The 51,966-nt window shown below is 48.8% G+C and overlaps 2 protein-coding genes across 8 annotated transcripts; both read right to left on the reverse strand.

Annotated features, from left to right (window-relative positions):
* Window positions 1-13,813: 13,813 nt before the first annotated feature.
* On the reverse strand, window positions 13,814-22,378 carry LOC309396106 (uncharacterized protein C2orf42 homolog). Of its 3 annotated transcripts, none has more exons than XM_081960889.1 (9): window positions 22,305-22,378; window positions 17,986-18,820; window positions 17,636-17,752; window positions 17,411-17,512; window positions 16,771-16,875; window positions 16,076-16,183; window positions 14,890-14,990; window positions 14,432-14,594; window positions 13,814-14,356 (listed from the first exon to the last, which is right to left on the reverse strand). In XM_081960889.1, exons 2-9 carry the CDS (start codon window positions 18,806-18,808, stop codon window positions 14,163-14,165), a joined length of 1,713 nt encoding a protein of 570 aa, XP_081817015.1. In that variant the 5' UTR covers window positions 18,809-18,820; window positions 22,305-22,378; the 3' UTR covers window positions 13,814-14,162. The 3 variants fall into 3 exon arrangements, with proteins under 3 accessions (XP_081817015.1, XP_081817016.1, XP_081817017.1); XM_081960890.1 differs by lacking the exon at window positions 22,305-22,378 and adding an exon at window positions 21,131-21,672; XM_081960891.1 differs by lacking the exon at window positions 22,305-22,378 and having other exon boundaries at window positions 17,636-17,746; window positions 17,986-19,636.
* Window positions 22,379-22,702: 324 nt separating this feature from the next.
* Window positions 22,703-48,024, reverse strand: TIA1 (TIA1 cytotoxic granule associated RNA binding protein). Of its 5 annotated transcripts, none has more exons than XM_081961190.1 (13): window positions 47,815-48,023; window positions 44,775-44,871; window positions 43,778-43,879; window positions 42,972-43,026; window positions 42,766-42,798; window positions 41,523-41,610; window positions 36,079-36,154; window positions 29,758-29,866; window positions 29,026-29,121; window positions 28,852-28,936; window positions 27,242-27,365; window positions 25,752-25,894; window positions 22,703-25,191 (listed from the first exon to the last, which is right to left on the reverse strand). In XM_081961190.1, the coding sequence occupies exons 1-13, from the start codon at window positions 47,838-47,840 to the stop codon at window positions 25,044-25,046; spliced, it is 1,182 nt and encodes a 393-aa protein (XP_081817316.1). In that variant the 5' UTR covers window positions 47,841-48,023; the 3' UTR covers window positions 22,703-25,043. The 5 variants fall into 5 exon arrangements, with proteins under 5 accessions (XP_081817316.1, XP_081817317.1, XP_081817318.1 ...); XM_081961191.1 differs by having other exon boundaries at window positions 43,778-43,876; window positions 47,815-48,022; XM_081961192.1 differs by lacking the exon at window positions 42,766-42,798 and having other exon boundaries at window positions 47,815-48,024.
* Window positions 48,025-51,966: the final 3,942 nt, after the last annotated feature.

Consider the following 51,966-nt stretch of genomic DNA (forward strand, 5'->3'; position numbering starts at 1 on the left):
TCCGGAGACTGCAGCTAGTTCAGAACGCAGCCGCGCGGGTTATTATGGGAAGTACTCGTTACTCCCACGTAACACCTCTCCTGCGCGAGCTGCACTGGCTACCTGTGTCCTTTTGGGTGCGTTTCAAGGTATTGATTACCATCTTTAAAGCGCTCCATGGCATAGGACCTAGGTATCTGCAGGATCGCATCCTACCTCACACGTCCCTGCGACCTATCCGCTCACACAGAGAGGGGCTCCTCCTGGTGCCATCTGCTAGGCAATGCCAGCGGGCGACACCTAGGAGTAGATCCTTCTCTGTGATGGGCCCAACCCTCTGGAATGACCTCCCCCCAGACATTCGAACTACCACCGACCTCCGTTCCTTCCGGCAAAAGTTAAAGACTCACCTATTTCAATCAGCTGGCCTGGCACTTTCTTAGTTTTACCTCCCGGGGATTTATTCATTTTAATTGGGTTTGGGGTTTTAATAAGCTTTTAATGTACTATATTTATTATTCTATATACAGTCTCGCAACCTCCTCCACCTACGTATTTAATTATTTAACTGTTTTATGTATGTATTTTATAACGCATTTTAGTGACTGTACACCGCCCCGAGTCCCTTTCGGGAGAAGGGGCGGTCTATAAATACGAATAATAAATAAATAAATAAATAAATAAACAGATGCTTAAAAAGAAGTCTTCTCTGCAAATTTACAAGGGAGAAACAACATCATCTAGTGGTGAAATTTGCTTAAGTGAAGTTATGCCCTTTCGGACTTCTCTTCCCTGGCCAGTCTGCAAAGGGGGCCCTGGAAATGGAAGGCTGAAAGACTGAGCAGTTTGGATCTTGGAAAGCAAAGCTGTAAAAACACCATTTGGGCTCTTCTGTCGTTCTGTTGCCTGTTGAAGCCAGCTCACTTCCCTCTTGGAAAGAGTTGGGCTTTGCCAACGTGAAGATCTGGGGATTCTCTGGTTTCAGAGAGGGCCTTTCGCCTTTTGCTCTCCTGCGACTCGAAGGGCTACTGAACCAATCAAACCCTTTTCACCAGAAGGAAATGCTCCTTTCACCCCCAACCATCTGTCCTGCCCAAGGTGCTGGGAGTGCTTGAGACCCTGGTCTGCTGCTCTGATTCAACCAGGATGGGTTTTATGAATTTCTAGGAGGAGGGAAGAGGCAAGGCCAACCGCTGAGGCGGTAGAACATGAACGGGCAGGGAGAGAAACCCCCATGAAGACCGGGCGGTCAGCAGCTTCAGTATCGGGACTTTTCCCATCAGGATTCCTTTAGTATTATTGGCACGTTTGAGAGGATGCTGGGGACAGGCGAGAGAGCAAAGAGGCCTCCTTGGCATTGGAGGGATGGAAGCTGAGGGTCTTCGGATGATGCACATTGCAAAGGGGGATTCTTCACCTCCTGCTGAATGAGCTGCAGCCCCATTTGCTGGAGGCGATTTATGGCAGGTTACTTTATTTATTTATTTGTTTGTTAGTTAGTTGTTTGTAAATTAGTAGTAGGTTACACTGGAGCTCTCCAGAAGGTCAGTTGCACACTGGAGAACGACACTCGGGGCTCCACCTGAGCCACCATCACGCGAGAAAGGAGAAGCCGAGGGGGAGAAGAGCTGGGGGAAAGGAAGAATTGTGGCATCTCTAATAAACACAGAGTGCTGTTACCTGCATTGTGACATCATTGCACAAATGACATCACTTCCCCCTTCCCTGCCCCTCCCCCAGCTGTAGAATGTTGACTTCCTATTGGGGAAGGGGAGAGAAAGAAGAAGGGATGTGTGTGGATATTGGCTTAGAGCAAGCAGTGTTTCTCTGTCTTGGCCATGTTAGAATCCCCCCCACCAGTATGATTTAAGATGTGTGAATTTTTAATCCCAGAATTCCTCAGCCAGGATCTTGTAGTTGCTAAGGTTGAAAAAGCGCAGTCTAGAATTGGTGGGCTGACTAGAACCTGAGCAGAACTCCTCCAGGCTGCAATGGATTGGCTAACTCAGATTGGACTGGTTTTAAACCTTCTTGCTGATCTTACCTGTTTTGCACAAGTTAAAGGAATATCTGTAAACGAAGGATGAAATCGCTCCCTGTGGTCCAATCCAAAGAGATTAAGGCAGGTTTACCTGTGAAATGCCCTTGAAGGAACGTCCCAATTACTTAATGCATTGTTTCAGTTAATTTTCTCCTCTCGCTTCAGGCTGCACCTATTTTTCTCCCATGTATGTGTATACTTTTTCCTGTGATGGATTAACAAATGACATAAATTGCATTAATTTCTTTTGCACAATTGAAACCAGCAAGGCCCAAAGAAGGTCCTTCAAAGAGGTTGCAGTTACAGGAAAGCAGATTCCAGATATCAAAACGGTAAAGGACAGAGGAAGTTCTCCTGGGGCCGTCTTGTGACCTCACAGCCATTGCAAAAAATGTTTTGCTTTTGTTTAACTCATTTCCTTCCTTTTGACCATAAAGGGTGTTGCATCATACTCTGTGCAAGGAAAAACTGAGTAATATTTTTAACTGATGCAAAACATTGGGCTGTTTCTCACACTTTCCCAAGGAATTCAGCAACCAAGCCTTGGTGGAGGATTTTAGAAACCTATTGGGACATATATTTACCATTGTGGAGTTATTATGGAATATAGGAACTGACACTGAATTCCGGGATCAAACAGAAAAGGTTTATTGCGCAAGATTCAGTCGCTACACAAGGAAGCACAGACTGAATCTTGCCAAATAAACCTTTTCTGTTTGATCCCGGAATTCTGTGTTAATTCATATATTCCATAATAAATGGCACCCCAGACAGATGGGACTGACAGGAAGAGGCCTTCCAGACGGACTGCCCTGGTGGGCAACCCCTGTCCCGGCGTTTGAATCTCCAAGCCGGCTCCGTAGCCCTTGTCTACGGGGAGACTTCGTCGAGGGGATAGAGGACATGCCCGCCAGCGAAGCACTCCAGTCAAGGATCCACAAGGGACAAACAGAATTGGTCCTTTAGTCCGCGGACAATTGAAGACGCCTGCAGGCAAGTATAAGTAAAGGAAGTGTACCTACTCCCGTTTGGAGTGGAAGAGGGGACTGATCACCCCCTAGGAGACAAGGTGGCGTCCTAAAGTCTCCGGAGACAAGGTGGCATCCTTAAGTCTCCATTGTTAGGATTGTGTGGGTGGTTAAGCCATTGCAGTTCCCATTGATGACTATGAGTTTCCGGCTTCGTGGGTCAGTGGCAGTGTATTAGAACATGGGTGGTAGTAACAAAGGAGGTGTTTCACGGACACCCCTTCAATGTATGTTCGATAACTTCAAAGCTGGTTATTCTAGGGACTATGGAGACCCAGTGGCTACCCCGTTTGAACTAAAAAAAATTCTGTGAATCAGAATGGCTCACCTTCGGCGTAGAGTGGCCAAAAACAGGGTCGGCGAACCCAGAACTCGTGTCAAGAGTTCATCAAATAGTGATGGGTGATGGACCCTGGGACCAATTTCCCTATATTGATCAGTGGCAAATTAACATAAAAGAGAGACCCCCTTGGTTAAGCAATTGTCAGACAGTTAGAGTCTGTTTGATGAAGTCAAAAAAATAAAATAAAATAAAAAGGGGGAGGGGAGAAAGAAAATCGTAGTGCCAAAGATTCTAAGTCAGGCTGATAGGGAGGAATTCCAACGACCCCCTCCGTATTCTACCCAAGTAAAACCAGTAACTCCCCTTGCAACAAAAACTGAACCGGTCCTGTACAGCCAGAAACAGAGAATCAGACATAACCTAAGGAACCTAAGTCAAAGAAGAAAATAAAGAGAAGTGCCTCATGGTCTTCAGCGGGTTCTGAAGATTCTGTGTCAAACCATACTAGAAGTAAAACAAAGGCCAGGGGTGACACCATTGCCCCTCTTAGAGAAATAATTGTATCCGTGTTAAATCAAATGATTGGACCCCCCATCAGAAAAATCAATAACAATACAAGGAGTATCAGGAAATTTGAGTTTAAAGCCTATCTTGAAACCCCTTAAATGTCAGATTGGAAGGGGAACGGTCACTCACCAATTTGTATACATACCAGAGTGTCCGGTGCCTCTCCTGGGCCGAGATCTTTTAAGTAAACTAAAAGCTACGATCTCGTTTGATCCCGGAATTCAGTGTCAGTTCCTATATTCCATAATAGAGTAGTTCATCAACCTACAGCCTCCACTTCTGCATACATTTTTATGTATAGTTCTGGGTCTAAGCAAACCCATTACCTGAGCAGAAAGGCAGCAGAAAGGCTACACAATTGCAGAGGGCATTATCTTTTTATCTCTGGGATTAATTGGATGACCAACAACCTTTACGGTCTGCCCTGTCAGTTTGGCCCATTTCATATTTGGGGGTGGGCAGCACGACCAGCTTGTCCACTTGGAGCTGGCAACCAATGATTAAAACGCCCCTTTCGGCTTTTCACTGTTCCTCAGATACCCCGGTGTGAGTTGCTGGGTATGAAATGGGGCCCAGGGAGGCAGTGGGGTCTGCTGATTGTATACTTGGCTCCTCGCTATACATCAGCGGCCCTGCCCGAACTCCTCGAGCTGGTCTCGGAGACGGCGGTTGAGATACCCAAACTTCTGGTTATGGGGGATTTCAACTTGCCGTCGACGGGAGCAGCGTCCGAGGTGGCTCGGGAGTTCATGGCTTCCATGACAGCCATGGGCCTGACCCAACTAATTCAGGGCCCCACACACGAAGGCGGCCACACACTGGACCTTGTCTTTGTATCTGAGCAGTGGACGAGTGATCTGGGAATAGGGGATTTAGAGATTACGCCCCTGTCATGGTCAGATCACTCATGTCTCCGGCTGGACTTCCCTGGTGCTACCCTCCACCGCGAGGAGGCGGAGCCAGTTTGTTCAAGCTGGTACCGCCCCAAGCACTTGATGGAACCGGATAGGTTCCAGACGGAGCTTGGGCCTTTACCTGTAGCCCTGACCCGCGCTCGGTCGGAGGACCTAGTCGACGCCTGGAATAGGGCGACAGCGGGGGCCTTGGACCGGGTTGCGCCTCTGCGACCTCTCCTACGGCAGCGACCCACCCGGGCTCCCTGGTACACCGAGGAGCTTAGGGTGATGAAGCGCCATAGGAGACGTCTAGAGAGCAGGTGGAGGTCCTCACGCTCCGAATCTGACCGAACACAGGTAAGAGCCTATTTACGGACCTACCTTGTGGCATTGAGAACGGCCAAACGTAGACATTGTGCCGCTCTCATTGCGTCTGCGGATAACCGCCCTGCCGCCCTGTTTAGGGTGACCCGCTCTCTCCTGTCGCAGGAGACGCGGGGGGCACCCTTGCAGGGAAGAGCAGAGGAGTTGGGGGAATATCTGCAGGACAAAGTCGCTCAGATCCGGAGCGGATGGGCCCCCCCCAGTGGACCGGACGAGCCGTCATCAGTGAGTCTTGTGAGCCCACTCTGGGAGGAGTTTGACTCTGTTGCCCCCGAGGATTTAGACGGGTTGCGTGGACGGCTGCGACCCACCACATGTTCAATGGACCCGTGCCCCTCCTGGTTGGTACTGGCATCCTGGGAGGTGACGCGAGGCTGGCTTCTGGGCCTGGTGAACGCCTCATTGAGCGAGGGTTCCTTACCGACTGCCTTGAAAGAGGCGGTGGTGAGGCCCCTGCTCAAGAGGCCTTCACTTGACCCAACGGAGCTAGCTAATTACCGTCCAGTCTCCAACCTCCCCTTTTTAGCGAAGGTTGTTGAGAATGTGGTGGCGCAGCAATTTCCACGTCGCCTCGACGAATCCGTATATCTAGACCCACGCCAGTCCGGCTTCCGACCCGGGCACAGCACCGAGACAGCCTTGGTCGCGTTGGTGGATGATCTCTGGAGGGCCAGAGATAGAGGTTGCTCCTCTATCCTGATCCTATTAGACCTCTCAGCGGCTTTTGATACCATCGACCATGGTATCCTACTGCGCCAGCTGGAGGGGATGGGAGTCGGAGGCACCGTTTTACGGTGGTTCGGCTCCTACCTCTCCGGCCAGATGCAATGTGTGTTGACTGGGGGGCAGAGGTCGACACCGAGGCCACTCTCTTGTGGGGTGCCGCAGGGGTCGGTCCTCTTGCCCCTTTTGTTCAACGCATATGTGAAGCCGCTGGGTGAGATCATCCGTGGTTTTGGGGTTGAGTACCATCTGTACGCTGATGATACTCAGTTGTACATCTCAACCCCAAGCCACCCCAACGAGGCTGTCGAAGTGATGTCCCGGTGTTTGGAAGCCGTCGGGGTCTGGATGGGGGACAACAGACTCAAACTCAACCCCTCCAAGACCGAGTGGCTGTGGCTACCGGCACCTCGGTTCAGCCAGCTGATTCCATCACTGGCCATAGGGGGCGAACAATTGCCCCCTGTGGAACGGGCGCGCAATTTGGGCGTCCTCCTAGATGCCCGGCTGTCAATGGATGATCATGTGGCAGCTGTGGCAAGGGGGGCGTTCCACCAGGTTCGCCTGGTGCGCCAATTACGCCCCCTTCTGGACCGTGATGCCCTACGCACAGTCACTCATGCACTGGTGACGTCTCGCCTGGACTACTGTAACACTCTCTACATGGGGCTTCCCTTGGGACGCGCCCGAAGACTGCAGCTAGTCCAGAACGCAGCCGCGCGGGTAGTCATGGGGAGTACTAGGTACTCCCACGTAACACCTCTCCTGCGCGAGCTGCACTGGCTGCCTGTAGTCTTTCGGGTGCGTTTCAAGGTTCTGATCACCATCTTTAAAGCGCTCCATGGCATAGGGCCTAGTTACCTGCGGGATCGCATCCTCCCACATACATCCCTGCGGCCAATTCGCTCTCACAGGGAGGGCCTTCTCCTGGTGCCGTCCATGAGGCAATGCCAACGGGCGACACCGAGGAGTAGGGCCTTCTCTGTGATGGGCCCAACCCTCTGGAATGACCTCCCCCCCCGACATTAGAACCACTACTGACCTCCGCTCCTTCCGACAGAAACTGAAGACACACCTGTTCCGACTGGCTGGTCTGGCATAATTTATAACGTCTACCTCCTGGCATACACATTCTTACTGGTTTTTAGAGGGATAGTGTTTTAAATTTAACCTGATATGACATTGGGATTTTAAATTTTTGATCGATTTATTTATTTAGCTGTACAGTTTGGCATGTTTTGTCCTCCTCTCATACACGTATTTATGTAGTTATTACTATGTTTTGGTTTGTTGTGTTTTGATACGGACTGTACACCGCCCCGAGTCCCTTTCGGGAGGGGGGGCGATATATAAATGCTAATAAATAAATAATAAATAATTTATGCTGAAACTTCCACAGCTTTTAAGGTGGCCTCACACAAAGGAGGACGTGGGTGGCCCCTCCCACCAGCCGTGGCGGAAAGAAGCTCCCTCCGCATTTGCCACCTCTGGAGGGCCACGACTGTCCTGATAGGATCCCTCTTCTACCTCCGTCTTAGAGCGAAGCAGTGCGGCCTCACTTTGTTCCTCAGGGCGCAGAGGCTCCCTTGGGTCAGAGAATCCCGGAGCGGGAGGGACCCCCGTGGCCATCCGTGGCCATTACCTGCGCAGACTGCAAGCCCCCTTAAAGCGCCCTTAAGAGCCCTCACTCGTCTGGGCCACGTCTTCCCTGGAACCCGCCTCCTGGTCATTAAAGGCATTATCCCTCCATTTTGCGAGGGTGGCGGAAAGGTCTCTGCTCAGCTGGTTGGAATCTGCTCTTAGGTTCTGCCTGAGGTTGCCTTTCTCCGAGGCCAGATGGGGCCTCGGTTTCCCCTCATCCGCTGTGGTTCCAGAGGCCCCCGGTCACCTGCCCTGCGCTTCTCTGCACCAGAACCGGATAGCTGAGGTGGATCTCCCCAGGACAGGACAGGACGGAAGTATTATTTCCCATGATTTGGAAATCACTCTTTTCTGTGGCTCCTATCCCGTTGGCAGTTTCCTTCCCCCTCCTCTTGCCCTTCCTCAACCCCAACCTGAGCAAGCAGATCCCCTCGTGTCTCCACCCTTGAAAGGGGACAGAATAATCGGGTTGGAAGGGACCTTGGAGGCCTTCTAGTCCACCCCCCTCTGCCCTAGCAGGAGATCCTATATGCCATTTTGGACATTCTTTGGGCTTGACGGGATGATTGGCAGAGCAAGTCAATCATTTCTAGGAAGGGCATCCCGGGCAGAGCTTCTCTCTCAACAGATGTTGGGGAATTTATTTATTTATTATTCATTAAATTGATTTGTTTATTAAATTTACCACAGGGCAACTCTGGGAGGCTTACAATATAAAAGCATAAAACTATGTAAAGCTTAATAAAGGCTTCCCTGTCAGTCATATAGGGCTTGGGGCTCTTCTCTGTTTCTTGGCCGAGGAAGCCAGGTGGTTGAAGACAATTTCCGTGGCCAGCATGCCATACCTGCCCACTGAAATGATACCTGTTGATCTACTTGCATTTGTAGGCTTTTGAACTGCTAGGTGGGCAGCAGCTAGGCAAGTAAGGGTGCTCACCCCATTGTGCAGAGTTCGCGACTCAAACTCCAGCTGGCAATCTCCGTGTCTTTAATCACCATCGTGCCCCATAATAATATAAATGCCAATACTATAAAAATCAACCTAGCTAAAAAGATGGGGGAAGGGGATGACCTCCAAAGTGATGAAGCCCCAGGCCAACCGCCAGAGCCAGTTCTTTCAGCTCTTGCAGAAGCTCTGGAGGTATGGAGCCAACCTCGCTCTGGGGGGCAAAGAAGGGCAGAGGAACCCCCTGGCCAAGGGGGCTCACATTGCTGGTGCGGGGGGAGAGCAAACCCACTGGGGTGAGAGAATCCCTCACGTGACTTGGACCCAGCCCACGAGGGGCTTCAAAGGGGATTGCCAACCCCTTGAAGCACACCAACAGCCAGGGCAGCTGGTGGGGCAGCAGTGGTGCAGGGACCACTCTTGGGACCCCGAGAACTGCCTGTCCTGCCGCTCCGCACCAGCTGCAGCTTCCAGATGGCCTTCAAGGGTAGCCCCATGTAGAGCACCAGTCCAGCCCTGAGATGACCAGGGCCCTGACTGAAGAAAGGCCACAACTGGCGCACAACCTGAAGTTGCGCAAAGGTTTTCTTGGCCATGAATAAAATCTTCCGTCAAGATGACTTCCCACCTCTTAGGAAGAGCTGCTATTTTCTTTTGGAAAGCAACTCTCCCTTGGTCGGAAGGAAGAGCCATCCCTCCCTCAGACCCACAGCTGCTTCCTGGTGTCAGATTTTACTTACTTTCCCTTCAGCTTTCAGTCTGATGGGCTGGAATATCCCAGCTGAAGGACTTTGGAGAGAGTTTTGCCCCAGGGGATTTTTAAAAAAGTACTTCATGAAGCTTAATGGGGGAGGAACGACTGGCAGCCTTCAGGAGAAACCGGCTATGAAAAGATAAAATGTGGGAGATGTCATTTGATGAGAGTTTTCTCTACCGTGGGGGCAAAAACGCCTCCTAATCTGGGAGGGAATCCAGATTTCGGATATTCACAGGGCTCTTTTTGCATTTGTCAGGTTAGCTCAGCAGTGCAAACATGATCTGGTGGCATCGTGAGTTGTGTCCCTTGTGCCAGGCAGGCCTCCCCTTCTCAGGCCCGAGAAAAGCCTTCTGGAGCCCTTCCCCGTTTTCCAGACTGTCAGGGAATGGGAGAGAGCCAAGTTGGCCTGATGTTTTCCTTCCTTCAGATCCCCTCTCTGCCCACCCTGGCCTTCCTTCAAAGGATCTGAAGGGCAGCCGCTGCCACTCAGCTTGAAAAAGTTTGTTTGTTTTGTTTGCTTTATTGGATTTATATGCCGCCCTCCTCCCAAAGGACTCAGGGTGGCGTACAGCATTAAAAAACACATATTACAAAACTTAAAAGAAAATTAGAAACAATCCAAGAAACAAACCAAATTAATATAACACTAACATTTTAAAAATTAGATAAAATTAACAGGCCAGGCCGGCTTGCTGGAAAAGTCAACTTTTTAGGGCCCGTCGGAAGGACCGGAGGTCGGGGATTATGCGAAGCTCCGGGGGCAGCTCATTCCAGAGGGAAGGCGCTCCCACAGAGAAGGCTCTCCCCCTGGGGGTCGCCAGCCGACACTGTCTGGCCGACAGCACCCTGAAGAAGCCAACTCTGTGGGATCGCACTGGACAGTGGGAGGCTACTGGTGGCAGTAGGTGGTCTCGCAGGTACCCTGGGCCTAAGCCATGGAGCGGTTTAAAGGTCATAATTAGTACCTTGAATCGCACCCGGAAAACAACCGGCAACCAGTGCAGGCCGTCTAAAAGGGATGTAACATGGGAGCACCTAGGTAACCCCATGACAACCCGTGCGGCCGCATTCTGGACCAGCTGAAGCCTCCGGGTGCTCTTCAAGGGCAGCCCCATGTAGGGAATGTTGCAGTAGTCCAGGCGAGAAAGGAGAGGGCATGAGTGACTGTGCATAGAGCATCCCAATCCAGGAAGGGGTGCAACTCACGTACCAGGCGAACCTGATAAAAGGCCTCCCTGGTCACGGCCATCAGGTGTTCCTCTAAACTAAGCCGTGTGTCCAGGAGGACTCCCAGATTGTGGGCCCTCTCTGAGGGGGCTATAATTTCTCCCCCTATCATCAAAGATGGAACAAGATGCACATATTGGGATGACGGAAACCACAACCACTCAGTCTTGGAGGGATTGAGCCTGAGCCTGTTCCTCCCCATCCAGATCCGCACAGCCTCCAGGCATCGGGACATCACGTCGAGGGCATCGTTTGGGTGGTTTGGGGTAGAGATGAAAAGTTGGGTATCATCAGCATATTGATGATACCGTACCCCAAAACCATGGATCTCGCCCAGCGGTTTCATATATATGTTGAGCAGGAGGGGTGAGAGAACCGACCCCTGGGGCACCCCACAAGTGACGCGCCTCGGAGTCGATCCCTGCCCTCCAGTCAACACGAACTGCGACCGATCCGACAGGTAGGAGGAGAACCACTGTAAAACGGTGCCCCCCACTCCCAACCCCCTGAGTCGTCGCAGTAGGATACCATGGTCGATAGTATCGAAAGCCACCGAGAGGTCTAATAGGACCAGGAGAGAGGAGCAGCCCCTGTCCTGGGCCTGTCAGAGCTCATCGACTAATGCGGTCTCCGTGCTGTACCCGGGCCTAAAACCCAACTGAAACAGATCCAGGTAGACAGCTTTATCCAGGTACTGGGGAAGCTGACGTGCTTCCCCACTCTCGACAACATTTGCTACAAAGCGAAAGTTGGAGACCGGACAATAGTTGGCTAAAGAAGCTGGGTCTAGGGAAGGCTTATTAAGGAGGGGCCTCACCACCGCCTCCTTCAAGGGGCGGGAAAGAACCCCTCTCTCAATGAAGCCTTGGTAATCGCCTAGAGCCAGCCTCGTGTCACCTCCCGGGAAGCCAAAACTAACCAAGAGGGACATGGGTCCAGCACACAAGTGGCAGCACTGAGTCTCCCCATAATCCTGTCCATGCCCTCGGGGGTCACAGGGTCAAACTCATCCCAGATTGTCTCCACAAAATTCATCCCAGTTCGACTCACCCGAATCTACCCAGTCAGAGTCCAAGCCTGTCCGGAACTGAGCGATTTTACCCTGCAGATACTGAACAAATTCTTCAGCCCTACCCTGCAAGGGGTCTTCCCCAGTTCCTTGGTTAAGTAAGGAACGGGTCACCCTAAACAGGGCAGCTGGGCGGTTATCTGCAGACGCGATAAGAGCGGAAAAATATTGCCCTTTTGCCGCTTCTATCGCCACTAAGTAGGATTTAATATGAATTCTTACTAGTGTTCGATCAGATTCAGACCGGCTGGCCCTCCAGCCACTCTCTAGGCGTCTTTTCTGGCATTTCATCTCCCGGAGCTCCCCGGTAACCCAGGGAGCCATCCGGGATCGACACCGGGTCAGAGGCCGCAAAGGCACAACGCGATCCAAGGCCCCAGCGGCAGCCCTATCCCAGGCTTCCACTAGGGCTTCGGTCGAGTTGTGAGCAAGGGATTCAGGAAAAGTCCCAAGCTCCATCAGGTGCCTGGGGCAGAACCATCTGGTCGGTTCCGCCTCCCTGTGGCGAGGGGTAGCGGTATGGAAGTCAAGCCTGATGAGGAAATGATCAGACCATGACAAGGGTTGAATAGAAATATCCCCTAAATCTAGATCATTCATCCACTGCCCAGAGACAAAAATCAGGTCGAGCGTGTGTCCCCCATTATGGGTGGGGTCTTGAATTAACTGAGTTAGGTCCATAGCTGTCATGGAAGCCATGACTCGGATGTCTCGCCAATGGAAGGCAGATTGAAATCCCCCAGGCTTATGAAATCAACCGTCAATCCAGCTAACACATCCAGCAGTGGCTTAGAGCGCCGCCTGCTGGGCAGTTGAGCAGAGCAGGGAAAACGGGAGGCCGCTGCAGAGCTCCACTTTCAGGGAAACGAGATCCCTGCGTCGCTTTGTGCCTTAGATTGAAAACGTTCCACGAAGACATTTCAAAACGTTTGCTCACCAATGAATCACCTCTTCATCTTATCTTATATTTATTTCAATTTCTTCTTTGTCCCATCCTGGATGTGCACGAATATACTTGCGTGTAATTGTTTCCCTCCTCTTTGTTAACATAAGCAGCAAAAAAGGCACCTGTGGATCTTGGTGAGAAGATCCTGGAAGCTGCTTTGGATCCCCCTGCAGTCCTCTCTGCAGAGATCAGTGACTGCAAGGAAGTGGGCTCCTCCCTCCCAGTTGGGGAGCCCTGAAAGGCAGAAGCAGCCTTCCCCGTTTGTTCCAGGCAACCCGAAGCCATTTCACTCCCTTAGAGCAAATGGGCCTTCCCCCAGCAGGCTAGGAGGGTAGTGGAAGCAGCTGCAATGAAACATCTGGACTGCAGCGAAGTTGGCAGAAAGTCAGAAGCTGCTCATCCATGTGACGGAGGAGTCTACCCTAGCTAGACACTTCTCACTGCAGCCTCTCTAGGCAGACGCCAGGAAGGTTCCCGCCAACCGAGGCTCCTTGTCTTGAGCTCTGGACATCTCCGGCCTCCTGCAGCCCTTCTCGCCTCTCATGGCCCTGTTGGAGCCCAGTTCAGAGGAGGAGGAGGAGTTGGAAGCGGGATTCTCCGATGGGCGTGGCACGTCTCCCTTGGCGTGTCTGGAGGGCCCAGGGGCTGAGCACAATGCTGTCCCAGGACCCTCAGGCATTGGGGGAGGGGGTCGACCTGCCTGCCCTCACAGACCCAGAATCGTCTGCTGATTCTGGGTCTGTGAGAGGAGAGAATCCCCTCACAGGGGACAGAAGACGGCTGAAGAGCTCTGGGTTGGTTGGAGCTGCCAGTCTGCTGGGGAGGATTGGCTGCTGATAAGCAGTGGATCCCTTCTGAGGAGGAACAGCTGCCTCCCCCAGTCCATCCAAGGGCACGGAGAGCGGAACGCAGGCAAGGCGACTGGGGAGGCGGCCGCCCCCTCCTGCTCACCAGGACCCCCTGGAGGGGGCTGACTTCAGGAGAAGCTGTGGGGTGTTAGTCTTTGCCAGGAACAATGGTTCGTTTTGGCTCATGCTCAGCCTCCTGCCCTGCCTTGGCCTCGTGGCTTAGCCGAGTGGACGGGGCCTTGCGCTGGGAACATGCTCCTGCCCATTGGACCTGCTCTGTCATGGAGGGACTGAAGGTGGGGGGGGGGAGCCTTACCAGTCGTTGGAGAAGGTAAACATACTCGTGGCATCACCTGTTCAACTTCTAGCAGCTGCCAAGGGAATGGATTCACTTTCTTTTATACGCAGGACTAATCTCACGACATTGCCATGGCCTTAATTTAATTTATTTTAACAATATACTGTAAAATATGCCAGATTGTAGCATCCAGCCCCCCCCCCCCCCCCAGTCCTTTGAGCTGCTGGGATGACAGCCTCCTCAGGGAGGGAGGAAGTGCAGAAGACAGCCGAGGCACTCTGGGCTGGTTGGAGCTGGCAGCCAGCCTGGGCATTTGGAGAGGGCAATTCCACTGTCTGGCACGGCTGGGAGGTGGCTGTTTGTTTGCGAGGAAGGCCCGAGCGAGAAGCTCCCTGACGACAGGACGTGGGTGGCAAGGTCACACGAAACGGCAGCTCTTCCGGTCAGTGGCTGGTAGGGAGCAGGGAAGGGCAGCCGGCTAGGAAAGGGGCCCTGGGCAGCTGCGCATGCAAAGAGGCAGGCGAGGAGCTCAAGGGAAGGTGATGATCTCCAGGGCCTGCTCCAGGGAAGGACGCTGCTCCTGGTAGTCAGCCGGATGGCCGTTCCGGTAGTGGCCGTACTCAAATTTGATCCTCAGTTCGCCAATTTTGGACTGGGGGAGGATGTCTGGGATCCACTCAATGATGAAAGGCGTTGGTTCCTTTTGATCCGGGGAAGTGTTACCTGAGGGGAGGAAAATGAGAGGAGCCACTCCCCAGGTCACCCCAGGGGAAGGAAGCCGGCCCTGGGCACACTTACCAACTTTCAAGAAAGTTTTCAGTTCCAGGGGGCGAAGGACTGGCTGCTTCTCCAGGCGTCTGTAGGTCTCGGCAATGCTCTCCACCTCCACTTTGGGGCACTTGAAAGGCTCATAGGTCCCATCCCGGTTCTGGATGAAGCTGTGTGTTATTTCTAGAGGCATCTGGAAAGAGAAGAGATGAGCAGAAGAGCAGAGGTCCCCCGAAAGCCCACCCCCGCCCCACCCCCAACTCATGGCGGAAGGAAGCGTTGGTTCTGGAAGATGAACAGAGCAACTCCAGAAAGTTTGGAGCAAGTGAGAGAAGGAGGCTTTTCCCGTCTCCTGGTCTGAAGTCCCTGGAGGTGGCTGAGAGACTCCCTTCCATTGTTCGTCTCTCCACAAAGAGGCCCGGTTCCTCTTCCTCTGCTGGGAGATGCAGAGCTTGCAAGGGGGGAGGTGGAAGGTAGACGGGCCTCACCTCAACGGTGTCAAAGATCTGCTTGACCTGCAAGATGTTGGTGATATGCCACGTATACTTAGAAAAGGTGCCCAGCGGTAAGGCATCTTTGCGGACAAAAGCTGGAAACAAAAGATTGATCGGTGAGGTATAATCGTATCTATGTTTCTGTGCATTTTGTGCTCTTAAGATTAAAAATATAGTAACAATAACACATATTAAATAAAAGCAGGGCAAAGCCATTCGACACAATCCAAATAAAAACGGCTGTCCAGGCATCCTAAAGTTGCACCCAAATCAGAGCGAAACGGAGCATCCTTTGGCCAAGAGGAAAGAGGAGAGAGGGAGCCCTCTTGTACGGGTGGAAGGAAAGAGTTGCAATAGGCAGCCTCCCACCCGCTTTTGGGGGGGAAAGGCTGCCTCCGGCCCACGTTGCATGGCTGCCTCCTGCATCCCTTTTTCTCCGGCTCATGTTGACCAGCCAGGATGCTGAGGAGGGAAGGAGATGGGCCCCGGGAGATCCTGAAGCTGAGACATATCCACTCAGAAGCAGCAGCAGCAGCAGCAACAGAGAGTAGGTCTGCTTGTACCTTCGCAGGGTAGGAAGGAAGGGGTGGAGGGGGGCCTTGGAAGAGAGCCCCCACGCCCTGCCCTCTGCAACCAAGGCCTGGGCCCTTCCAGCAACCATTTCCCCCAGGGGCTTTCTTCCTGCCGGCCAAGCGCCCACTGGTCTCTGCAGGAGGAGGCCAAAGCAGCCTCTTCCATCAGCCCCAAATAGTGGGCAGCCAACGCACCACACCTGTCTTAAAGCCAGCAATTGAGGAACACGGGTTCAAACGAGCGACATCATCTGTGGCACAGCGACCCCAGAGCTCTTGGGGTTGGGGCTGCCCAGAAAAGACAGCGCTATTGAGGGTGCCCATCAGCACCCAACCGTGTGTGTGTGGGTCGAGCAAGGAAGGGGGCTCCCCCCCCCCCCCGTGGACTGAGCCCATCGCAGCCTTGCCTTGGCAGGAGGCTCCCTGCGCAGCGGTCAGGCTCAGGGAGGGCCAAGGAAGCAGAGGCCTCCATTCATCCATGTCCTCTGCACAAACGCCACCGGCCACGGTCAGAGGGCTTTGGCTGGCTGAGCCTGTGTGCAGCCCCATGAGATTGGGGGGGGGGCTGAGGAGGGGAAGCGAGGGGAGGACGCCCTGAAGACCGGCACCTGTCGTTGAGTTGGGAAGCCGCATCTTGAGGCTCCCGAGGCCAATCCTCTGCTGGAGAGCCTCAAAGAAAGCCTGCGGGATGTGGAAGACGAGGGGCTCCGGCTTGCCTGGGGGAAACATGCAAAGACAGGAGGAGCCTGGCGTGACTGAGGGCCTCTCAGAATGTGGGGCCTGAAAGTCTCAGGATTCAGACAGAACCCCTGGGGGGGCACGCTGCAATCCCCCCCCCCACTAACCTTGCTGTGAAGGTTTATGCTGCAGGGAGTGAGTGCAGGCAGTGAGCAGGCAAAGGGGTGCAAATGGGGTGGGGCTCCCTGCCTTGAGCCAGGGGGACCCCAATGTTCCCTCTGGTCACCAGAAACTGCCTTGGGCGGTGGGCTTTTCTTAAGGTTCCCACCCAGGCTCCCCCACTAAGTCCCGGGCAGCTCAGGAAATGTATTGAATTGACCTGTTGAAAGTGCTGATTTAGCCAACCTGAGACCCTCCCACCCAAAAGGGAAAGACCCTCCCCCAAAGCTCCAGCTTCCCCTGGGGCCCCCCGGGAGAGGATCCAGGGCCTGAGCACTTTTTGGAAGGTCCGAGGGGCTTCCCTAACCTCCAGGCCTGCTTTCCCTCTGCCCCCCACTCTCCTCCTCTGTTGAGGGGCCTTCCCGGGGGCCGGGGGAGGCCGGGGTGGCTGGCGGGAAGGACTCACCGTCAAACTGGTAGTGCATGGCTTGGTGGAGCCTCTCCGTGACGCTGGCCAGCCACTCCAGGAAGGACAAGGCCACCTGCGACTCCTCCAGCCCCTGGACGCCAGCTGAGCGGAAGGGGGGCAAGAATGGACGGCTGCACGTCTGGCTCCCCCTCCCTCCCTCCCTCCCTCCCTCCCTCTCCTTTTTGAGACTGAAATGTTCTTTGGGGGGGGGCTGTATTTTAAGCAGTGATGGATGAGATTTTTATCCCAGCTCTTTATTTCTGGTCCCTTCACAAGCTCCAACCCCTTGCATTGCCAGGTAACCGAAAACTCCATGCCAAAGAAGGGGGGGGCTCCTCGACCGGCTCCCGACTCTCTTCTCCCCTGTCCCCAAAGGAGGGGGCAGGCCCACCCCCTCGCACCCTCCAACATGCAGGCGTCTGTTTGAGGGAGAACCTGGTGCAGAGAGGCTCTCAAAAGAGGCTTCCCTCCGGCTTCTCTTCTTGGCCACCTGGGAGGCTTTCAAGCGAAATGGGCCCGTGGCTCCGGAACACTCCCCAGCCGAGAGCCTCCCTCGCCTCAGCCACACCAAGGCCCTGGACGGCCTTCCAAAGAGCAGGGAGGGGGCCCTTTGCAGCCTGGATGCGAATGGACTCACTTTGCCTCTTCAGGGACGCGACAGGCGCCCTCTTCAGCCCGCTCTTCTGCAAGGAGCTGCTGGCCACATCTGGGGACAAGAGGGGGCTGCTGGCCTGCAAGCCTGAAAGGTCAAAGGGAAGACCCTCAGGACGTCCCTCCCGGCTCCTCTGGGCCTCTTTCCCAGGGTGGAACCCGGACCCACCCAGGGCACGAGGGAACAGGGTGGGGGTGGGGGGCTCCTCACCCAGGCCCTCGTCCTTCTTCTTGCGCTTCGCTTTGGAGGCTGCGGGGTCTCCCGAGGGCAGAGGGGAGTCCGGCTGGCAAGCAGGCGGAGCTCTTGCTGGGGATTTCAAACCTGCAGCTGGGAAAGCAGAAGGGCTGCCCAGGAGCCTCCCCAGAGTTTGGCCAGCAGCTGCAGCACCACAGCCGGGGAGCGCCCATGTGCCAGCAACCTCCGGCCCAGTGGCCCCCCAAAAGCCAGGCCTGCCTGGGCCCTTCTCTTGCCCACTAATCGGTGCTGAGCTGAGGAGGCTGAAGGGGGCCGGAGCGTCTCCTCCCCACCCAGGGGCCGTCCAGCCCCCCCTGCATACCTACCACCAGGCTCATCACTGAGGAGATCCCCAAACTCCTGGGCCAAAGCCTCGTCGCTGGCGAAGGCACAGAGGCAGGCGAAGAAATGGAGGCACTTCTGGCTGTCCTCCTGGGCAGCCGGGGAGGCCTTGCTGGCCCTCGAGGACTGGCAGGGGCAGAAGAAGCGGGGCCCTGCCGGGTGTGTGTGGGCAGACCTGGGAGCAATGGTGATGTGGAGGTAGCCCAGGCTGTGCTTGGGGCTGGCCTTGCCCTTGACCACCAGGACGTTCTTGGTGACCCTCTGGACCAGGGGCCCCGTGGGCTGGGTGGCCAGCTCCCAGAGGGCCTGCTTGGTCTGGGCCGAGGCCTGCATGGCGTTCAGGACGGAGCTTTTCAGGGTCAAGGGGGTGGCCTCTGCCTGGCAGCCCACGGCCAGTTTCAGGTGCTGGCACTGGTTCTCCCCCACCTCTTGGGCGGCTGCCTTCAGACACGCCGGGAGGTAGCAGCGGCCGGAGCTGAGCTGGGAGAGGATGGTCCCATCCACGGTCTGGACGGTGGTCTCTGAGACGCCCAGCTCCACGAAGCACCGGTACTCGGGGCCCCTGTCCCTCTGCCGCACCGAGTACACCTGCAGGTCTGAGCCGGTGATGATCTTGACGGCGTCAACGCCAGCCGGCTTCCGGGAGCCGTAGCGGAAGACGGCGCCACAGGTCTTGTTTTTGCAGCTCAGCCCACGCGTGCCGTTGTAGGTACCACACCGGGGGCATTTCCTGATGCCTCTCAAGGTCGCCTTGCCCAGGTCGGATAAGAAGGCCGGGACTTTATTCCTCAGGGAGCCGGATTCCATCCTTCAGGGAACCTGGGCCAAGGAGGGGCGGGAAAGGGGGAGTCAGCAGAAAACCCCTGCCTGAGTTCTGGGGGTGGGGGTGGGGGGGTGTTCCCTTCTGGGGTGGATTTAAACTGTTTTCCCGGGAACATTTAACATCTCTGATTCTTGTCTGAGAAAAGCACCAGAAATGGAGAAATTAGTGGATCCGCAAAATGCTGTGGACGGAACATACTTAGATCTCAGCAAAACATTTGGACAAAGTAGACCACAACTTACTTCTTGGCAAGCTAGAAAAAATGTGGGATAAACAGCACTACCGCTAGACAGGTTTGGAACTGGCTGACAAACAGTATTCAACCTGTAGCCCTTAATGGAACTCCATCCAGCTGGAGGGAAGCCAACATCCCCCAAGGTTCTGTTTTAGCCCAAATACCGTTTTATCTTTAAGGGCAACTCATCAAATTTGCAGGCGACACTAAGCAGGCAGGAATAGGCAACAGTCCACGAGGCCAGTTCAAGATCCAGAAAGATCTTGACAGACTTGAACACTGGGCCCTATTTAACAAAATGAAATTCTACATAGATAAAACTAAAGTTTTACACTTAGGCAAGAAAAACCAACTCTATAGGTGCAAACGAGGTGAAACTTGGCTTAAAACAAGTAATTGTGAGAGGGATCTTGGCGTTCTAATGGACAGTCACTTAAATATGAGCCAAAAGTCTATGGCAGCAGCCAAAAAAGCCAATGCAATCCTAGGCTGCGTTAATACAGGGACAAGATGATGTGAAAATGCTAGTACTGCTTTACAGAGCTTTAGTAAGATTACACTTGGAATAATGCATCCGGTTCTGGTCACCACAATATAAAAAAGATGTTGAGACTCTGGAAAGTGTGCAAAGAAGAGTAACACGAATGATTAGGGGGCTGGAAGCTAAAACATACACAGGAGGATTGCAGGATTTGAGTAGGTCTATTCTAGTGAGGAGGAGGGGGGGAGGAGGAGGGGGAGGGGGAGGGGGAGGAGGAGGGGGAGGAGGAGGAGACATGACAACAGTGTTCCAAGATTTGAGGGGCTCCTACAAAGACGTGGAGGTCAAACTATTTTCTAAAGCACCAGAAGGCAACACAAGAAACAATGGATGGAAACTAACCTAGGAGAACTAAGGAGAAATTCCCTAATGGTGAAAACTATTAGTGGAACAGAAGTTGCCTCCAGAGGTTGCAGGTTTTCAGGGAGAGACTGGGCAGCCACTTGTCTGGAATGGGATAGGGTCTCCTGCTTGTGCAGGGGGTTGGCCTAGAAGACCTACAAGGTCCCTTTCAACTCTATTATTTCTATCATTCTATGGAATGCAGAGAACAATCCTGGTACCAAAGGTGGGATGCCTCAGGAGGACTGTAAGCCAATTTAAAAGAAGCACCTCCAACTGGAAATTATCCTAAAGCTGATTTTAAGAGACCTTTTCCGCTACTTCAGTTTTCCATGCTCTGCAGAGAATTTCCTAGAGAGATTTATCAGCCATCAGCCAGACGTAATTGGCACCTGAGACGGCCTTCCTTTACACTGCTCTGACACACCTGGCCTTCTCCAATGGAGGAACAGAAAGTTTGCCTCCCAGATAGAAAGCAACCCCTTGGACTCCCCGGACTGAGCCTTCTGGCCCCCACAGCAGAGCTCCCCACCCAGCTTAGCTGGCCCCAGCAGACTCCGCAGAGCCAGCCTCCATCCATCCATCCACCTGGTCGCCGGAAGAAGAACAAAACTCAGGTCAGGTCAGGAAAAAGAGCTCCTGGTTGGCCAAATCCCATCACTTGCTTAGTGTGCAAGTGTCTCCTGCAATGGAGCAGAGGAGAGGACTTGGCAGCTGACCTGAGCTGCAGGGAAAGGAACCCAAGACCTAAAAGGCAACAGGGAGAAGCTGAAAACAGGCCCCTCCCCACCCCCGTCTTCTGGTGGCCCACCATTGCCAGGAGAGGAGGGTGCTGGGGTTCACCCAGTGGTCCAGCCTGAGCAGAGAGCCTGGGGGCAGCCGCTCCGAGCCACTCCCAGCCCTGCAGGGGAGGGGAAAGGGCGGAATGCCAGGCAGCCTCCTCAGGATTCTGCTGGTGTCACAATGAAGCCTCAGGCAGGCCCCGGGTGGGGAGGCTTCTCACACCACTGGAGGAGGAAGGGGCCTCTCCTTTAGAGCACTTCTGAAGGGGAGCCGGGGCCAAAAGCAGAGACTTTTGGGGAAGGGGGGATGAAGACTAGTTTTGGTGCAAGGTTATGGCTATCCAGGGTGTGTGTGTGTGTGTGTCTGAAGGCCATGTCAGTGTGATCCTTTGCACATGCAACGTACATGCAAGGGGCAAATAAAGTAGGGATGAGGCTTCGACCCCCAAGGACAACTGAAAGGACCCTGTGGAGAAAGAAGGGCACAAAGCGCCGGGCTCTCCTTGCTTTGCCTTCAGCGGGTCCCCAACGCAGGGAAGGTGGAATGGGGAGAAGCTGTTCCCGAGAGCCAGGGCTGCAGAGGGGAGGCCCAGGTGGGAAAGGGGCAGCTTATTGCAGCCGAGGTCGGAGGATCCCCAAAGCTTCCAATCTGGCCGCCCCAAAGAGGCTCTGCAGGGAGAGGAAGGGGCCGGAAGGGGCCTTGGAGGTCCTCTAGTCCAGCCCCCTCCTCAAGCAGGAGAAGAGGCCTATGCCATGGACTTCTTTCGGGTGGGGGGGGGAGGAGGTGAAGCAGCCTCTTCCCTTCCCTGGGCCAGGCAGCCCCACCCGGAGCAACAAGGCCCGGCTCTCTCGGGGGCGGAAGGGGGGCGGGAGCGGCCCCTTCCCTTCTTCCCTCGGGCCCAGCAGTGCCAGGCGGGAAGCGCTTCCACCGGGCCGAGAGTTTCCCAGAGGAGATCGCTCGGGCCTCCTTCCTGCCTGGGCCAGAGGGCTGGACTAGAGGACCTCTGGGCTCCCCGCCGGCCCTGCGAGTTTTATGCTCGATAAAATTCTGCTCGGGAGGAAGGATCCCTTCCCTGCGCCTGAACGGGACCCGGGGGAGGGGATCCCTAGCTCGCCTCGGCTCCAGCTCCAGCTGGGCGGACTTCATCCCCCACAATCCCACAGCCAGCGCGGCCTCCGGAGAGGATTCTGGGAGGTGGAGTTTCACGGATGGGAAGGCGGGCTCGCCTTGCACCAAGACCTCCGGGAAGCCTCTCCCGGCCGAGCGGCCTCCCTCGTGCTGAGCGAGAAGGGCCTAATCAAGCCGGGACGCTTCCCAGGATCCGCGACTCCCTGGTTGATATCAAACTGGCTACTATAAAATGGGTGGACTTCAACTCCCAGAATGCCCTGGTCAGCATCGCCCCTGCTGAGGATTCTGGGAGGTGGAGTCCACAAACACCCGGAAACTGCTCCGACTGCCTCTGACGTCGCGCCCTATCGCCTCTCACCCTCCCCGTCGCCCTGGCAACCCGGGACCGTCAGGGCGCGCGTCATTTCCTGCCCCCGCCACCCCCCGGGTCCCTCTGCGTCGCCTTTACCTGGCGGCCCCCCCCTCCCTACTTCCCGGCCCGGCGGCCGGCGAGGAAAAGCGGCGAGCGGCCCCCGCGATGGCTTCTTACAAATGGCTCGCGAAATCCTTCTGTAACGAAGGCTCTCATTGGCCGGGGCGGGCGGCGCGGAGCACCACGGGAGACAGAGTCCAGGCCCCGCTGGTCCGGAAGAGGCACGTGGCACTCAACAGCTGCCTCTGGCCCCGCGGGAGCTGGGGGGGCTCCTCCGTTGTGCCCCCCTCCCCCCAGGGCTCTGGCCTCGGAGCAGCCACCCGCTCCGATCTCTGGGGGAGGCCGATGAAAGCCTGCAAAGGCTGCCAGCCTCTTCCCCCAAAGCAAGCTTGGAATAGCTAAAAACAAAACAAACCATTTAAAGTATACAAAGGTAAACGCGAGCTCACATTTTTTATTAACATCTGAATGGCTTTCCAAAGTCAGGGCTTCTGGAGTGAAGTTCTTCAACTTCTGTACATAAGTATCAAAACACATTCGTTTCAATGAAGCTTCCAAAGTTCATACAGAAATTAAAACAAAAACAAAACAAAGGGCTGCTACTTAGGGAAAAAACACAACACCCCCAGGCAGCACTTTCTCTTATCTCTGCACACCAGAGTAACAAAGCTGATGCCCGGATGAGAAGCTGGGGCAAAGGGGGCAGCAGCTAGAAGGAAGGGTCCCATCCTTTTTCCTTAGGGCCCCACAGCTGGTTGCAGCAACAAGGGAGACGCCAACGGGGGTGCTTAAGAAACGGGCTCTGGCTCAGAAGGGAAGGGCCCTTCCGCTGCCTTCTAGTATTGTCCGACTAAAGCAGTAATCAACTTTTTAAAAATACTGTAAAGTTTTTTTTGCCTTCCCCTTTCAAATATTTACATGTTGAAATGCATTAAAGCTTGAGTTGCTGTCAACTCAAGGGATGATACTCCAGGGACAGCAAATATTGTCAAAATGTTGAAAGCTTTCTTGGTTTGCTAACTCTGAGATCTTAGCTGGCTTCTGTGAAGGAAATCTGTACTCAATTGTGTTGCTGAAAATATATACAAAGAAAACTTCCCGAATGGCACCAGGCTCGCCTCAGACCTATTCACATTTCTCTTTTAAAAGAGTTGTGCAGGCAGAGTTAGTAAGCAGAAAGACGACAGGTCTATACAAATTTTAAAGGAAGCAGACATGAGTGAAATTAATGTACAAGTTCAATGGCATCTTTTGGGGATGCTTTATTTATAAAATGTTAGGGCCAGGACCAACAATTTGTTTTCTCAGCAGCCAACCCTCCACTTTGGTTCTGGCCCCTTTTGTTCGATGAAATGAGGGTGGCCGCTCACTGCCTTGTGCATATCAGCAACTTCTCAATCAGCTGCTCCACTACAACCAATGCAGAACGGAAAGCAAACACCTACATGTGCCCAGATGTTAATTGGGATATATATATATATAATCACTACGCCCTGGGTAGCCCTCTTTCTGCACCTTCTGAAAGCTAGCTAGGAGGTAGGATAATGCTATTATGAACAATTATTATTATTTGGCCTCTGAACAATTCAAAAATGCTTTATCCATTTGGTCCTTCAGGCTTCAGTTGGAGCACTCCTTTTACTCCTGGCTTGATACACACAATGCTATATAGTTTTAATAGCTTCATCTGTACATGCTAAATCAAGTCAGACTTGCTCCAGGTGAGTAAAAAGCTGCTAAGACCAATGTATCTATATCTCTGAAAAATGAGAGCATGACTGTTTATTCAAAGTCTAACAGTGTATTAGAATATTCGCATGCAAAAGTCAAAGCTTAAATTATAGCCATTAAGTCATGTAGAGGTCTTTCTGTCTCTTACTCTTTCAACGGAGACATACAAAAGCTGAGCGACTTTTGTGAAAATATTAATTTGCTAAAATAGTTGACATGATACATGTAAATGTAAAAATGGACAGGTTTTAAAAAGCTGGCTCCTAAGATTGTGTCACATTTTAATAAGATCTGAACTGAGCTTATGTTCATCAATCAATGAACAGGGACCACCCCTCCTCCCCGGCACCTCCTGACACCAAGCAGAGGGCAGAGCTGGGTTCTGTGAACACGAGGAGCTTCCCCTCATCCTGACTCCTACTTCATAACTGAATAGTGACAGTAAGGCAAAACCACTTTCCGAAAAATGTTTAGATACAAAATAATGTAAACGAATAAGTTATATTTGAAATCCCAGTATAACAAAAGCAAGGAGATGGACACTTTATACATCAGGCTCTCTTTAAAACAGAATTGTGCACAAACTGAAGATTTCAATAAACCCCCAGAATTCACACAGTTTTGGCGTGTCTTTTTTCTCTCGTATAACTTCTTTCATGTACATTTAAGTCATATTAGGAATGCAAACTAGACTGCATACTACTTCAGTGGAAAAAAAAGTTTGATATTGTGCAATTTCCTGCCGCTATACTAAAAGTGGCAGAAATCCCTGCATTAGTTGTGTTTCAAACATGGATCTTAAAAAACACATCTCAAAAGAGGAAAAGAAGGCAAAAGTTGGCAGATATCCAGCATCTAGTATTTCCTGTGTGTCTTTAAAAAAAAGCGTGAACAACAACAAAGTTTCATGATTAAAAATAAATACTGTTTGACTTTTGCACTGACTTGATTGGATAGATTTTTTTTAAAGTAAACAAAGGATTTTACAATGCTCCATACAGCCTCAAAGCCACAGGTGTTTCTATTCCAGAGTCCTTCTGTCTCTCACTGTGTTTCAAAACCTGCCATCCGGTATCCAGTTTGACTAGTTAGAACACTTCCATTTTGCCCCTGGGGTGGTGGAGGGGGGGGCGGAGGAGGGGGTGGTACACCATAATTTGCACCCATCCATGCTGCAGATGACTGTGTCTGACTGAATGGAAGAGGAAATGAGGTTAGATAAAGTTTGCATTGTAATAGGAAGACAAGAGCAAGCAATCAGGTTGAGTATTCCTTGCATATTTTTCATAACACCGGAAGTCTGGGACGACAACATTCTATCAACCAGTGCCTTAAGTAACTACCCATTCGTCTTTTCAGGCTACGGTAACTATGAACTGGACATGTTTGAAGGTTCATCAAATGCTCCACTGCTACTAGCTTCTAAGAGCTGTTTATTTACTCAAACCTTTGGGGAATAAAATGTATTACTATTTGGTATTCCAGGTATAACTGTGATTCATTTTACCATTTTGTAGGATGGTCTCATTTTGTAGGATGCTTCTTTTAATGCTGGTTTAATTACTATGCTATCCCTTTTTGCAACCTACAAATATATAAAACTAATTGAACTGGCGAAGACACAAATGCTGTTTCTCAACAAGCGCATAACAGTAATCTATGAACACATTACATTTAAAAAAAAAAAAAACAGTGCTCTAACTATCCGTGTGTGCTTTCGTTTTCATTGCTGTCAGGAAGCCCAACACTTACCCGAATCCCTGGTTCCATGCCTGCCCATACATTCCGTATGCAGGGACTTGCCAGCCATTAGGCATGTACTGGCCAATCTGCTGGGCGTTTCCGTACCACTGGCCCCACTGCCCATAAGGAGGTGGATAGCCCACTTGGTTCTGCTGAAAACGTTAACCATGGTCCAAAGTTAGCAGGTAACCCAGGCAAAATCACTTTGCAAATTCATGCCTAATAAAGTACCGTATTTTTCAGAGTATAAGACGCACCAAGGTTTTGAAGAGGCAAAAAAAAAAAAAGAGGGATAAAGAGGGAGAGAAAGAAAGAGAAATACAATAGGTAGGTAAAGGGAGAGAGAGAAAGAAATACAGTAGGTAGGTAGGTAGAGGGATAGAGAGAGGGAAATAGAAAGAGAGAAATACAGTAGATAGGGGGAGGGGGGGGAGAGGGAGAGAGAGAGAGAGAGAAGGTAGATGGAGGGATAGAGAGTAATACAGTAGATAGGTAGGGAGAGAGGGTAGGTAGGTAGGGAGAGGGAGAGGGAGAGAGAGAGAGAGAGAGAGAGAGAGAGAGAGAGAGAGAAATACAGTAGATAGGGAGAGAGGGTAGGTAGGTAGGTAGAGGGATAGAGAGAGAGAAATACAGTAGATAGTGAGGGAGTGTGTGGGTAGGTAAGTAGGTAGATGGATAGAGAGAAATAGAAAGAGAAAAATACAATAGAGAAATACAGTAGGTAAGTAGGGAGAGAGTAGGTAGGTAGGTAGATGTTTCCAGGTGTGCTGGAGAAGGAAATCGCTGACAAACCTTAAGACTTTGTTTCTGCTGGCACAGCACTTGATCAATGTAATTCTCATTAGTTAAAGAGCTTTCCAAAGGGGGGGGGGAGTTTTTGCACTCTGCAAAGCTCAAAAAATGGTCCCGGTTTTTTTTTAAATAAAAGGCACGAATAGCCTTGAGGAGGGCTTGCAGAGTACTGGGGGGGGGGGGGGGCACAAAAAAGTTTTGGTTTTTGTCAAAAAAAAAACAACCCTGGTTTTTGTCAAAAAAACCAGCATGCATAGCCTTATGGAGGCTTATAGAGTGCTGCTGGGGGTTGGGGAGGCAACCCCCCCCCATTTATTGCTCATTTCTGCCCTCCCCAGTGCCCAGGAGTTCTCTGAAAGCCTCCATAAGGCTATGCACGGTCATTTTGGTTAAGAGGGCAGGGCTTCGGGAGGCAAAAAATACTGTATTCGATGTATAAGACACAGCCAGATTTTCAGCCTCTTTTTGGAGGAAAAAAGGTGGTCTTATATTCTGAAAAATACGGTACATGAAAATCATTTTACTTCATATTGGAACTGGGACGAATTCATCACTATGACACATATTATAGCTAATTTCTACCCACCTTCCAACTATGATCAGCAGATTAGAAATAAAACAGCCAAGGAAAGGGATGGGGAATATCTGCATAGTAATTTTGGGAGTGCTTTTCAAGGGAAGGAGAAACAGCAGCAAAGGACTCTTACCTGTTGAATCGGGTTGATCATGTCTGGGGTCTCTTTGCCCCAATAGCATTTCACCACATGTCCTTCTATTGTGGTGCCATTGACTGAAACAATGGCGTGTGCAGCACTTTCATGAGAATTGAACCTGTAAAGCAAGTACGAGGGAGGAAATGAACATAATCACCCTCATTAATGAGACAGCAAATAAAAGATGATGCAACAATTCTCCATTAATATGACTATCCACGCGGAAGAGGACAATGCTGGGAAAGTCACACTTTGAGGACAAGTTGAAAGACAGAACCTAGAGCCACATGCTTTGCTCTGGCCCTGTGCTGGAGCTCAGATGACATCATAAGTGACACAGGCAGAAAGTAAGTCTGAAGAAGTCTCAGCCACACAGCATCACGACAAAAATACTTGTTTTACTTTATTTGATCCTTCCAATGCTCTGACTTAACTATAACGTCTAGATCAAATGCAAAAGGCTCCCTACTCAGAGGAATGGAACCAGAAATTTGTAGACTGGACAATCTATCAAGGGAGTCATGTGGTCTCGAAGGAGCAAAGTATGTTTGACAGAAATTTTCTGACAGTGACAACGATCAGTGGGACAGCTTGCCTTCAGAAGTTTTGTGTGGAGGTTTTTAAGAAGGGCCTGGGCAGCTATTTGACTGTAATGGTGTATGGTCTCCTGCTTGAGCAGGGGGTTGGTTTCCCTACATCTCTGTTATTCTATGAGACTTCTAAAATACTGAATGCAGTACTTTAAGTAGAAAACACAGCAGACCTATTTTAACAAGTATCTGATGTCACTTAGTGAGCTTTTAGATTAATATGGACTCTTGGAAACCCTTTTTATCTGAAAGAAGAAAATGTCTGCACTTCACTTTACTTTCTCTGTTTCCAATTGTTGCCTTACTGTGGTATCCAGCTCAGTATCAAGATATCCCCTTTTCTTTCTCAAGCCTTTTCAGGGTTTGCTTTCCTTCCTCTTCTTTCTCTTTCTCTTCATAGTTTTGTAAACAGATGTAGGCTAGGATGGAAATATTCAAGATTGATGTTCCTCAACCTCAGAACTTTTAAGATTTGTGGACATCCAAGATACTGGATGGGGATGTTTGGGAGCTGATGTCCACATGTTATAAAGTTGCTGAGCTTCTGAAACATCAATCTAGAATAAGGAGGTGGTACACCAAGCTTAATTGGTGACCCAAGTGACTTAATTGGACGTAAGAATAAAATAAAATAGAGAGCTGTTTCTAAGGCTGGGTGAAGAAAGAGATCTGCTTTTCCAAAGGCAACATCACCCCTTTTGCTGAAACAAGGGAGCCACAGCATTTGCCTTGATGGAGCCATCTGGGTGGCCGTGCTGTGGTCCAGGGCTCCTTCCAGCCAACTTCTTCATACTGGTCAAGGTGCTTATAGTACTTGCAAAAGCCTCAGCTGCGTTTTTCAAATGTGAATGAAACTTTGCACTAAAAATATTTTACACACAGGAACATATACATCTGTTTCTCCGCAAATCACTTATGAATGTGAATTTGCGTATTAGTTGGAGTCTAGCTGGAGAAGGTTTTATAAAACTTCTGAAAACATAAAATAGATGTGCAAGAGAAATGTTTTCATACCGTACAAAGGAGTACCCTTTATCTGGAAAGACTCGAATTTCCATTATCTGCCCAAATGGGGAAAATGTCTGGCGCATTAGCTGTTCTGCAAACAAGAAGATGGAAAAGATTTCAGAATGTGCACCTCAACCGTCCTCCACAAGGTCACTCCAAACCCATGATGGCATATCCTACCTGTCAGACCTGAAGTTACGCCACCGCAATACACAGTGCAGTTGCTTGGACTGGACTGATTTACAACATCATCATAGGAGAGTTGTTTGGCATTTGCTATATAAAAAAACACAAAGGTGTTTTGCAATAAAAAAAATTGTCTAAAATATTGGATATAATGAAACACAGGAAATGGCATTTGGAAAACTATTTTCCAAAACTATCCCTCTCTATCTTAAGGATTTTCTTTTTGTCGCTGTTCAGTCGCTGAGTCATGTCTGACTCTTCTCAACTCCATGGACCACAGCATGCCACCCACCCCCCCACTTTGCCCAAACGCACGTTCGTTGCATCGATGCCCCTCTCTAAGCCTCTCCTCTTCTGCCCTCTTCCTCTCCTTGCCTTCAGTCTCCCCCACTCCCAAGGTCTTTTCTGACGAGTCCCCTCTTCTCAATTGGTAGTCAAAATATTTCAGCTTCAGTCTCTGCCCTTCCCAAGGACAGTCGGGGTTGATTTCCTTTTATAATTAACTGTAAATGGCATTAATTCAAATCTCTGAAATATTTAGTTCACAATCTAAGAGTGGTAAGAATTCAAAGCCTATTCTGAGAATGTAGAGAATTAAATTGTTCAGCCCCAGCAACAGCCCATTAATCAGATGCCATTACCCTTAGCGAAGGAACGTCCCTTTGGATTCAGAAAAGCTTCTTTCTTATAGCTGGAAATGCCTGGTTTATTTTGAAGGCTACTCACATTCATATGTACTCTTTGGAGCTGGAGGTTTGCGTGTTGCCCAATTAGTCCTGATTTGTCTTCCACCAAGCCACTGTCCCCCCATTTGTTGAATTGCATTTTCTGCATCCTATCCAGGTCCAGAAAAAATATATATTTAAAAACCCTTCGAAGAATGCAAAATCATAGTAAATTCTTTGTCATAAACATTTATTATTGTATCGCATCTAAAGAATCGAAGTCTTATCTTTAAATGTAAATATATCACTCTGATTTACAAAAGGCTTATTTGTAGCTCACCATACTCGTCTACAACATTTCCAACGTATTTCAAGAATTGTATCTTCCACACTTCACTGTGCCACAGACATCCGGGTGGGAGTCCCTTGTCGTGAGGTGGGGCCCAGGGAGACAGCTGGGCCTGCTGATTGTATACCTGGCTCCTCGCTATACATCAGCGGCCCTGCCTGAGCTCCTCGAGCTGATCGCAACGATGGCAGTTGAGACCCCCAAACTTTTGGTCATGGGGGACTTCAACTTGCCATCGGTGGGAGAAGCATCCGAGGTGGTTCAGGAGTTCATGGCTTCCATGACAGCCATGGACCTGACTCAGTTAATTCAGGGCCCCACACACGAGGGAGGCCACACACTGGATCTTGTTTTTGTCTCTGACCAGTGGACGAGTGATCTGGGAATAGGGGACATAGCTATTACTCCCCTGTCATGGTCAGACCACTCACTTCTCCGACTTGACTTCCCTGGTGCTACCCCCCGCCGCGGGGAGGCGGAACCGGATTATCCTAGGTGGTTCCGCCCCAGGCGCCTGATGGAACCGGATAGGTTCCAGACGGAGCTTGGGCCACCTCCTGTAGACCTGACCCGCCCCCGGATAGAGGACCTAGTAGCCGCCTGGAATAATGCGGCTGCCGGGACCTTAGACCGGGTGGCGCCTTTGCGGCCTCTCCTGCGGCAACGAACCACCCTGGCCCCTTGGTTCACCGAGGAGCTGAGGGTGATGAAACGCCACAAGAGACGCCTAGAGAGCCGATGGAGATCCTCCCGTTCCGAACTTGACCGAACACAGGTACGAACCTATTTAAGGACATACCTTGTGGCAATAAGAGCGGCCAAACGTCGACATTGTGCCGCCCTTATTGCGTCCGCAGATAACCACCCTGCCGCCCTGTTTCGGGTGACCCGCTCCCTTCTATCGCAGAGGCCGCGGGAAGCCCCTCTACAGGGCAGGGCAGAGGAATTTGGGAAATATCTGCAGGATAAAATCGCTCAAATCCGGAGGGAATGGGTCCCCCTCAGTGGGCTAGGAGGGATGCCCCAGGCGAGTCTTGAGAGACCATTCTGGGAGGAGTTTGACTCGGTTGCCATCGAGGATTTGGACAGGTTACGCGGGCGACTACGAGCCACCACATGTTCATTGGACCCGTGTCCCTCCTGGCTTGTACTGGCATCCTGGGAGGTTACACGAGACTGGCTCGTGGTGCTAGTGAACGCTTCATTGGGCGAGGGGTTCTTACCGGCCGCCTTGAAAGAGGCGGTTGTGAGACCCTTACTCAAGAAGCCTTCCCTGGACCCAACGGAGCTAGCCAATTACCGTCCTGTCTCCAACCTTCCTTTCTTAGCGAAGGTTGTAGAGAGTGTGGTGGCCCAACAGTTCCCACGTCACCTGGAGGAGAATGATTATCTAGACCCGCGCCAGTCCGGCTTCCGACCCGGGCACAGCACAGAGACGGCCTTGGTCGCGTTGGTAGATGATCTCTGGAGGGCCAGGGATAGGGGTTGTTCCTCTATCCTGGTCCTATTAGATCTCTCAGCGGCTTTTGATACCATCGACCATGGTATCCTCCTGCACCGGCTGGAGGGGCTGGGGGTAAGGGGCACCGTTCTACGGTGGTTCTGCTCCTACCTCTCCGACCGGACGCAGCGTGTGTTGGCAGGAGAGCAGAGGCCGTCCCTGAGGCCTCTCACTTGTGGGGTGCAGCAGGGGTCAGTCCTCTCGCCTCTCCTGTTCAACACATACATGAAACCGCTGGGTGAGATCATCCGTGGTTTTGGGGTGGGATATCATCTGTACGCTGATGATACACAGCTGTACATCTCCACCCCGAACCACCCCAACGAGGCCGTTGAAATGATGTCCCGGTGTTTAGAAGCCGTACGGGTCTGGATGGGTGACAACCGACTCAAACTCAACCCCTCCAAGACGGAGTGGCTGTGGCTTCCGGCCCCCCCGGTTTGAGATGCACTCGAAGACTGCAGGTGGTCCAGAATGTGGCCGCGCGGGTGATTATGGGGAGTACGAGATACTCCCATATAACACCTCTCCTGCGCGAGCTGCACTGGTTCCTGTGGTCTATCGGGTGCGTTTCAAGGTATTGATTACCATCTTCAAAGCGCTCCATGGCACAGGACCTAGCTACCTGCGGGATCGCATCCTGCCCCATACATCCCTACGACCAATTAGCTCTCACAGAGAGGGACTTCTCCAGGTGCCGTCCACTAAGCAGTGCCAAAGGGCGGCGCCCAGGAGTAGGGCCTTCTCTGTGATGGGCCCAGCCCTCTGGAATGACCTCCCCCCGGATATTAGGATTACCACCGACCTCCGCTCCTTCCGTTCAAAACTCAAGACCCACCTTTTTCAACTAGCAGGCCTGGCTCAACCATAGCTCCATTTTATTCCTCCTGGCAATTTTTAAACTTGTAATCTCCATTGGGGTTTTAATTTTAACTTATTTTAATATTTCTATGTTATTATAATGATTTATTTATTTATTTTTTTATTTTCTTCGAATTTCTAGACCGCCCCCTCTCCCGAAAAGGACTCGGGGCGGTGTACAGTCCACACAACAAACAATAAGTATCAAATACAAATATAAATACAGATATAAATACACATAAGGAGGAAGTTAAAAATTTAAAAGAACTGTACAGAATAATATAAATCTGGTTCTAAAAACCCTAAAATCAGTTAAATTTAAAACCGTACCCTATAAATAACCAGGTAAGAATATGTTTCTAGGAGGTAACAGTTGTCACAATTATAATTATGCCAGGCCAGCTAATCGAAACAGGTGAGTCTTCAATTTTTGTCCGAAGGAGCGGAAGTCTGTGGTGGTTCTGATATCGGGGGGGAGGTCATTCCAGAGGGTTGGGCCCATCACAGAGAAGGCCCTACTCCTTGGCGTCGCCCGCTGGCATTGCCTAGCGGACGGCACCTGGAGAAGCCCCTCCCTGTGAGAGCGGATTGGCCGCAGGGATGTATGTGGGAGGATGCGATCCCGCAAATAACTAGGTCCTGTGCCATGGAGCGCTTTAAAGATGGTAATCAGGACCTTGAAACGCACCCGAAAAACTACAGGTAGCCAGTGCAGCTCGCGCAGGAGAGGTGTTACATGGGAGTATCTAGAGCTCCCCATGACAACCCGGGCGGCCGCGTTCTGGACTAGCTGCAGTCTCCGGGCGCGTCCCAAGGGAAGCCCCATGTAGAGAGCGTTATAGTAGTCTAGGCGAGACGTCACCAGCGCATGAGTGACTGTGCGTAGGGCATCCCGATCCAGAAGGGGGCGCAATTGGCGCACCAGGCGAACCTGGTGGAACGCCCCCCTTGCCACGGCTGCCACATGGTCATCCATTGACAGCTGGGCATCTAGGAGGACGCCCAAATTGCGCGCCCGTTCCACAGGGGGCAATTGCTCGCCCCCTATGGCCAGCAATGGGGTCAGCTGGCTGAACCGAGGCGCCGGTAGCCACAGCCACTCAGTCTTGGAGGGGTTGAGTTTGAGTCTGTTGTCCCCCATCCAGACCCCGACGGCTTCCAAACACCGGGACATCACTTCAACAGCCTCGTTGGGGTGGCTCGGGGTTGAAATGTACAGCTGAGTGTCGTCAGCGTACAGATGGTATTCAACCCCAAAACCACGGATGATCTCGCCCAGCGGCTTCACATATGTATTGAACAGAAGGGGCGAGAGGACCGACCCCTGCGGCACTCCACAAGAGAGTGGCCTCAGGGTCGATCTCTGCCCCCCCCCCGTCAACACATATTGCATCCGGCCGGAGAGGTAGGAGCCGAACCACCGCAAAACGGTGCCTCCGACTCCCATCCCCTCCAGCCACAATTGTATTGTGTTTTATACCTCCTCCGTACAATGTGTAATTTTATAATATGTGTTTTTATTTATTGTACGCCGCCCCGAGTCCCTTTGTGGAGAGGGAGCGGCTAACAAATTTAATAAATAAATAAAATAAAATCCTAAAAGAATCATTTATTAACAAATGAAGACTGAAAGATTATGCTTCTTTTCAGAAAAGAGCAGTATCTATTTTAAAAGAAATGTGCAGGTACATGCATGATGAAGTGAAATTCTACCAACTGCAGGCAATTTCACTTCCATTGTGTTATCATCTATAAAAAGGTATAAAAACTGCAGGAGGGGCTAGAGACTAAAGGGAGGACTTTCAAGACCCCAACCGGCCCCATACATTTCCTATCCTGTTACATTTCTGGTGAACGATCTTAATTGTTTACTTTGTTATGGGGGTTTGTCTTTTCCGTTTTAATTCATATGCTGCTCAGTATCTGTGTAAGTGAGATGGGCAACTGTATAAATTGAAATAAAATTTAAAGGCTATTTTAAAAAATAAGGGAAAGAGCAAAGAGGGATAACATGCAAGATAGGTAACTTGGGCTCAGTCTGCTTGCTTGCTTGCTTTATATTTCCTATTTCTAAACTGCCCATCTTCCTCAGAGAGATGTTCTGGGTATGTTCAATACAATCAATACACAAGCAGTGTATAAAATCAACATTAATTTAAGATTGAAAAGTATAAAAACGTAACATTTAAAAAAGGTAAAAAGATTCAAGATGGACATTTAGCATTAGTTAATATGGGGGTGAGGTCGGGGGTTGTTTATTTATCTTTATCTTGGGGCCAGGCAGCCTGACAGTTTGGTGGTCTTCTGTGCCCCACAAAGCCCCTTTCCTCAACTCTTGGGGCCAGAGGTCCTATAATGCGTGGGCAGCGGCAGAGAATATCCTCTTCCTAGACCCAGAATCCTTTGACTGATGGGGTCTGCAGCATGCCTTCCCTGTCTGACCAGGTGGGACAGGCCAGTGTGATGGGGAGAACCTGTTTCCATAGGTAACCTCACCCCAGTCATGTAGGGATTTATAGGATACAACCAACACTTTGAACTGGACACGGAAGCAAACTGGTACCCAGTGCAGCTCACAGAGCCGAGTGTTCCATGCACCCTTCTTCGGGCCCCTAAAACTACCCGTCGAAGCTTCTGGGTACTCTTCAAGGGTAGCCCCATATAGAGCCCATTGCAATGGTCCAAATGGGATGACAAAGGCATGAGTGATGGAGCCTCCCTATCCAGGAAAGGGCGTAACCTATGAGCAAATATTGTCTAACCAAACGTGGACAAACCTATGTTAGACCTGCCTGAGGTGACTTGCTCCAATCAAGTGGCACCTGCCAAAGCCAGAGCCGGATTTTGGGCAACTGACAAGGGGCTGCAAAGGGAAGGGTCATGTCGCTTCCCAAAGCAGCTTTGAGGGAGCACTTTGCTCAAGCCACATTGCCAATAGCCCATCAGTCTAACTTTCATGCACATATATACATGGCAAGGGGCAAATGACCCTGAGTCCCTTCCCTGGCTTATTTCGCCACAAGCCATATCCTTCATCCATTATTCTTCCTTGGGGAACTCAATTCAAGAACTGAAAGTGCCTAAGGAGGAGCCATTAGAACACTAAGCAAGCATCCCTTTTGCCTGAAGATGCCTATTTTTTCTTTATAAATGGTGCAAAGCTTTACCTACATCTCCCCCAAATCTCCTCTGTTCTCCACATGCAGTTTCTTGCAGTCTCTGTCTCAGCCTCCCTGAGAACACCATTCCCAAAATGGAGCATAAACACTGTTGAAATCTTGCTCAGGTTTATACTAGAGTGAGATCAGAATCTGCTTTTCATGTACTTCAGGGGGGTGAATGAATTAGGGTGGTGACAATGAAATGTTATAGTCTTGTGAAATTAGAGCAAGTGGAAAGCTATGATGCCAGAACTTTACTGCTGAGAAATCACTTAGTACATCTGGACTGTTCATTATTGTGAATCATCTTGTCAGGTCCTGGATTATTAGTAACACGGTGTAGTTTACTGCCACAAGAGGTCTGAAGTAGAGCAAACCTAACTATTTCAGCATTTTCATTGTCGCACATTATTGCACAACCAGCTTCACCGAGATGCCTTTCGTAATAGTTGCTAGATATGTTTGACCAGCTGTGCGTTGGGCGTAAAACCATCAAACGCAGGAACTCACCCATTTATTGAAGAAAGAAACAAAGCCATATCCTTTTGATTTTCCTGTTGCCATGTCCTTAACAACTCGGGCATCCCTGGAAAGGAAAGAGAAAGCCAGTTAAGCATCAACTGAACAGAATCCAAGTCAAAAATGTCTCACACGCAGCTCATTTCTCATGTTTTCCTTTAATAAAATGAACTTCTTAAATGCACCAGCAATATACAGTCAAAGCAATTTTCCCTTTTACTAAAGTCTTATCACATGATAGCAAAAATTAAACTTAATTCTGTAAACATGCAAAATCAATAGTTTTAAAAACAACTATATTACAGTGGTTGGTTCACAGTTCAATGCTCTTATATACTGTTAAAAACACTACGCATGGTCAAAGCAGCTATTCAAAGGAATAACTGAGGGCATGTAGTTGGCTAGCATATTAGCAACAGGCTCTCTTGAACCATGCAATTTATAAACTTACTATTGGCCAACACATTCTACCTACTTATTAGAAATAGAAAATAGAAAAAATGAAAAAATAGGAATTAAAAGGCATACGTCGCCTGTTAACTGAATTCTTTAATTTTCTCAGGTCAATTCGTTACCCCCTTTTTGGACTTGGGCAGCTGTAAATTTTGAGAAATTGACATTTTCAGAAATGGTTGCATTATGGAAGAAAATAAACACTAACATGTTTTTTAAACTATACACTATTAAATAATTTTTAAAAACTGCATTCGTAATTAACAATCATACAGGACTGATTGAAAACTACAAAATATATAAAGTAAAAATTTATAAAAGTAAATAGAAAAACTACAACGTTTGTCCACTGTGAACTGTAGCTTGCAGTTAGCCATGGCAATGCTGTCCATTCTTCAGAGACATTCTGCAAAATAACCAGAGCCCTATTATTTGAGATTGAGTTAAAAAAGACAAAGACCCAGCTACAATAGCTAAACCCCACTGGCGGAAATGCCATTTTTTAATTAATTAAGGGTATCTCAGATAAAATATGCATGAAGGGTGCGCTATCGAGAAGGCTGAAGAAACGCAGCCATCTCTACCCTCCCCAACCCACACGATTTAGGCACTTGACACGCACAGACACACAATCACAAAGTAAAGCCAGGGAGGAGGCCATGCAGGGTGCCCGAAAGACCCAGTTCCCATACACTCAAGCTGGAAGAGGCTTCAGGTGATGCCAAGCAGTCCTCCAACGAATTTCTATAGACATTCAGTATCTACCTTCTGGTACTTAAGATACAGGGAAGAAGCTAAGGAATTGGAAAATCACTGAAACAGCCAACTAGTTATCAAGATCATTAAAGATATTACTCCATAAGAAAGAAAATAACCGAATAATCCAGCAGAAAAGGATATTTGCCTTAAATCTTTAGTTGTCGGAGTTAGAGCAGGGAACAATTAATTTCATAATGACATGGATGAGTCTCTGTACTCAGCACTTAACTATCATTTTTTTAAAAATAAGAACCCAAACCACAAACACATAGACACTACAAACCCTGATAGAATAAATGCATTTGTACAATTATCAATTTGTTCTAAGTATATATTAATGTTTATATAAATACTGAATGTTTCAAATTAATACTTCTGGAACTATCAGAATACCAGAAATTATTTTCACCAGAAATTGAAAGCCACCCCATTAAGAGAATAAAGTAGGTTTTTTGCGTTTTCAGTATACTAAATATGTAGCATTACAAATCAGCTATAAAAATTAACAGATGAAGTACATGTTCTTCTACTTCTACTTCCTGCATTAGATAAAGGAAACTTGAAACTTGACTGCCTGCTGGTTATATATATATATTTAAATATGATGTTCTGTCCTTCTTGTCCCATCCCGTTCAGAGGTTAAGGAACAAGAGTTTGGGCTACTGATGTAATATAAATACACTGGCCACACTAACCCTGTGTGTGTTAGCATTAGCACCAGCATTCTGGATCACGAGCTAGCGGGGCAGATTTTGGTTTTGAGAATGGATGTGTAGAGAGTCTTTATTCTGCCCTTCCTACATCTAGGCTGACACTAATCTTGATGCAGCTGTTGAGCATCACTTAGAACAAAGCTGGCTGGGGTAGGTAGCACACAGGCCTTCCCTTCAAGAGTCAACTGCAGACTTACATCACAGCATTAGCAGAACTTTTAAAGTTAACTCTTGCCTGAAGTTTACAAGTTTATCATGTTTAAAACAGAGTTGCTATGATTGCAGAAATTTAAAATACTAAACATGGGCAAATTTTGATCTGGGATGTGTTCTAGGCCTTCAACTGGCCAAGTCCACGAACCAAGCCATCAGCAAGTTGTATATATCTTGTGTTTATATATCCTATATATCCTGCTGTGTAAATCCAGCCATTGTGGGTTAGGAAGCCTGGTTTCTAGCATCCTGAAAATCTCAGGCCTCAAAATAGAATAAAATGATGTCCAGAAATGCTGGAGAAAAAGAAATAGACCGGACACTTGAATGAGGAAGAGCTTAAGGGCTGCAATTGTAGATTCACTGAGTCATCTTCTTTCTATCTCAGCCTGTCTGAATCAAAATCGCTATTTCCAAAACGAGGACAGACCACTTTCAGCAGTCCTAAGGGCTACAGAGATCTCCACAAAAGTACTGTACTCTTTAAAGGCCAACAGGTGTAACGTAGCAGTGCAGGGGAGCCAATGCCCTCCACTCCTCCATCCCATAGGCTCCCATGTGAATATGGAAGGTCTAAAGAGGAACCACAACCACATGCAACTGAGTAGATGTGTCTTTGTGAGAATGGCAAACCAGTGCAGCTCAAGTCTTCTATGGTTAGTTCTGCCCCTCATTCAGGGAGGCCGAGGGGTGGGACTGGAGTGCACATGCCCATCACCTTCACTGACATTAGGAGTTGGTCCCTGAAAGGAGGGCCCTTCATGAATCGGATACTTCAACTGCAGCTGACAAACAACACATTTTATGCTGGTATTCAATGCATCATAAATATTAAAGGTTGCTTTTTACTTCCATTCAATTGTGTCCAATTCTCAGAGTGTGCCTGGACATGTTGCTGCAGGGTTTTGCTAAGGTATGTCAGAAGTGGTTTGCCACTGCCTCCTTTCTAGGGCTGAGAGAAGTGACTGGCTTGATGTCCAAGGCAAGACTAGATCTCATAGTTTCCTGGTTTCTAGCCTGATGTCTTAACTACTACATCAAACTAGTTTATCCTTTAAACAAAAACGGAAGTGATTTTTAGTGTATAAATCTGGGAAGAATGTTTACACATTATACTTTTTGCTTCTGAATCCCAGCAGCCAAAATATTTTAACCAAAAGTTCTTTAGGAAAAAGACCACTAAGAATAAACTTTGGTCAAAGGCTTCCTTTTCCCCCAGAAGCAAAACTTTTTCTCAAAACAAATCAGAGTATTTTAATTTTCAACACAGTATCCCTTGACACGGACTAGGATTACTGCCTAATTACAACATAAGAATCTCTGCTTTTTTCAGAATAAGTAGTATAGTCGCTTTTTGTGAGATGGGCGGCTATACAAATTCGATTATTAAATACATACTGTATTGTAAGAGAATTATGGTTATTCTTAACGGAATTCTGTATTGTTTAAGTTTGCTTTCCATTAACATGGCTTCTTAGGTATTCTTTGGTATTTGTTGAAGTTAGGCAGTCACAATACCTGTGGCTAAATAAACATGTAAATTAAAAAGCTCTCATGATAGATAGAAGGAAAAGGAACACAAGCTTCAGGATCCAGGCTGTAGCTGAAGCCTCTTGCCTGGATCCACTCTTGTTTGGGGCGGGGGCTGGAGAGAGAGACAGAAGGGGAATAGCTTACAAGGGGCAGAGAAAGAACATCACCCATCTGCTGTCTGAAAAAAGGGTGGCCATGCTTACGACAGCAGCTATTTTGAGGGACTCCCAACATCCCCAAAGCCAGAAACAGCCGGGGGCCTTTAAGGCGAGGGAATCCTGCTGTAGCATTTGCTGGCAGCTAGGCCCAAGGCAAAGAGGGCTGCCCCAAGTCTGCCATGGGCACAAAGAGAGACCTCTCTAGGGATGGGGAGAAAACAGCCCCATTCTTCCTTTTGCTGGCCCAGGAGCACTGACAGATCCTATTTTTCTTTAATGGGACTTCATGAAGGGAAGCACTAGCAAGAGGCCTTGCAAAGGGAAGCGTTCCTTGGATCTTCCTCATAGCTTTGTGGGCAAGAACTATTCAAAATGGATGGAGAAACCCTAATTAGATCCGGGGGCTGCGCATCATGTGAACAGCTGAGCTGAACTCAGCAGGAGGCTTTTTTGCTCAGAGCAGCTTCTAAGTTATTTGAGGCTCAAGTGGTCTCTCCAAGTCATTTGTACCATGCAAACAGAGGCAAGAGAGCAAACTCTCTCATCCTGCTGCCAGCAGAGACCAGTTGCTTTAGGAATGCTCTCTCCCTGGTCTCCACTTTAATCACTGCCCATGCCACAAAGGAAGAAACGGGCAAAAAGGGCAGCTTTCACTCTAATTTCGTCTACACTAATGCTACCCTCAATTGGGGAGTCTGGTTTTTATTTTTTAAAAAATAAAAATTTTAAATCTGCAATAAAGGGAAGATTTCCAGCCAACTGTGTAGCAGCTGAGAGGTGATTTCTCCCAGTTGACCAGAGCCTTTGTGATGGCATGCTGGTGGCCCAGAGCATTTCCCTGCACTGCGCAGGCCCAGGCAATGTGAGCAGCGTACGAGACAACTTGTTCTTGGCTTTTATCAGTCCTGAAAATAGCTAATTTAAGTGTGGTTGAACCAAGGTTTTAAACAGTCAGGAATAATATGAAGAGCAGTCTTCAAGAGGAAGAAGCAAGAGACCCTGTCATCTCCCTTGGCTCTCAGGTCTGCACAAGTTACAAAACGAATGAATCGCTTCATGATGTTTTACATTTGGAAATCAGTTTTTCAAGCTATTCTTATTCAACCTTTGGGGAGTCCTAAAATCAGGTTAATTAAAAGGATACATTGTTATCATGTCACTCTAGCTTCAATGGACATCTGTAGCAACAGCAGCAATTCACTACACTGGATATCGATTTCTAGTTTATTTTATTTAATAGAGCACCCATTTCACAAAAAGCCAAAGTCTTGCAGGCCACATTTTCTCTGAAAGCCGATGAATTTGAAAGCTGCTTTAATGAGACTATATGATACCTCGGGAGACACTCAAAAGACCTTACTTATCACGAGAATCCATTCTAGAAAGTGAACTAAATAAGTCATAGAACACAGACTTTCAAATATTGTAAAATGTACGTATCTTCTAAAATATTAAGCACAATTAGTAAAACTAACTGGATTATTTGAATGAATACAAAACAGATGTTTCTCTTTAGAGAATATAAATTAACTTGCTAACACTCTATTCATAGCATTCAACTGAATACTTGACTGCCCCCAATATCTGACAATAAGACGTTACTTACGATATTCTTCCAAATGGTGCAAAAGCTGCTTTTATATCTTCAGTTGTAATTTCTGGGCTGAGGTCTCCAACAAAGACATGGAAGTGGTCTTTTCAAGAAAAGAGAAAAATGTACAAGTTTGCAGAGTGTTCATAGAAGTGTAGGTGATGGTAATTTTAAAAATCTTGTACTGATTTCCACACAATAGAAACTATATGAAAACTAGATTTTATTAAGCTATCAGATAACAAAATACAACATTGTTTTATTATATAACCATCAGGAGACATGGCAGTACAAAAGTATATAAAATTTACATAAAACTAACATTTATTGTTTTTATATTAACTGTAATCATAGCAGAAAATATATTACCATGAGAACTATGCTCATGTAGCTCAAAGTCAGAGCAAACAATATGCTGCATTTGTAGCTTTGTTTTGTAGTTACTAGCATTAAAAAAGCTACCACATCTACTGGTTCCGTGAACAAGAGAGAGTAAAATTTACAGAAACTAGTTATAGAGAACCTAAGTTACATATAGCTCAAACTTAAGTCATATTTTGTGAAGAACAGTCAAAAAGATACCTTGCATTGCAACAGTTTGATGTTAAAGTATTTGACAGTTTTCTGAAAAGCCAAGAGTTTTGATTGCCCAGCCTTTACACCATGTGAATCCATGTGAATTCAAAGTATGTGAAATCCATGAGCAAGTGAACTAAGACTGAAGGCAACAGAACGGAAAGAGTAATCCCTTCATAATTTAGATTAGATCCATTTACATAAGAACTGGCGAAACACAGGTGTCATATCTAAGGAGGTTCTTCATAGTCACACAAAGCCCACTTCAATTTTCCACACCTCTAACAGGTTTCACGGCACACCTGGTGCTGCAACAGCACCGCTCTGGCAAGAATCCCTTTACATCCTCCCCAAGTTCTCAGAGCTCTCAGGCCGGGCAAGTAGAGAGGCAGCCCCGGGATGCCGAATAACAGGAGGGAAGGAAGATCCAATTGGAGGAGCAACTGGTACCCCACAAGAAATGTGAGGGCGCAGCGCGGGCAGCAGCTTCCCCTCAGAGGGGACACGCCCACTGGGGTCACAGGGCTTACAAGTCGGCAACAGTCCACATCCTGATCCATCTGAGAGAGGAGGAGGAGGCAGAAAGCTTGCGACAACATAATCACCCCCCCAATAGCTTCAGGCGGTTAGTGAATAGATACCCCTGAGAGATTTCATTTTATGTTTAAGAAGATACAATTACCTTGTGAACGCAGTGTGTTGACAACGGTACTACCTGATGACAAAGATTAGATTTGTTCTTAAGTTTATTAACACAAACACATTAAATAATATCTTAGGATAATGATCAAAATAATAGGGCAAATATTTGCATGATGCTTATTGCTTAACATTAAAAACACTTTTGTGCAAATAAAGAGTAATGACTCAGGATAGGAAGGGACTTACTGCTGGTATCTTTCTTCTGGCTGCTGGGGGTTGTTGCCCAGTTCACTTTGACTTCCTAGAAATAATATTTACTAGAATTATATCCAGGAAAGTTAGAACAAACATTAATATAATCTGCAGTCCTCTCAATGCTTTGACATATTATATAGTGAAACCTTGAATTAACAGATTGGGGGGAAGGGGGGGGGGAGGCAGAAGGCATTGTTCCTGAATGTCAGGGAAACTGCAAATCGTATCGTTCGTTGCAATTTGTCATGTGGGCTACACCATCAAATACAAATGACATAAGTCACTGCAATTAATATTACTTAACATAAATTTAACTGACTTAATTTTAACTGATGATTTATCTACTTCAGAGGTAACAGACTTGCCCGCTGCTTCTGGGAAAAGTCCAGGCAAAAAAATCATCCATGAAATCCAAAGGCTGCTAATAGGTATCCCGTTACATTGAGGTTTTGCAGCATTTAAAACAGGACTTTGCTGTATTTAGCAATTAAGTGGTATATCAAAAAACAACAAAGACTCTTCCACAAATGAAGTTGAATAGCAAGTAACTTTAGTTTTCCTTTTTATAACCTTCAGCTTTATTTTGCCATGCTAATTTCCCCAAGTTTCATTTGTGAAGTCATCATGCAGTTTTAGCTCAAAATGTTTTTAAGAACTCAGTTCAATTCTGCAATACATAGGGCTCAAACAGGATAAAAGTTTACCTTTCGGTTTTCTTCTTTTTTTAAAACATGATTTCATCCATCTATTTAAAGCCACAGTCCTGTTCCACGTCCCCTTTAGACCTGAGAGCTTACCTTACCCATTATCTTCCGCCCATTCATTGCCGCTAAAGCTGCGGCTGCGTGACGATGCTCATAGAATTCCACAAAACAGTACGGATCATTCCCAGCTGTCTGCTTAAACAGAGAGGGCAAAAAGTCACTCTTACCCACTAGGAAGACCCTTTGTTAACCACACCAAAATATTGAGAGAAAGGAACGTTCTATCCCGATAGATATTTTTGAATAGATACACATTCCTTTTATGTTTTGTACTTTGTAATCTCATTTATTTTAGTTTATTTTTACTTTAACAGGATTACATTTCATGAACCTTTGAAAGTAATTTTTAGAATGAGTTTTTAAATATTATTTAATATTAAACTTTACAGTATAAAAGCAGTAACACTATCCATTATGTTTTACTATTCTGAATGTGATTCAGTATCCTACATGTACCGCAAAGTTGATGAGATGCAGGCGACAGGAAGTTAACTTGCCAGGACTTCTCTAGATTAAAGATCCTAGTTTCATTTAGCAGTGTGAGTATGTTTATGGCAGGCACGTCTAACTTGTGGCCCTTGGGCTACATGCGGTCCTGGACAGCTAGTAATGCACTCCCAAAAGCTAATCAAAAACATTAAAAAACCAAAGGAAGCTTATTAATTATAGACATTAACTATGTTATATATTTTACATGTGGCCCAGGACAATTCCTCTTTACTTAATGCAGGCTAAGCGAGCCAAAAGGTTGGACCACCATGACTTAGGATAAAACGGGACTTTGACTGCGCTCCTGAAATATTGGTTACATAAAGCAATTTACCTGGTCAATTTTTTTCTTTCTTAGTATGTGAATTTATGGGAAGAAAGTCCAACCTCCTTTGAATTCTGCTATCTAACACCAAACAGGTACTATTAGTTAAGAATATTCCTGTCCATAGGCATGAGTACACAAACACACTCTATAATTTTGACCGATATATAACAAAGTTCTATGCACATGAAAAATTCTTATCTGATATCAACTTACATCCATTATCATTTTGCAATTTTTGCATGGTCCAATCTGACTGAACAGCTGGAGAATTAGGGCCTCAGTGACATCTCTTGACAGATTCCCCACATACCTGTAAAATATACACATTGAAACTTGTAAGTCTTACATAACAAAAGGGTAGCAGAGGGAGCACCAGATTGTCCTCCAGCTTAGTAATTATTAAAATATCTAAGATGATGTTTAGAAGACTGAGCTAAGGAACAAAAATACTCGCTGATTTGAAAATCTGTATTGATCAAAGCCAAAATTAAAATTTAACAGCAGTAATGAAGCCTGTACAAATAAGCACAAACAAGAGATTGGGCCACCCATTTGTTGGGAATGATACAGGGTCTCCTGCTCGAGCTACAGATAGTAAACGTACTAATAGACTTACAACCACAATTATGCTCCACATTTCTGCTAGTAAGCATGACAGTTAAATGAATTTTGTCCTTTACAATCTTTCTCGCATTTGCTAGATGAATATCACTGGTGTTAAGTGAATCTGGTTTCCCCACTTGACTTGTCAGAAGTTCGAAAAAGATGATCACGTAACTCTGAGACACTGCAACCATCATAAATATGAACTAGTTGCCAAGCATCCAAAATCTGATCATGTGACCATGGGGATGCTACAGCAGTCGTGTGAAAAATGGCCATACATCACTTTTTTGTGTCATAACTTTGAAAGGTCACTAAACAAATGTTTGTAAGTCGAGGACTACCGCTAGAAAACTTCTAAGACTTTTATTTTTTATATTATGCACAAAATTAGTAGTATTTTTACAAAGTATCCACACTGTATTTATCTTTCAGATATTATCTTTTTTAAATTTGGATTTCTTTTGCTTTGTACATTTGTAGTTGCTAAGTATTAACTCTTCATCAAAGACCTGTTATTTAACTATTTTAAACTTTTGTCAAGTAAAGGACAATGGAAAAATTGTACTTGATAGCCTCTTGAATTTAACTTTTGGTTTCACAAGTTTACATTAATATGTTTGCCTTATTTTTTAAATCTTAAGAAATTATTGCACTTTATTTGTTACTTATCTATGAATTAACAAATACGAAATTATTCCAAGAACGAAGCTGCTCATTTCTACATAAACATACACTGGTACTGCTGGGAACAGCTTCAGTCTTAGAGGACCAGGCTGCAATTGAAATTCTGAGGATATACTTTCTCTTACAAGCTTTCATTGGTACAATAAAGGCATATCCTATTCAAGGACAGAGAATTATTGTTTTTCATGGTTTGTGACTTGCAGATGACTCCATCAAAATACATTCGGCATGAGGTTTGAAAAGCTACTCAGTGCAAAATGTACCAGCTGTTTTAAAAGCTGCTCCACAGGCTACAGATATGATTCCAGCAAATACTGATTTAATGCCCTGTGGCTGGATTCTTAATACCTCCTTCTCAAATGAGTCTTGCCTGGTAATGAAGAAACATGGAGGCTATGCTAAAAGAAGGGATAATAATCATATGTAAAAACTAAGCTCATAGGTGTGAAGTTTTATGAAGAACCTGGAAAGGTCCTTTAAAGATATATCTTTTTTTAGTTGTTGTTCTAAGCTCTATGTCCAATAATTGATTAAACACCAGTTTATATTTGGTATTTGTTTTAAATGATTGCATATTAGAACTTTAATTTTTAAGTTATTCCAGAAATAAACAAAATGTCAAAGTGCTAATAGGTTTGTCTGATAGCAATATCTGTTAAAATCCCCTCATCTTTCAGCTACAGCAATCCTTATGAATCCAGTCATTCCAGATAGCCTCAGCTTCAATCCAGATAATCTTCAGATAATGTAATTATTGGCCATCCTGGCTGAGAAACTGTGCGGCTTGAAAGAAAGTAATCGAGAAAACTAATTAGAAGCATAAGCCACTAAAATGCAAATGGTCAATAAAAATATGCAAACATGAGGAAAGTTCAAGACCGAAATGTATTTTTTGCCTGAGAACCTATGAGGGGGCTCTTCATGTTCATAGACACCAAATGTTTCCTGGGTATCAAAATATGGTAAAAATGCTGAACACTTTTCTTTAAAACAAAATATGAATATATAACGGATCAGCATAAAAAGCAACCAAACAGAAGGTAGTATAAACTAAAACCTAGATTAGGAAGTAGGATAGGCTAAGGAATTATCGACATAATTAAACCAAGGCATTTGGTACCGCAGTTTAACGGTCCTCCTGAACCCTTTTTGGGGGGCGGGGGCGGGGGGGGCTGGCTACAGCACGTAACCCAACTCGACAGAAGGCAGAAAAGGTGGCGGCGTCTTCTGCCTTTTGCTCAGCGCCTGGCATCTCCTTCGGAAAAAGGAGGCTCCCTGCAATTTCTGCGAAGCCACCAACGAAACGCAGGGCAACCCCAGCTGACTGAGGGCGATCCCCGTCCGGCCCCGGAGGAGGGCAGGAGAGCCGGGCATGTGCGTGGCCGCCAGGGCGGCCCAACCTCCCCGTTTCCTGGGGAGAGACCGTCACGAGGGAGGCTGGGGCCGGGAAAGGGAAGACGGGAAGCTGGGGACCGCCAGGACAAGAGAAACGGAACCCGGAGAGCGGGGCTGGAAATTCAGACTCTTCCCCCATGGAAAGGCTTAAGGCCACAAGGGAAGATGCGCCTCACCGCCATTCCCGCTCTTCTTCCGCCCAGCCTGGCTCACCCACGGACGGAGCCCCAGGCTTCCCAGCAGGCCCCGCGGCCTCCCGCTTCGCTGCCAGGTGGCCCGGGGCTCCTCTCTCGTGACCGCCCAGCGCAGGCCCCCCGCTCCAGAGCAGCCCGCGCGGCCGGGAGAGGCGAGCCCAGAGCAGCGTCCCGGGGCGCCGGACCACCCGGGAGGCCGAGGCCCCGTTCCCCGGCGGGCATCCCGACCCGGCCTGAGAAGCCGAGGAGCCGCTTGAGGGAGGCGGCCACCACTGCGGGAAGCGAGGCCTGTCCGCCAGGCTCGGGGCGGGAAGGCGCGGGAACAACGTGGCCGGGCCCTCCCACCGCGCGCGCGGGGCTCCCGCCAGACTCACAGGGTCTTCGGCATCTCATCTTCCATGGCGGCGGCGGCGCTTTGGCCGCACCGGTCAGGCGTGGGCGACCCGCGGGCAGAGTCCGCGAGGCAAGGAGGCGGCCCTCACGTAGGCCCGACGGACAACGAACCCGCCGCCCGTCCTCTCAAGATGGCGCTGCTGGGCGGAGAGGCCCGGCCGGCCGACGGAAAGCGCCTCCACGCATGCGCAACGTCTCCCGCCAGCGCACTCGCCCGAGGAAGCCCCGCCTTCGCGGCGCCTCAGCCAATCCTGCCTCCCCTGGAGGCGTCCTTTCGGGCTGTGGGTCTCGCGAGACCTCTCCAGAACGCCTGCGCGGTACTGCTGTTTTACAGATCGCGTCTCCGCTGCTGTTGTACAAGGCTCCGCTTGTTTTCTTTCTTGTAAAAAAGAGAAAAAAATAGATTCAAGTCATCGTTGGGTGGAGGAAGTAGGCAAATTTGGTGATGGGCGCTAAAAAAGGGGATGCTGAATGAAGCGGCAAAAGAAAGACTGCGCCGCCCGGGAATCGAACCCGGGTCGCAAGAATGGGAATCTTGCATGATACCACTACACCAGCGGCGCTCTTGTAAAATTTGCTTGGGAAGAATCGTCTAGAAAGCAGAGCCTAAAGATCAACCTGTCTATAAAGACACAAGCCTTCAGATACAGTATTATTAAAATAAGCTCTTCCAAAATGAAAGCAACAATTAATCGATAGAAAAAAAATTAAACTAAATTTAAATATTAAATTGAACAGGAAATACTTGCAAAAATTCATGCACCAAATTGCCCTGTAAAATACTGTTCTTAAAAGTTTCCAGCATCTCCAAATATCACTTGAATCCAGACGAAGAGAGTCAAAGGACAGACTCCCAAATACTTTACAAAATGTCCATATCTTTTAGATAGCTTACTAATTAAAAATATTTATCCCTGAACTTAGTCCAATCATATTTCAGTTATTTAAAAAGGTTGTATAGCAGTTATTAAAAATAGAACAAATTATACTGCAGGGGTCATAACTGATATAAAGGCAAGGATGAATATTGTCAGTTTGACAAGGTTTTTTGTGTCAAAAAACATGCCTTGTCTGAATGTGAAATACGTTCTTCGTATCACATTAAAAATGAATGTAAATCAAGAAGACATAAAGTTACACATCCGAGCTGCATATTTTGTGCATTTTTGGTCTATTTGTTCTGAGAAAAGAATACTTTTGAGGCTCTGCAAAGAAAAGTAGGCGCTGGACTATGACTAAGTGCACTTTATGGGACCATCTATATGACTATGTGTCCACCTATATGTCTATGTGCGCTTTACATGACCATCTGCGGACTATCTGACCATCTTACCACCCTATCTAAGATTTTGGCCTGTTCATACCTACTGGAATTAGTGAATTTTTACTTTTTAACTATGCATTTTAACATCTGTACCATCCCTACAACCAAATTGATGCCCTGCCGATAATATAATCCATCATTTACTCGAGGGCAGACTTGATCCTACTGCGGGAGTCCCCCCTCTCGCAAGTATGGCCCTCCGCCCTTTCGAGGGCCCACCTTGATGAGGGATTTATTAATCCAGAGAGGTGGATGAAGCGTACTCTCAGGGGGTTTTTAATTAAATTTTTTATTCGCATTTTAGGGGGTTCCAGGGTGGGGGGTGGGGTTAGTCAGATTGAGGGAGGGACTAGTGCCAGGCCGACGGGTGGGGTTAGCAAGGGAGTGAGCGGAGCTATTAAGGGGAGGGGGAATAGCGACATTCCAGAAGAGGGTCTTTCCATCCCAACGGTCGCGGGGAGGGGTAGGTACGAGGGCAGACAGAGATCCTATAATCGGTTGGGAGACCGTGGTCGTTGGATACGGCCGGTCATTTGTCCCAACCCCCGCAATCTAGGTGGTCAGGACCTACAGAGCCGGGGCCTGAGACTGATGCTATGCAACGCCAGGTCCGTTGCCAATAAAGCCCCCCTCATTAATGACTTGGTCTCGGAGGGGGAGCCGGACCTGGCAGGGATAACGGAGACCTGGCTGGGTCACGAGGGAGGTCTCCCCCTTGTGGAAATGTGCCCGCCAGGTTACCGCGCATTTCATCAGTCACGGGCCCAGGGCAGGGGTGGTGGGGTAGCGGTTATCATAAGGGAAGGCCTCGAGCCGAGAGAGTCCACTGTGCCACAGATAACCGGTTGTGAGTCCCTATGCGTGAAGTGGGGCCCAGGGAGGCAGCTGGGCTTGCTGATTGTATACTTGGCTCCTCGCTATGCATCAGCGGCCCTGCCCGAGCTCCTCGAGGTGATTGCCGAGATGGTGGTTGAGACTCCCAGGCTCTTAGTCATGGGGGACTTTAACTTGCCATCGGTAGGGGAAACATCCGAGGTACCTCGGGAGTTCATGGCTTCCATGACAGCCATGGACCTGACCCAAGTAATTCAGGGCCCCACACACGAGGGAGGTCACACACTGGACCTTATCTTTGTCTCTGGCCAGTGGAGTGATCTGGGAGTAGGGGATTTAGTTATTACACCCCTGTCATGGTCAGATCACTCACTTCTCCGCCTTGACTTTCCAGCCGCTGCTCCCCATCGCGGGGAGGTGGAACCGGAATGTCCTAGATGGTTCCGCCCCAGGCGCCTGATGGAACCTGATACATTCCAGATGGAGCTTGGGCCATTTCCTGTAGCCCTGACCCGCACCCGGATGGAGGACCTAGTGGCTGCATGGAACAGTGCGGCCGCCGGGGCCTTGGACCGGGTTGCGCCTTTGCAGCCTCTCTTGCGGCAGCGATCCACCCAGGCCCCTTGGTTTACCGAGGAGCTGAGGGTGATGAAGCGCCGCAAGAGACGCCTAGAGAGCAGATGGAGATCGTCACGCTCTGAATCTGACCGATCACAGGTGAGAGCCTATTTACGGACTTACCTTGTGACATTGAGAGTGGCCAAACATCAGTACTGTGCCACTCTTATTGCGTCCGCAGATAACCGCCCTGCCACCCTGTTTAGGGTGACCCGCTCCCTCCTTCTACAGAGGCCGCGGGAAGCCTCTTTGCAGGGTAGAGCAGAGGAATTTGGGGAGTATCTGCAGGATAAAATCGCTCAGATTCGCAGCGAGTGGGTCCCCTTTAGTGGTCCAGAAGGGACGTCGGAGGTGGGTCTTGAGGTGCCATTCTGGGGGGAGTTTGACTCTGTTACTTCCGACGATATGGACAGGTTGCGTGGGCGACTGCGAGCCACCACATGTTTATTGGACCCGTGTCCCTCCTGGCTTATACTGGCATCCTGGGAGGTCACACGAGGCTGGCTCCAGGAGCTAGTCAACGCTTCCTTGAGAGAGGGGTTCTTGCCGGCCGTCTTAAAAGAGGCGGTGGTAAGGCCCCTACTCAAGAAGCCTTCCCTGGACCCGGCTATCTTAGCTAACTATCGTCCCGTCTGCAACCTTTGCTTCCTAGCGAAGGTTGTAGAGAGTGTGGTCGCACAACAGTTCCCACGCCACCTGGAGAAAATTGATTATCTGGACCCGCGCCAGTCCGGTTTCTGGCCCGGCCACAGCACGGAGACGGCTTTGGTCGCGGTGGATGATCTCTGGAGGGCCAGAGATGGGGGTTGTTCCTCCATCTTGTCCTATTAGACCTCTCGGCGGCTTTTGATACCATCGACCATGGTATCCTATTGCATCGTCTGGAGGGGTTGGGGGTGAGGGGCACCGTTTTGCGGTGGTTTTCCTCCTACCTCTCTGGCCGAACGCAATGTGTGTTGACAGGGGGGCAGAGGTCGACCCTGAGGCCGCTCACTTGCGGGGTGCCGCAGGGGTCGGTCCTCTCGCCTCTCCTGTTCAACACATATATGAAGCCGCTGGGTGAGATCATTTGTGGGTTCGGGGTGGATTACCATCTGTACGCTGACGACACCCAGTTGTACATTTCTACCCCGAACCACCCCAACGATGCCGTCGAAGTGATGTCCCGATGTCTGGAAGCCGTACAGATCTGGATGGGAGGTAACAGACTCAAACTCAACCCGTCCAAGACGGAGTGGCTGTGGCTACAGGCACCCCGGTTCAACCAGTTGCTTCCATCACTGGCCATTGGGGGCGAACAGCTGGCCCCCGTGGATCGGGTACGCAATTTGGGCGTCCTCCTAGATGCCCGGCTGTC

This window comes from Natrix helvetica, assembly GCF_964273705.1.
Source record: "Natrix helvetica genome assembly, chromosome: 8".
Classification (NCBI taxonomy): domain Eukaryota; kingdom Metazoa; phylum Chordata; class Lepidosauria; order Squamata; family Natricidae; genus Natrix; species Natrix helvetica.

Coding starts and splice junctions, on each gene's coding strand:
- LOC309396106 (XM_081960889.1), bottom strand. CDS start 18,808: ATGGAATCCGGCTCCCTGAGGAATAAAGTCCCGGCCTTCTTATCCGAC. Junction 17,513..17,635: donor GAAGAAGGACGAGGGCCTGG/GTGAGGAGCCCC, acceptor TTGACCTTTCAG/GCTTGCAGGCCAGCAGCCCC. Junction 16,876..17,410: donor CGCGTCCCTGAAGAGGCAAA/GTGAGTCCATTC, acceptor CCTTCCGCTCAG/CTGGCGTCCAGGGGCTGGAG.
- TIA1 (XM_081961190.1), bottom strand. CDS start 47,840: ATGGAAGATGAGATGCCGAAGACCCT. Junction 43,880..44,774: donor ATTGCAAAATGATAATGGAT/GTAAGTTGATAT, acceptor TCTCTGTTTAAG/CAGACAGCTGGGAATGATCC. Junction 29,122..29,757: donor TCCAAAGAGTACATATGAAT/GTGAGTAGCCTT, acceptor TTTTTTATATAG/CAAATGCCAAACAACTCTCC.